Source organism: Trachypithecus francoisi, unplaced genomic scaffold, assembly GCF_009764315.1.
Source record: "Trachypithecus francoisi isolate TF-2019V2 unplaced genomic scaffold, Tfra_2.0 Lachesis_group1, whole genome shotgun sequence".
NCBI lineage: Eukaryota > Metazoa > Chordata > Mammalia > Primates > Cercopithecidae > Trachypithecus > Trachypithecus francoisi.
Window position 1 is genome coordinate 24,920,663 of NW_022681454.1, and position 71,134 is coordinate 24,991,796.

At 45.5% G+C, this 71,134-nt stretch overlaps 1 protein-coding gene, 1 non-coding gene and 1 pseudogene across 4 annotated transcripts; 1 reads left to right on the forward strand and 2 right to left on the reverse strand.

Moving 5' to 3' along the window:
• Positions 1-17,447: 17,447 nt before the first annotated feature.
• On the forward strand, positions 17,448-40,809 carry SLC34A2 (solute carrier family 34 member 2). 3 transcript variants are annotated; one of them, XM_033213922.1, is made up of 13 exons: positions 17,448-17,727; positions 24,388-24,502; positions 24,600-24,734; positions 26,118-26,246; positions 28,037-28,180; positions 29,769-29,880; positions 31,547-31,742; positions 32,635-32,730; positions 33,496-33,616; positions 35,055-35,222; positions 36,286-36,402; positions 36,494-36,618; positions 38,161-40,809. In XM_033213922.1, the coding sequence occupies exons 2-13, from the start codon at positions 24,391-24,393 to the stop codon at positions 38,773-38,775; spliced, it is 2,070 nt and encodes a 689-aa protein (XP_033069813.1). In that variant the 5' UTR covers positions 17,448-17,727; positions 24,388-24,390; the 3' UTR covers positions 38,776-40,809. The 3 variants fall into 3 exon arrangements, with proteins under 3 accessions (XP_033069813.1, XP_033069812.1, XP_033069814.1); XM_033213921.1 differs by having other exon boundaries at positions 17,694-17,727; positions 24,597-24,734; XM_033213923.1 differs by lacking the exons at positions 17,448-17,727; positions 24,388-24,502; positions 24,600-24,734; positions 26,118-26,246 and adding an exon at positions 26,909-26,928 and having other exon boundaries at positions 38,161-39,740.
• A 7,376-nt stretch (positions 40,810-48,185) lies between these two features.
• On the reverse strand, positions 48,186-48,450 carry LOC117086307 (annotated as a pseudogene).
• An 8,650-nt stretch (positions 48,451-57,100) lies between these two features.
• On the reverse strand, positions 57,101-57,208 carry LOC117086421. The gene has a single exon (XR_004438334.1). It is a non-coding gene; the product is annotated as a U6 spliceosomal RNA (small nuclear RNA).
• Between the last annotated feature and the right edge of the window lie 13,926 nt (positions 57,209-71,134).

Genomic DNA, 71,134 nt, shown 5'->3' on the forward strand with positions numbered 1-71,134 from the left:
TCTTTCCCCCCTATTTTTTTCTTACCACAGGCAGCGATAATAAAATACCATAGACTGGGTGTTTTATAAAAAAAACAGGCTGGGCGCGGTGGCTCACGCCTGTAATCCCAGCACTTTGGGAGGCTGAGGCAGGTGAATCACCTGAGGTCAGAAGTTCGAGACCAGCCTGGCCAACATGGCGAAACCCCTTCTCAGCTAAAAATACAAAAATTCACCGAATATGGTGGCAAGCGTCTATAATCCCAGCTACTCTGGAGGTTGAGGCGGGAGAATCGCTTGAACCTGCGAGGCAGAGATGTGGTGAGCCAAGATCGAGTCACTGTACTCCAGCCTGGGCAACAAGAGTGAAACTCCGTCTCAAAAAAAACAAAAACAAAACAAAAAACAAAACAACAGCAATAACAAAACTCCAGAGGTTTAAAGTTTATTTCTAAAAATTCCAAGGCTAGGAAATTGGAGATTAAGGTGTTGGCATATTTGGTGTCTGCTGAGGAGCCGCTTCCTGGTTCACAGAACAGCACCTGCTAGCTATGTCTTCACGTGGTGGAGGTGGCAAGGGTCTCTCTTGGGCCTCTTATATTTTTATTTTTTTATTTTTTTTTGAGATGGTGTCTTGCTCTGTCACCCAAGCTGGAGTGGTGGCACAATCTCGGCTCACTGCAACTTCGGTCTCCCAGGGTCAAGCAATTCTCCTGCCTCAGCCTCCCGAGTAGCTGGGATCACAGATGCCTGTCACCACAACTGGCTAATTTTTGTATTTTTGGTAGAGATGGGGTTTTGCCATGTTAGCCAGGCTGGTCTTGAACTCCTGACCTCTTGGGCTTCTTTTACGAGCACACTAATCCCATTCATGAGGGCAAAGCCCTCATTACCTAATCACCTCCCAAAGACCCTGGGTTCCAATACAATTACCTTGATTAGGTTTCAACATAAATATTGGGGGAGGGGAGTCATAAACATTCACACCATAGCACCCCATATTTCTACTTTGAATTCATAATTTCTTTGTTATATTGTATCATAAACATTTTGATGTTGCTACATTGTTTTCATAAATGCCATTTTTAATTTTTTAATTTTTTTTTGAGAAGGAGTCTCGCTCTGTCACCCAAGCTGGAGTGTAGTGGCACCATCTCAGTGCACTGCAAGCTCCTCCTCCTGGGTTCACGCCATTCTCCTGCCTCAGCCTCCCAAGTAGCTTGGACTACAGGTGCCCACCACCACGCCCTGCTAATTTTTAGTAATTTTAGTAGAGACGAGATTTCACCTTGTTAGCCAGGGTGGTCTGTATCTTCTGACCACGTGATCCGCCCGCCTCGGCCTCCCAAAGGGCTAGGATTACAGGCCTGAGCCACTGCGCCCAGCCCATAATGCCATTTTTTAAAGTGACTGCAATAGTCTTCCTTATCTAGTGAAAGTGTCACAACTTACTCAAGTCACTCTCCCATTCTGGACATGTAGTTTGTGTCTTTCTTATCTTTATTCTTTATAATGAATATTTTCATGCTTAAGGATAAAATATTTTTTCAGTGTGGGTATCCATAAATGTAATTATTAAGTCAAAGGATAAAAAAAGTCATGTTTCTTAATAAATGCATATTTCCAGTTTTCCCTCAAAGGTTCTATTGACGTGAATCACCAATATCTATTACACTTCTCCCTCACCACTGTTAGACATTAATGTTTCAAACAAATTGTACTAGCAGGAAGAAGTGTCCTATTCACGGTTTTAATATGTATTTCAAAAGTTATTGGCATTTTTCGTGATTGAATTAGTAGATCTATATCTTTTATGGTGGGTTTTCTGCTTATTCCTTTTATTTATGGAACCCTTAGTGTCTGGCTTCGTAATTTAAATGAACTCTACAAATGATCCGTCTATTGTTTGCTATACTGTTCAGTGGGGATATTTTTTCCCACTGTGTGTGCCTAATTTCACATAGCTATATTGCCAAAACTATAGCTCTTTGGGTTTATCTCATTCATGGATTTTCTGTGATCTGAGTTTTAAAGTCTATCTCCCAGAATTAATTTTTGTTGTCGTTGTTTTTTGTTTGTTTTTTCTTTTTTTTTCTGTTGTTTTCCATCCCGAATCAACATCCTTGGAGTTAATTTTGATATCTGATATGATATATGTCTGAGTCAATTTTTTTCTAATTGACAATTGGTTACTCTAGAAAATTTATTAGTAATCCTTAACTTTAAAAATTGATTTGAAATACCTTTTTAACCTAATAGCAGGAATCTATTTCTGGGCCATTTTAGTCAATCATTCATCTTGCTGCTCCTTGGTTATTACCACATTGTTTTGATCGTTGTAGTTTATTAGTGTGTTTTTATATCTTATAGGGCTTGTTTCATCTCATTTCTTTAGTTTCTTCTGAATTTTCTTCTATATTCTTGTCTTCTCTATCCTATGTTAGTGTTACAGATACTTTCTTTTTTGCTGTTTGCTTTATTTTTTCCTTTGGAAACAGGGTCTTGCTATTTTGCTTAGGCTAGGCTCCAACTCTCCATCCTTCCATCTCGGCCTCCCGAGGAGCAAGGATCACAGCCATGCACCACCTTGCCAGTTACTCAGATGAGTTTAGAATTTTCTTGCCAACGCCCTATCTTCTCCTTTGGTGGGGGATGCCAGGGTGGGCTGGCCCAGGTGTTTTGGTCCCTAATGTCCCTAATGTCTGACACACACACACATATGTGTGTGTGTGTCAGACAGGCCTGCGCAGGCTGGTCACCAGAACAAGAGGTTTGACGTGAGTGTGCATAGAACCGAGGAACAAGCTCCAAAACAGGGGCTTCCAACCAGAGAGAGGTGATTAAACCCGCCTTAGGGTGGGACTGGGTTGATTAAATTAAGGAGGTTGCAGGCATGGGTGGGGCTAAGTGGGACCTATTTAAGGCCTCTCATCTTCCCCGTTCTCAGACTAGTGGCTTACAGCTCTGACTGAAGCCTTCTCCAGCTCTGAAGGGTCTCCAGCTCTGATTCCATCGGTTTCCAGCTCTGCAGCAGTCTCCAGCTTGTAGCGGTCTCTAGCTCTGCAGTGGTCTCCAGCCCTGCAGAGGTTTCCAGCTCTGACTCCAGTGGTTTCTAGTTCTTCTGGACTGAATTCTTTCCAGGTATGAAGACCAATGCGGGGTATCTGGAACCTTCACCACAGTATAACTAATTTCTTCAAGTTCTGGGTGGGCAAAGGTGGTCTCTGGTGAGGTGGTGAAGGCTGGGGTGTCAGAACGTCGTGTGGGGCTTGGAGTGATGAAGGAAGTTGGGGTGACCAGTCAAGGAGGTCCCCATTTTCTGGCCTGGCAGGCTCTCCGTGTGTTGTTGGGAGTGGAGCAAGGGGCCAGTCTCTGTGTCCAGTGAAATGAGAGTGTGTCTGTGTGTCAATGAGCTCCCCATGGGGCCTGTTGGAGAGCTTGGGTCTCATTTAGGAGATGATGTTCACAGATTCTTGCTGAGGCTTACGAGAGGTTGGTAGAGTTGTGAATCTGGTTTGAATCCTGAGTGGACCAGAAACTTGGGCAAAATCTAAACTCCCGAGCCCGACTCCTCATCTGCAAAATGGAGATAAAATTACCGGCTAATCTAGGGTTGTTGTGAGAATTTAACAATTGAGTATTCAGGCTTTTGACTTTTATTGGAGACAGGGTCTTGCTTTGTTGCTCAGGCTGGGGTGCAGTGTTGTGCTCATAGCTCATTGTAGCGTTGGTCTCCTGCTCAAACAATCCTCTCACCTCAGCCTCCCAAATAGCTAGGGTCCCAGGTAGGCATCTCCCTGCCTAGCTGATCTTTGAACTTTTTGTAGAGGCAGAGTCTCCATATGTTGTCCAGGCTGGTCTTAAGCTCCTGGACTCACAAAATCCTCCCACCTCTGCTTCCCATTTTTGTGAGATTACAGGTTTAGAAATCAAAAGTTAAGAGATGAAAGTTTAGGCTGGGTGTGGTGGCTCATGCCTGTAAACTCAGCACTTTGGGAGGCTGAGGTGGGTGGATCACGAGGTCAGGAGTTCAAGACCAACCTGGCCAAGATAGTGAAACTGTCTCTACTAAAAATACAAAAAAATTAGCTGGGTGTGGTGGTGTGTGCTTGTAATCTCAGCTACTCAGGAGGCTGAGGCAGAGAATTGCTTGAACCCGGGAGGTGGAGGTTGCAGTGAGCCAAGATCGTGCCATTGCACTCCAGTCTGGCGACAGGAGACTCCATCTAAAAGAAAAGAGATGACAGTTTAGAGGTGAAAAGTGATAAGTTTTGACATCTTGGTTTCACCATCTGATGCACGTAATCTGCAAAATGTGGATAATGGAATCCAGGGTGGTTGTTAAAGTTTTAACTTTTAAAAACTCTCTTGCTTTCTTCATCTTAAATTCAGTTTATAAATATTTTTGTACTATTTATACATTTACTAAAGTTTAAACAATGCATTTTAAAAACAATTATATTTTAAACTTCATTTATACTTTTAACATACTTAGTTTATTTTTATAAATTATTGCAATTTTCTAATATAACAAAACTTCCAATCTATCTGAATAATTTTTATAAATCAAATGAATTAAACCTAAAAATGATGGATCTGAAGTTCTCATCAGGGTTCCAACATGGTTTACAAACTTAATAAGATTTCAACTTAATCAGAGTTGCAATGCAGAAAAACAAAATTTTCAACTTTAATTCACAAGTCTAAATCAATTATTCAATTACCTATTTTAAATGAAAATCATTGGGTTAGGCCGAGAGTTGTGGCTCACACCTGTAATCCCAGCACTTTGGCAGGCCGAGGCGGGCAGATCAGTTGTGTTCGGGAGTTCAAGTGCAGCCTGGGCAACACGGCAAAACCCTATCTCCACAAGAATTTAAAAAATTTAGCTGGGCATGGTGGCATATGCCTGCAGTCCCAGTTACCGGGGAGGCTGAGGTAGGAGAATTGCTTGAGCTTAGGAAGTGGAGGTTGCAATGAGCTGAGATCATGCCACTGCACTCCAGCCTGGGTGATAGAGCCTGACCCCACCTTGAAAAATTTAAAAAATTTTAAAAAAAGAAGCAGGACAACCTGGGGAGGGATGGGGTGAAGGTGGTTCATCATTTCTCTGGCAATCATTTTCATCAGGATTGGGAAGCATTTGCAAGCTGGGAGGTTGACAGCTTCAAAGAACATTTGGTGACACAGAAAAGTGTTCACAATATAATGTAGGGAAAAATAGGGAAATCAAAGTTTCTTCATGAAATGATAGCAATTCCATGAACATCTCCATTGGCCATCTCGTTTCCATGCCAGTGGTGCCCAAATCACCTTTGTTCGAGAGGTGCCCCTGCCTAGTGCCATGCTTAAGTTATTTTTTGGCTCAGATTCTTCCAGCCTGTAGACAGCAACATGAGAACAGGAAGCCATATTGAATCTGGAGGTAAAAAGTTGACTTGGCTTCAAGTAGATAAATCTTAGTAAAAGCCAGCTTTGGTTCCAAGTGGAAAATTCATGCTAATGCGCCATCTGGATAGGGTGGGGTAAGCCATGTCACTCCTGATGGAAACTTCTCCACACCTGCCCTTCTCTACATTTAGCCCAACTAGACAAAGGCTCCTTGAGAGGGTCGATTGCCACTGCTAACATTCTATCACTTTTTGAAGTCAGGCCCCCCCCACACCGCCCCACCAGCTGGAGCCCTGTTGAAAGGTTTTGGTTACGTCAGCACAGTGGTGTTTTTGGTTAGATTGGTTTTGTTTTGCAGGTGAATATAAATGCTTTAGGGCGGGGCATGCCATTTTCACTTTGCCTCAAGCCCCACATTTCCCTACGAGTTACCATCTGGCCATTCCATACATTGTCCGGCTTGCACTAAAGGCATTGAGTTTCTTTCTTTCTTTCTTTTTTTAAATCGTCCACCCAGCCCCAAGTTTCATTTATTAAATCAATAAATATTCAAAGTATCTATTGCATTATCAGGCACTTATTAGGCCCAATGAACAAGAAAGCACCCCAGCCCCACACCCCTACCCCACCATCACCACCAGAGAGTTTATGGTAAGCAAACAACGGGAAAAGTTGAAAATACATAACAATGTTATAAGTTTGAAGAAAAGGAAAACAAAGCAAAGTAAGGGATTACATGGCACCCAAGTGGTGGTCAGGGTAGAACTCCCGGAGGAGGCAACATTTGAACAGAGATCTGAGTGAAGGAAGTTGTGCAAATATTTTGGCCATCTAGGAAGAAGGACCAGAAAGGCCAATCAAGGGCCCTGAGACAGGAGCATGCGAGTCAAGTTTGAGGAACAGCGGGAACGCTGTGGACAGAGTGGAAGGAAATGGGGTTAGATCAGTTTGGTTTAGTCTTAGAAAAATTTTTTGAGATGGAGTCTCCCTCTGTCACCCACGCAGGAGTGCAGTGGCGTGACCTCGGCTCATTGCAACCTCCGCCTCCCGGGTTCAAGCGATTCTCCTGCTTCAGCCTCCCGAGTAGCTGAGATTAGAGACACGTGCCATCATGGCCAGCTAATTTTTGTATTTTTAGTAAAGACAGGGTTTCACCATGTTGGCAAGGCTGGTCTCGAACTCCTGATCTCAAGTGATCTGCCCGCCTCAGCCTCCCAAAGTGCTGGGATTACAGGCATGAGCTACTGCAACTGAACCAGGAAGACTTTTAGATTGTATTGTAAGTGGGATGGGGAGGCATGGGAAGGTTTGAGTAGGAAAGGACACAGTCTAGAGTATGTCAAAGATCTCTTTGGCTGCTGTAGTGGAGAATAGACTGTAGAGGGGTTGGAGTGGAGACACTAGACATAATCCAAGTGAGAAGGTAATGGCCAGGCTAGCATGGAAACAGACAGTGAGAAGCGAGTGCATTGGGGATGCATTATGAAGAAAGACATTGGAAGGATTTTATGACATTAGGTGAGACATTAGGTGTGGATTTTCTGACATTAGGTGTAGTCTCTGCTACAAGCTGGAGACTGCTGCAGAGCTCGAAACTGCTGGAATCAGAGCTGGAAACTGCTGGAATCAGAGCTGGAGACCCTTCAGAGCTGGAGAAGGCTTCAGTCAGAGCTGTAAGCCACTAGTCTGAGAACGGGGAAGATGAGAGGCCTTAAATAGGTCCCACTTAGCCCCACCCATGCCTGCAACCTCCTTAATTTAATCAACCCAGTCCCACCCTAAGGCGGGTTTAATCACCTCTCTCTGGTTGGAAGCCCCTGTTTTGGAGCTTGTTCCTCGGTTCTATGCACACTCACGTCAAACCTCTTGTTCTGGTGACCAGCCTGCGCAGGCCTGTCTGACACACACACATATGTGTGTGTGTGTGTCAGACATTAGGGACATTAGGGACCAAAACACCTGGGCCAGCCCACCCTGGCATCCCCCACCAAAGGAGAAGATAGGGCGTTGGCAAGAAAATTCTAAACTCATCTGAGTAACTGGGCAAGGTGGTGCATGGCTGTGATCCTTGCTCCTCGGGAGGCCGAGATGGAAGGATGGAGAGTTGGAGCCTAGCCTAAGCAAAATAGCAAGACCCTGTTTCCAAAGGAAAAAATAAAGCAAACAGCAAAAAAGAAAGTATCTGTAACACTAACATAGGATAGAGAAGACAAGAATATAGAAGAAAATTCAGAAGAAACTAAAGAAATGAGATGAAACAAGCCCTATAAGATATAAAAACACACTAATAAACTACAACGATCAAAACAATGTGGTAATAACCAAGGAGCAGCAAGATGAATGATTGACTAAAATGGCCAGAAATAGATTCCGCTATTAGGTTAAAAAGGTATTTCAAATCAATTTTTAAAGTTAAGGATTACTAATAAATTTTCTAGAGTAACCAATTGTCAATTAGAAAAAAATTGACTCAGACATATATCATATCAGATATCAAAATTAACTCCAAGGATGTTGATTCGGGATGGAAAACAACAGAAAAAAAGAAAAAACAAACAAAAAACAACGACAACAAAAATTAATTCTGGGAGATAGACTTTAAAACTCAGATCACAGAAAATCCATGAATGAGATAAACCCAAAGAGCTATAGTTTTGGCAATATAGCTATGTGAAATTAGGCACACACAGTGGGAAAAAATATCCCCACTGAACAGTATAGCAAACAATAGACGGATCATTTGTAGAGTTCATTTAAATTACGAAGCCAGACACTAAGGGTTCCATAAATAAAAGGAATAAGCAGAAAACCCACCATAAAAGATATAGATCTACTAATTCAATCACGAAAAATGCCAATAACTTTTGAAATACATATTAAAACCGTGAATAGGACACTTCTTCCTGCTAGTACAATTTGTTTGAAACATTAATGTCTAACAGTGGTGAGGGAGAAGTGTAATAGATATTGGTGATTCACGTCAATAGAACCTTTGAGGGAAAACTGGAAATATGCATTTATTAAGAAACATGACTTTTTTTATCCTTTGACTTAATAATTACATTTATGGATACCCACACTGAAAAAATATTTTATCCTTAAGCATGAAAATATTCATTATAAAGAATAAAGATAAGAAAGACACAAACTACATGTCCAGAATGGGAGAGTGACTTGAGTAAGTTGTGACACTTTCACTAGATAAGGAAGACTATTTGCAGTCACTTTAAAAAATGGCATTTATGGGCTGGGCGCAGTGGCTCAGGCCTGTAATCCTAGCCCTTTGGGAGGCCGAGGCGGGCGGATCACGTGGTCAGAAGATACAGACCACCCTGGCTAACAAGGTGAAGGACACAGTCTAGAGTATGTCAAAGATCTCTTTGGCTGCTGTAGTGGAGAATAGACTGTAGAGGGGTTGGAGTGAAGACACTAGACATAATCCAAGTGAGCAGGTAATGGCCAGGCTAGCATAGAAACAGACAGTGAGAAGCGAGTGCATTGGGGATGCATTATGAAGAGAGACATTGGAAGGATTTTATGACATTAGGTGTGGGGTGAAAAAGTCAAAGGGGTGCAAATTCAGGCTGTAAGATTTTTGATCCAAGCAACTAGGAAAATCATGGCTGAGAAGAGAAGCCTGGGGGAGTCGGGAGTTGAGTTTGGGGCATGTGAAATTTGAAAGGCTGGTGGGGTGTGCCCATGAAACACTCAGGAGAACTGTCCCATAGCCTTTGAGATTCAGGTGTAAAGCTCGGCTCCAGCCGGAGATTATAAAGTTGAAAGTTGTCTGAACATAAAAGGCACTTGAAGACATTTAGAGATGAAGGCAGTGTTTTTCAAGCTATAGTAATAACCTATTACTGGCTTATGAAGTTGATTTCATAACTCAATGGTACTCCTGACCATCATTTTTAAGAGTGAAAAGAAAGAAAATAGAAAATTTTAGAGTGCAGTTTACCTAAGGTGTGTCATTGTTTTGTGAAATGTTTTAATTGTATTTGTGTGCATGTCCATGGACTTGGTCAGGATGTGAAATGTATTTCTTACTGTGAGTCACGGTCAGGAAAGTTTGAGAGATGAGTGGCTCTAGAGAGCTGAGGGTTGAGCTCTGGGACACTTTGATATGTGGAGGTCAGGATGGGACTGCAGTAAGGGAGGCTTACTGGAGGAATGGCCAGCAGTGTAGGAGGAATATCAGAAAAGCAGAGTGATGAAAGCATTTGAAGTCAGCGCAAGGGACTATAGTATTTGATGCAGTTGATAGGCTGAGTCAGATGACTGAGCACAGACCTTGGGTTTAGCAACATGGGAACCAGTGACGACCCTTGATGGAAGCACTTCTAGTGGCACATTGGGGACAAAAGACTGGATAGAATCGGTTCAAGGGAGAATGAGATGGAGAAAAGAAGCGGAGAGGGAATATGGACAACTCTTTCAAGGAATCTTATTGTAAAGAGGACCAAGATAAATGGGACAGTAGCAAAGAGAGATGGGAGGTCAAAGGGGGTAGGGATGGCTTCTAAAGATGGGAGCAAATCCAACAAGTTTTTTGCCAAGGGAAGAACTAAAAGATGCAGGAGGTGGGGCATTTATGGGAGCACATCTGAGGGGCGAGAGCATCGTGCCTCTGTAAGTGTCTGTCTATGATAGGAACAGACCTGTTTGGCCAGGTAGCAAGAGGAAATGCAGAGTATATGAGTATATGGTACAAATTCAAGGAGATCGGTTCATTTGGTGGAAGGATGGGAAGGTGTCTTCTGAGGGCTTCCATTTTTCTCAGCAAGACTAGAAAGAGTATTGCTAGTCCAGAATGAGGTAAGGGGAATTTGTGATCTCTGCTACTTGCTCTACAAAAACCCAAAGTCATCAATGGTTTGTAGCCTGCTGCTAAAGCATGCCCAGCCTCCCCTCTGAGCTGTTGGAGAATGCTTGGCGGAGGCCCACTGTGATGGCTGTAACTCTGGCCTCACCCTGGCTCTAAATGTAATACCACTTTCCTACCCATTTTTCCAAGGGTCCTGGATCTTTCACTTATGCATATCCACACTAACATGCAAGGTCACCGAAAAAGGGCAATTGTGGTTCAAAACAGAAAGAAACCAGACCCATGGTGTCAGCCTGGTATAAGCTGAAATCTGTGCAACTACATAGTACTCCACCATCAGTCTTCTGTAGCAATTAGGAGGAGATTCTCTGACTCTGATTGGACACAGCCTCAGGTTGAAAAATAATAAAACCCTCTATATAGAAAAATGTAAGAACTGGAAGGGCATGCAGCAGAACCTCAACCCGTGGCTTTTCGTTGATAGTAACTGCCCCGTTTTTTGGAAATTTCAGTTTCCGCAATGACTATAGATCATTTTATAACAGAAATCTTCAATAAGCTTTTTTCCGCCAAGTAAAAGGGTGGGATCAGATTTTCAAACAGCAACTCAGGAATCCCAGAATCCCACAGCTTTCTCCTGGATATGCACCACCCACCCTGCCCTCCCCATCTTTGTAGGTTATGCCAGGGCAGGAAGGGAGATGGAGAGGAAGAAAGACCGTGATAGTGTGGAGGGACAATGAGCTCAAGCAATTCTGCTTTTGTTTCATCTGTTTGCACTGGAAAAAGTCACCAGGCTTGATGGTTTCTATGGCTTACTCCAACTTCAACAGTCTGCGCTTCAGTGTTGCCTATAAATAGTTGATGGTCGCAGGACTACACTTTTATCTGAACAAAGGTTTTGGCAGAATTATACACAGGATGGTACCTTACATGCCTGGAAGGGAAGAGAGTGTTTTGATAGGTTCGTGGTGAGAAGGGGTCAGTGGGTACCACTGATCTGGATCAAAAGGGGTTACTCAGGAAGCTTCTGGGAAGAACTGACATTTGACCAGACTTGTTGTGAGAGAAGAGACTGATTCGTGCATGACCCCAAATTGGGAAGGCTCCCTTTCTGAAATAGGATGAGAGTAGGTTGTGTCTCCCTCCTGTGTCTGCCCACTTGCACATTCCTACGAGTCACACTCAAGGATCCCAGATCCTGCAGGTCAGGAAGAATGAAGGAAGTTAGCTGTAGCAGTTAAAAATGGCAAGCCTCGTCCGCCTTTCTTAGGGGTTACAATGCCTGTAGCAAGGTACAAACATACATCAATTTTATGTAGTTCCTTTAAGGTCAAAGAACCTGTATTGTTCCTGTTATCAAGTGCTGTTCCTGGCATGCGATCCTCAGGACACCTGGTCAGCGTTAAAATGGACACATCAAAGAGATGAACAGCCCCTCCTGACCCTCCAGTGATGGGATAGAACAGGAAGGGTTTGGGGTGGGAATGCGATGTCTACAATCAGGTGGGCTCTGTTAGTGATCTCAGAACTTCCTGAGATGAACGAGGTTCTGTTAAAGGGAGGAATTAGCACAAAGACAGGCCATGGTATTGGTGGTTTAGGGCTGTCCTCTGTGCCATTCATTCATTCCCACAAATGTTGGTTGAGCTCTGCTCCAAGGCAGACATAGGTTTGGGGGACACAGCAGTGAGTAAGAGACAAGCACCCCTAACCTCATGCAGAGTATCTTCTGTCAACAAAAAACTTGAGCACCAGGCAGAGGTAATAAGCTGGCAAGCAAGCAGCTAGTGGGCTGCATTTAGCTTGACATGGATTTTGCTTGGCTCCTACAGTTGCTTTAAAAAAAAAAAAAAAAAAAAAAAATATATGTATATATATATATATAACCACACTTAAATTCTGAACATTTTTTCATTTATTTTAAATTATTTATTTTATTTTGAGACTGGGTTAAGAGACTGGTTAATTTTTGTATTTTTGGTAGAGATGGGGTCTCACCATGTTGGCCAGGCTGTCCACAAGTGAACCGCCCACCTCAGGCCTCCCAAAGTGCTGGGGTTGCAGGTGTGAGCCACCGTGCCTGGCCAAAATTCTAAAATTTTACCTGAAAGTCTTAATTCCTAGCTTCTGAAATGTGAGAAAAGTAGCACAGCTTGCCCCAATTCCCAACAGCAACAGTCAGGCAAAGTTGAGGAGTGGCTGCTCCTTTTAGGGAAAAATCAGTGTGTCAGTTCTCTACTCTGAGATCTTTTTTGTCCCACCTGGCCTTTTTCTGTTTTCTTTTTTGAGATAGGGTATCCTTCATCACCCAGGCTGGAGAGCAGTGGCAATTACTGCTCATTGCAGCCTTGACCCCCTGGGCTCAAGCAGCCCTCTTGTATTAGCCCCCTGAGCAGCTGGGAATACAGGCGTGTGCCACCACGCCCAGCTAATTTTTAAAAAATATTTGTGTAGAGACAGAGGTCTATGTTGCCCAGGCTGATCTTAAACCCCTGGGATCAAGGGACCATCCCGTTCCAGCCTCCCAGAGTGCTGAGATTATACACATGAGCCACCACACCAGGCCAAGAGCAGGGGGTTTTAAGGGACCATTTATAACTTTAAAAAACTAATCTCTTGGCCAGGCGCGGTGGCTCACGCCTGTAATCCCAGCCCTTCAGGAGGCTGAGGTGGGGGGATCACGAGGTCAGGAGTTCGAGACCAGCCTGGCCAAAATAGTGAAACCCCATCTCTACTAAAAATACAAAAATTAGCCCGGCGTGGTGGCAGACACCTGTAATCCCAGCTACTCGGGAGGCTGAGGCAAGAGAATTGCTAGAATCCCGGAGGCAGAGGTTGCAGTGAGTTGAGATTGTACCACTGTACTCCAGCATGGGCGACATATCGAGACTCCGTCTCAAAAACAACAACAACAAAAAAACTGATCTCTGCCAGGCACGGTGGTTCATGCCTGCAGTCCTAGCAATTTGGGAGGCGGAGATGGGCTGAGGCAGGAGAATCGCTTGATCCTGGGAGGTAGAGGTTACAGTGAGCCGAGATTGCACCCCATTGCACTCCAGCCTGGGCAACAGAGTGAGACTCTGTCTCAAAAAAAATAAAAACAAAAAAACAGCAACAAAAAAACCTGATTTCATGCTGGCAAGATTCAAATGTCAACTGAAGTTTGAGATTCGGAGGCCCTGATTCATTAATCCGATAGTTATGTATTGGACCTACCATGAGTTGAATGCATGCATACAGTGTGGTGGGAAGGGTCTGTGAGCCCTGAGACACCAGAGTTTGAGAGTCTGGTGGTGCTTCTAGTCATAACAGCCACATAATAGGAAATAAAAGGAATAGTATTTACCTACTAGGTACCAGGCCTATGATAATGCTTTATATTCATTGACTTACCAAATAACTTATAAACTATACAAACTTTATTATCAGGAACTGTTAGTTATATTTAATAACTCAGGCAAAATATTCACATACTGTTACTAGTACTAATAGTCATTACCATGATTGATCTTTTAGGCTGTCTTTGACATACAGAAATGGACAGTGTCGTACGGTTCCACCTAATAAGTAGCACTTACCTCTCCTCTGCCTCAATCTTACTTCCCTATGTTTCTCTTTGCCTCTTCTTTCTCACTTAGTTTCGAATCAGTTATACTTTGTCAATTTGTAAGCTGTCTTAAATCCTTTTAGGAGCAGCATACAAATAGAAAAATACAGTCTTCCCTATCCCACAACCAAATATAACCACTAAGAACATTTTTGTGTGTTGCTTTCCAGTATTTTTCTCTGCATATTTATGTACATATTGAAGCCAGGTTGAAGACAGCCTGTAATTATGTCAACCCTGTGTTCTGTTCCGTTAGCATTTCTCCATTTAAACCTGACTCTTTGAAGTCTAGTGCTGTCTCACGAGTATGTAACACATTATTTGACTTTTCTGGAATTCTGGCTGTATCTAAGGGGATAGGTTTCCTGTCACGGAGCCTGAATGAACAATTCTGAGATTATCAACACTGCCATAGGGCCCTGAAGAAGCGTCTAATGAATGCAAAAGTTCAAAGCTGTTTTGTTCAGGTGTTATTTTTGGAGACACTTTCTCTGGCTTTTATGATGCAATCCACTTTGTGCCCCTTTCTTGCAGCAGCTGCGGCCAGGAAAAAAGCACTAAGTGGGCTTGCTTACTGGTCCCCAGGAGTGGGTACCCTGGGCAGGCCAGCCCAGAAGTCAGTTGCCTCCTCTCCAGGCCCTGCCTGGACAGCTGAGAGTCAAGCAGACAGTTATTCGCCATCCCTACCTCTGTTCTGTCTTCAGTAACTGGCAGGTTCATCCTGACGGGGAGTTTGGAATGAGCTAGGACTTTCCCATCAGTCTGAATTCCTGGGTTTTCCCAGGCCTGGTGACTCAGAGGGTAAGGCACCGAGCCGAGGAAGAGAAAGGAGAACCTGGACTCCTGGGTGCCTTTGTCTCAGCACACAATCACCTCCCAGGAAGGCTGTCATCCACTCACTCTTGTGGAATCTCTCTGCCACTTTGTTGTAAAGAAAGTCAGCCCCAGTGAAGGGTAAAAAGAAGTGCCAGGGGGCCGTGGGGACAAGACATATGCTGGTAGAAAGGACACTGGGGCAGGGTCTGGACAGCTGAGAATGTGTCTAGCACCGGGATGAAAATCAGTAGTTCACAGAGCTGCTTTGTTTGGCCTACTCAGTATTTTTTTAATGGTAAATTTCACATAAAGACCTGTATATCTGGCTTCCCCAGAAAAGTCAAGATCTGACAGCATCTGACCATATTTTCTCATGCAATATCTGAAGCTGGGTAGCAGCCGGCCCCAAATGGGGTGCTTCCTCTCCAGATTAACACAGAGCCCACCAACTTGTGAAATCTCACCTCATAGGACAATAGGCACCATCATATACTGAAATGAGTTGAAAAAATGGTAATACTTTTTTGATGAAAGTATTTTTTTTTTTTTTTAATTTTTTTGAGACAGATTCTTGTTCTGTCACGCAGGCTGGATTGCTGTTAGCTCTCACTGCAACTTCCGCCTCCCGGGTTCAAGTGATTCTCATGATTCAGCCTCTTGAGCAGCTAGGATTTTAAAAATATTTTTAGCAGAGACGGGGTTTTGCCATGTTGGTAGATGGGTTTTCAGCTCCTGGGTTCAAGTGATCTGCCCGCCTCGGCCTCCCAAAGTGCTGGGATTACAGGTGTGAGCCACGGCACCCAGTCTGGATGAAAGTATTTTAGATGTTTGTGTTTACACGTAAGGCTCTACGTTTGAAGTACTAAATGGTGATAGTATTTTGTATCTCAGATGGAATAACGATAGGAAAATGTTCTTCAGCAAATTGTACTCCCCCAAAGGGAGAGATTATAGAGTGATGAACAGACACTCCATCTACCTTTCCTCCACACTTTGTAAAAAAATTTACCATCCCACACTAGAATCAGATACCATCCCTGATCTGCTACCAAGATCTATACACATTAAGAGAACAACATTCTGTATTGAACCTGTTTTGCCTTTTTAATTGGAACATAAAAGGGATACCTTTTTCTCTTTCCAAGTTTTTGAAATTTTGGTCTCCCTCCTACATTCACTCCTTGTTGAAAGTGATGGAAAGGCAATTAGGTCTGTGTCCTACATGAAAGCCCACAGTCAGGAGGGGAGTCTCAGTGAGGTGATTGTCCCGTTAAGACCTGTTCCTGTGAACCTCCAAGCACAGGGCAGAGCAGGACATGAACTAAGAGCCAGGCTTTGCCGAATCTGGGTCAAGTTCACCAAGAGCAGTGTGTGCAGCACCCTTCCTCCTCTGCATCCTGGCAATAGAGCCCTTTCTCACTGAAAACCCAAGTGGTGTCTGCAGTCCGCCTTACCCAGGTCTGGAGGCAGAGCTGAGCTTGGTGAACAGGTGCCAGGGGATTCCTGTCGTCACTGGACTCTGCTTTAGAAGCTGCTTATTGCAAAGGTACTGGTTGACCACTGTCTGAGAGTTGGATTTGAAGGCCAACACCCGCTAGCAAAACCATCATCCCTCTAATAACAGCAACCCAAGCCGATTTGATTTCTCCAGTGAAGGTTCCAGATAGTCTAATCAAGGCTTCCCACCCATCTTCTCCCAACACCAGAGGTTCCCTGTGTAAACGATCATGATTAACTCGCACTGAATACTATTTACATGCCAAGTACCATTCCACATTCTTTACATATTTTAGCTTATTTTACTCTAACAGGGACCATTATTCCCAGTTTGCATATGAGCAAATGGAGCCAGGGAAAGCAAGGGGCAGAACAGGGAACTGATTTCCCGGAGTTTGGGCCCAGAGTCAGTGTGCTTAACCACGGCCAACACCAGCCCCAGAGAGCTCCAGGCTCTGTGGTTTCTGGAAGTCGTGCTCCCGACTCCTTCCCCTTGCACAGTGGGGAGAACTCGGTGTTGGAATGAAACCAGCTAATTCCAATAGAGCGCTTCGGCTGTTGTGAGGAGCTGGGCAACGAGTAAGCTCGCTAAGCCTCACTTTGCTCCACTATAAAACCAGAAGAGTGCAGCAGAGGAGAGGGTCTGGGTTTCGGAATAAGCCGCGGGTTTTCTTCCTGCTTAGCAAAACTTGGGTAATTGTATCAAGTCCCCTAACCCCTTAAACCTCAGCTAGAGAGGGAGCCACTCTCAGCCCCAGGGAAGGCTTTCCTATGCACATTGGAGACAACCCCTCCCAGCAGTGCCCGGCACAGAACTGGGGCAAGCTGTTGTGATAAGCACGGGGGTGCCCTCTCCCTGGGACAGATCCTGTCTCACAGCGGTTTGGAGAACTGTTGTATCCACACGCAGGTGACATAAGGCAGAGCAGGATGTCCGCAGCAGGCTTAGGACTCAGTGGTGATAACAGCCCCCTTCCCTTTCCTCAGTCTGACGGTCCCAGCCTTTCCCATTGCGGACCTAGAGCCCAGACTCCCAGGGCAGAAAGCTCCCCACAGACTGATAAAGCTGAACAATCCAGGCTTTGTTTCTGACAGCTTTATCCCTGACTTTCCAACTGGTTTTCATCTGTGTCTTCACGTCTCTGACCTCCTCAGCCTCACAGGAATTAGACTAGGAGGTTCAAGTTCTTGAGGAGAAGGCAGGAGCGTGGGAGCCTCGCTAGCCCCTACTTGCGGGAATCTCGTGCGGACCGAGTTGGGGCGGGAGAGGGCGCGCACTAGCCAGGCTAGGGCGCACGGGGCGCCAAGGGGCGCGGGGCCGTTCGGGGCCGTTCGGGCCCGTTCGCGCGGCGGGGCCCGTCGGAACTTTTCTCTCGGCAGCTTGGTTGGCCGCCCGTCTTCTCCGCGCAGCGGGCGAAGTATCGATGGGCTCATTAAGGCGGCAGGTAGGCAGTGCCCCGGCGGCGGCGGCAGGCGGTCCTGGAATGTGCGAGGGGCGTGATGACAGCGGCCGCCGGCCTTTTTGCGCAACACCTTCGCCATATATACCCCGGGCGCTGCGCTCCACCTGGCCGCCGCCTCCAGCCCAGCACCTGCGGAGGGAGCGCTGGTGAGTACCGCCGCCGGGGCAGGGGCGCTTCCTCGCTCTTTCAAGGACTTTGATTCACTTAATTCTTGTAAATACCCCTCGATGCTGACTTCAAGGAACTTGGCTGGCTTTGGGCCACAGAAGTGAAAAAAACAAAGCTTTCCACAATGTTCAAGCTGTTTTCTTCTTAATGTTACGGTTACTGATTTTATTACAGCTCTTACTGCTACACTCTTACTATTGACAGTGTTATTAATCAACCACACTTGAGGATTCTAAAATGATCACTGTTTTGAGAGTCGTGGTTTGGAAGAGAAAGACCCAAGGGATAGAAGGCTCCACCCAGGAATCAGGATGGCTAGGCTCTTTGTGGCTGGGTCACCAACTGGCCATGTGACTTAACGCTAGTCCCTGTGAGCCCCTGGGCTGCCGTCTTCCACCCTTTATAAGAAGGGGAATGCGACAGCTCAGGACCATGAAAATTCTAGGTTTGTGGTGGCTGCCTGGTGATGCGACACTGCCCCCCACTCAAGAGTGACTTCCATGTGCTCCAGTGCTTGTTTGCAGTTATTTAGGGTACCTAGGAGACAGCCTTTGTTTCTATTAGGGCCCGTGGCCATCAGCAAAGGGTCCGTCCTTCAACTGTTTTGGAGAGCAAAGCCCACAATTTCTGTTTTCCAAGCCAGAAATGGGTGAGCTGGCTGGGGAGATGACTTACAAAGAGATGTGCACAGAAGTGGTTGGCTTCGGGGACTGCGCATCCTTAGGCCAGAAAGTGGGGGGCTGCATGGCATGGAGGTAGTTCACGTTCCGTAGAGCGATGCCTGCCACGGGTGGCTCGCACTGCGCTGAGGAGAGTTGGACTCTCGTTTTCTTTGAGGAGGTCCCTTTCTCAAACATGTTAATTTCATGGAAGCAGCTTATAGATTTCATCACTCTGAGTCCCCTCTTCCTGTTCAGGTGCCCCAGGGGGTTTATGTGTTAGCCCTGATCGCTCTGGGCCTTGTTGTTCTTTCCTTTTTCCTTCTTCCCTTGTGTGCTGGCAGTTCTTTAACTTGTCCTGGGTTGGGTATTCTTGGAAAACTGTGCCCGTAGGAGTGGCCCTTGTTTCAGATTGTTAAACAACAACAACAAAAAAGAAAATAAAAAAAACTGCTTCTTTTGTCCCATGCCAGCTGATCGTGATCTTCTCTGCTTTTGTAATTTGGGAAATGGGTGATAAGAAGGGCGTGCTTTGTAAAAGGACTGGATACTAAACAAATTGCCCCATCCAAAACTCTGCCCAGATTGCTCAACCGTCTCACTGAAGCAACTGCCCTGTGGTATGAGGATGGACTTCTGATTGTTGCTGTTAGACACAAAGGGGACACAAAAATAGCCCGAATTCAATGTAATGAGGAAAATAGCCTCTCAGAATCAGAGTGCTTTGGAATAAACTGGGCTTTAATAACCAGTTTCAGGCATCTTCCATCCCTCCATCCTCACCCACACCCCCACTTCCATTATGGGGACAACAGGGAGCAATCAGGGCATCCAAGGGAATTTATTCATCTCAGTGAATTTTAAAAATGCGAAGGTACAAAAAGAGGGCTATAAAAAGATTGCAGTATGTTTAGGATGTTTATATTTACAAATTTAACTGCTTTACCCCCCCCAATACAATGCAGCATAACTGATATAGTTACAAGTTATTTACAGGATTTATTTTAAGATGTCAAAAATACAAATTGATAGTGCATGGTGAGGGTGGGGTTTGGTGATATGGCCCAAGTTTAAAGTGATAGAATAAATGTCTTTAAAATTTTATTAGAGTGTGACATCAAAAATGTAAACTGAAGTTATCTAGCCATGTGAGGCCCAGGCCAATTGCTTCTTTGACTCCTCTCATCACTACCACCACTGTGTCCTTGAAGAGATTATTATTAACAGTAATGTAGGGACAGGGTTTCGCTATGTTGTCCAAGCTGGTTGCAAACTCACAGGTTCAAGGGACTCTCCCACTTTGGCCTACCAAAGTACTGGGATTACAAGTGTGAGCCACCATCCTTAGCCTATAGGGGTGATTATTTTTCTTTGTGATGGCTGTAAGGGAAGCAGAGGAAAAAGAGACATGACCCTCTTGGGAATTTTTGAAGCACGGAGTCATTCTTTCAAAGTACAAGAAAGTTTTCCTGGGCGTCCTGAGAACATTGGCCTGCATGAGGTTGAAATGATGCCTGCAGTGTTTGGTGCCTATGTGATTTGAAGCAATTAACTTCTCTGTGGCTCAGCTTTTCCCTCTTTAGAATGAGGATACTGTTCACTCTAAAGGAGACTCTAGTTTACATAGATACATGAAATGCTGTGAGTAAATTTGTGCACCGATTTGCAAGTGCCAGGCACAAAGTCCTTAATAAACACTGCTGGCTACCATGTGCCTGGCACTGTCCTATGTGCTGTGGATACAGTGGCCATACTCTACTCCCTGTGCTGGTGAAGGCCACCATCTGGTGGGAGACTGTGTGTCCACGTCCTGGTTCCTCGCAGGACAGCTGCCCTGGGCTTCCTCTTCTCCCCATTTCTTTAGATGGCCTTGACTGCCGCTCTGAATACAAGGGGCCCCGGAACAGGTCTTGGTTGGAGAAGCCCAAACAATGTGAATGTAGGGGTTGGGTGATTGCCAGGTGCCCTACATTCCCCTGCTTCCCAAGTCTGAGACGAGTCAAGAAAGTTCCTCTCCTGGGTCTTTGAGAAAGAATAAGAGCTCTTTCTGGCAGTGGGTGCCCATGTGGTACAGGAAGTGGAGCCAAGAGGGTGAGGCACACAGGCAACTCAGTTATAGAGGTCAGTGTGGGCAGCAGGGGAGCCCCTCCCTGGGCTTTAGTAAAAAGCTTCCAAATGATGACTTCTCCCTTCCTCTGCTGCTTCTGGTAGGTGGCAAGAACGTGCTGGAGTGAGGTCTTGGGAAGGCTGGGAGAAAACAAGGTAGTGGTTGTGCCAGGTCTATGGGGGTAGGAGAAAGGCTTCAGAGGGGCTCAGAGCTCCAGGGTACATTCTCTGCCTGCACCATGTAATACCCACCCCCATCCCACCCTCCTCTCCCCACCCCCAACCGCATGCTCCTGCTCAGCCATTGCAACATTCTTGGGCGGGCATTTCCAGCATCTGAATGACCACGTGGGAGTGATCTGCAGACATGCCAGTCTAGCCAGCTATCCGAAAATACTCAGAGCCCTCAATGTGCCTAGACCTAAGGTCCTTGGGTGCCCTGGTGCTTTGAGGGCTGGAGAATTCCTCCTCCCACCTTTGCCCCTCGTTGTGAGATCTATGGAAAAGCTTCTGGCTTTGGAGCCAGCAGTCTTGGGTTCATATCCTGACACCAGCTCCAGGTAGCTGGGGGCAAGCTTCTTTGTTTCTCTGTGCCTCAGTTTCTTTGTCTGTACACTGAAAAGAAAAACTCCTTCCTTATTAGATTTAATGAGGTCACAAACTGCATAGGACACTCCCCTGCCACAAAACAAATGTTAGCATCTTTCTCTCACAGGCTTTGGGTTCATTTATTCAAATATTGACTGAAATTCACTACCATGCTGAACATTGGAGATGAAGAGCTTATGGTGTGGGGTACACACAGTGCACCCACAATGCATTTCCACATAATAAACACTCTTGTTTATTGTTCATGACACAGTGCATTTCCACATTGTGTCATGAAGAATAAACAAGAGGTCTGAGTGTTTATTCTGCCAGGCACCATGCTGCAGCCTCACCTACACTTATTAACCAATTAGTCCTCGTAACAGCTCAGTAAGCGAGATGGTATTGTCCCCATTTTTGAAATGATGAAACTGAAGCTCAGAGTGGCTCAGGGTTGCATGTAGTGAGAGGCAGGCCTCTGCAGAACCAGCCCTCCCCCACTGTGAGTCCCTCTCTCCAGGTATCACTGAGCCATCTTACCTTTGTGGGTTTAGGGGTTGAGTTGCATCTTTTAAAAGAATTTGAAAATTTTAGAAGAAAATTTTAAAAATCATCCACAGTCTCACCACCCACTTTAACCCCAGAGAACATTTCTGAATCTTGTCTGCCTTTTTGAGATGATGCTGTGAATGGGAAAAAGAAGTGCTTTAGATTCACGGTTTATCTAAAGCATTTTCCTATGGTTTTACTGATGCAGTATAACTTTTTTAATGGCATGCTCTTACAATGTATGAACATATTAGTTAGAAAGAGTAATTTCTCTTTTTTATTTTATTTTTTAACACTGTAAATGATAGAGCAGCAAATATCTTTCTGGTCTACATCCCATTCATTCTGTCATAAATGTGCCTGGCAGAGCTTAAGACCTTGAAGATGAAGTAATGAACAAGACAAAGTCTCCTTTTTGGTAGGTTTTGCAGTCTGGTAAGCAGGAAATAGGTTGAAGAGGAAAGGGGTCAGGTGGACTCACGCTCTAGAAAGCCCTCTTGGAAGAGGCGATCAGTGCAGTTTAGGTATTTCTGAGAGCAAATATTCCTAGCTTCCTGATTCCTAGAGTGAAATGACTGGATCACAGATGTGTGATGAATGTAAGGCACTTTGGACAGTTTGCTAACTTTTCCAGAGCTTCTAGCAGTGTTCAACTCATAACATCTTTTCCAGTATAGCATAATAAACTTAAATTCTTTTTGCTACTTTGATAGTTGTCACTGTTTTAGTTTGAATATATTGGATTGCTTCTTTTTTTTTTTTTTTTGAGATGGAGTTTCACACTTTTTGCCCAGGCTGGGGTGCAATGGTGTGATCTCGGCTCACTGCAACCTCTACCTCCCAGATTCAAGTGATTCTCTGGCCTCTGTCTCCTGAGTAGCTGGGATTACAGGTGCGTGCCACCACGCCTGGCTAATTTTGTATTTTTAGTAGAGATGGGGTTCCACCATGTTGTCCAGGCTGATCTTGAACTCCTGACCTCAGATGATTCACCCGCCATGGCCTCCCAAAGTGCTGGGATTACAGGCGTGAGCCACTGCACCCAGCTTAGATTGCTTCTTTTTTAATAGACATTTTAGCCATTTGTTCCTTTTCTGTGAATTGCCTTTTTCCAGTCCTTTGGACTGCTTTGTCTAATGGACAAGGACTAATTGTCTAATGTCAAAGAAAAAGGACTGTAAGGACTGGAATGTGAGGTGTGTCAAGTGCCATGTAACTGAGAAAGGCTTTGTGAAGAAAATGGATTGTAGGAAGGTCTTTTTTAAAGGCTGAAAAGAATGTGGTTCTGACAAAGGATGATTAATCCAGACACCATGACATAGTAATAATTGCTGCTATTTATTGGATGCCTCCTCAATGCCAGTCACTTTCTAGACTTTTAATTTCACCATTAGTCTCATAACGCTGCAAGAACTGTTCCATTTTATAGATGGATAAACTGACAGTTTATGCTCAGAGGCGTAAAGGGACTTGCCTAAATACACACCCACTAATAGGTGGCACTGCTGGATTTTAAAACCAGGTCCATCACACTTTTCACAGAAGTCCTGGGTGGTAGGTAAAACACGTAGATGGTATACAAACACTTGCATATATATATACACACACACACACACATATATATATATATATAAATTTTTTTGTTTTTTTTTGAGACGGAGACTCGCTCTGTATCCCCCATGCTGGAGGTCAGTGGCATGATCTCAGTTCACTACAACCTCTGCCTCCCAGGTTCAAGCAATTCTCATGCCTCAGCCTCCTAAGTAGGTGAGATTATAGGCACCCACCACCACCCCCTGCTAATTTTTGTATTTTTAGTAGAGACAGGGTTTCAACATGTTGCCCAGGCTGGTCTCAAACTTCTGGTCTCAAACCGCCCACCTTGGCCTCCTAACGTGCTGGGGTTACAGTCCTGAGCCACGTCGCCTGGTCCCTGCATATATATTTACATACACACTAAGTTGTATAAATCTGTTAAATTCCACTAGATAAAGTTTTGCCTAGATCTGCAGTGCACTTGTCTTGATATAAGAAGTAGATGGGGTTCCATTGAAGGGTTATGAGGATTTGGCATGCTATGAGACAATAAAGATGAATGGGCTTGCACTCTGCCTTTTTTTTTTTTTTTTTTGAGGCAGAGTTTCACTCTTGTCACCCAGGCAGGAGTGCAATGGTGCAATCTCGGCTCACCACAACCTCTGCCTCCCAGGCCTCCCAGGTTCAAGCGATTCTCCTGTCTCAGCCTCCCAAGTAGCTGGGACTACAAGCATGTGCCACCACGCTGGCTAACTTTTGTATTTTTAGTTGCCATGTTGGCAAAGTTGGTCTCGAACTCCTGACCTCAGGTGATCCACCTGTCTCAGCCTCCCAAAGTGCTGGGATTACAGGCGTGAGCCACGGCACCCGTTGCTCCCTGCTTTTGACTGAAGGAGAGAGTCAAGACAAAAACAAGTTTAAGAGATTAAGGGTGGTGCGTGCAGCTCACTCAACATTGTAAGAAGTAGTTTGCTTTAGTGACTGGGTGAGTGAGGCAGAACCACAGAGGACTGAAATATGGCACTTAAGATGCCACACTTAGGGGGCATAAGTATGAAATCCTTCCCTTCCTTTTACTGCTGCCTCCCCCTGAATTCCCCACCAAGTAGACGCTTTGCAAACCGATGATTCTTCCTCTTATAGCATCTCGGTGCACCTCCTTTCCATGACTGCTACTTTAAACTGTTTTCTCATCCACAGACCATGGCTCCCTGGCCTGAATTGGGAGATGCCCAGCCCAACCCCAATAAGTACCTTGAAGGGGCTGCAAGTCAGCAACCCATCATCCCTGATAAAAGCAAAGAGACCAACAAAAGTAAGTGTTGATCGTTTGTCTGCAGATCGGCCTCTTGTGAGGGGTCTGTAGGAGACCCGGTCTGATTCCTCATGATCCCTTTTGCTTGTTTCAGCAGATAACACTGAGGTACCTGTAACCAGGATTGAACTTCTGCCGACCTACTCCACGGCTACACTGTTAGAGGAGCCCACTGAGGTGGACGACCCCTGGAACCTACCCACTCTTCAGGACTCGGGGATCAAGTGGTCAGGTAAAAGTGAAGCCAGCTGAGACATTCAGGAAGGAAACAGGAAACTTCTTGTGGTTCACGGTGTCACCATCCTCGTGTCCCTCCCCCTTTTCATTGTTCTGATGCCCTTGAAGCAAGGGTCCTGGCTAGGGATGTCACCCTCCCATCTCCTTTTTTTTTTTTTTTTTGAGACAGAGTCTTGCTCTGTCTCCCAGGCTGGAGTGCAATGGTGCGATATTGGCTCAGTGCAACCTCCGCCTCGTGGGTTCAAGCAATTATCCTGCCTCAGCCTCCCGAGTAGCTGAGATTACAGGCTAATTTTTGTATTTTTAATAGAGATGGGGTTTCACCATGTTGGCCAGGCTGGACTTGAACTTCTAACCTTGTGATCCATCCGCCTTGGCCTCCCAAAGTGCTGAGATTACAGGCATGAGCCACGGTGTCTGGCCACCCTCCCATCTTTGAGGTTGAGTCAAAGCATGTTGGAGTAATTGGGGGTCATTCATTCAACAAATGTGCCCAGCACTGTGGTTGTAGCAAAGATGGACATTGTCTGGCTCCTTATAATTCGCTGTGGGAGAACAGTTTCCAGGTACTGGTTTGGAGATGCTGTGGATACAGTGATGAGCAGAAAAGGCCCCTCTTCTCAGAGAGATTTCAGAGGGGTCCCCTCACCCAAATATGGGCATTAGGGAAGGTTTCTAGAAAAACAAAATATGCAGCCAGACAGCTGGGTGCAAGCAATCACTGTTTCATTTCCAAGTGTATGTAGGGCAGAAGGTCTGTCAGTGAACTAGACAGCAAGGAGGAAAAAGGAGACTGGGGTGTGGGGTGGGGAGGAGAGGTAGGAAGGAAAGAACTGGGAGGGGTAAGATGAGAACCATTTTAAAAGCCAGTGGAGTAAACAGCAGTTAACAATGTAGCATCCCAGGATGTATGATGCCCCAAGCCCTCCATAAATTGAGGCTGATTGCTGCTGTGCAGCTGCATTCTAGAAAATACTCTCTGCTGTTCGGAACGTGACAACCATTATCTCCGACCCTGCACTTAGCAGGTGGCGAGTGCTGTTAACTGCCTCACTCAGTGACACTGTGGCTCAGTTGAGCATGGAGCCTGGTTTTTCTGTCGCAGACCACATTGAACTCCTCCTCCCAAATGCAAATCCTTTAGAGGCACTTTACCAGGGGTTTCAGCTAAATGGACCACCGTGGTAACTGCTTTGAAAGCTACAGCGATGGCTGCGTCCCATCTGTAAGCCTCGCTAGACATAAGAACTTACGGCTGCCAGGCTGGGAAGGGAGGGGAGGCAGGGGCAGCTCTGAGCTCATTGCCAAACTTCTCAGTGTTTCCAACACTAAAAGTTTCATGCCTTTCTCTCTCTCCCCCCCACCCACCCCCCTGCAGAGAGAGACACCAAAGGGAAGATTCTCTGTGTCTTCCAAGGGATTGGGAGATTGATTTTACTTCTCGGATTTCTCTACTTTTTTGTGTGCTCCCTGGATATTCTTAGTAGCGCCTTCCAGCTGGTTGGAGGTAAGAATGAAAGACTGAGAGGTCTGGGGGTGAGGGGCGTTATCATGAAATGTGGTTCCGAGAATAAAACTCAGCAAGCCCTCTCCAGCTGCAGCCTCCTGGAGTGTTTTAGGACTGGAACCCACCTCAGATCATTTATGAAGTCTATGCTTTCCGTTAGGGAAGAGAAAACCGAGGCCTATACAAGGGCTGACTTGGCCCAGGTGGCTTAGGCCAGGAACTGAGGCTAGAGCCTATTCCAAGCTATCAGCCAGTTGAGTTTGTCCACAAACCCCAGGCAGGAAGTTGTTTGACATAAAGACTTAGCTGAGGAATTCCTATATCCTCCCCACCAGAGAGGATTCTGGAATGAGAAAGAGTGCCCTTTCAAAGGTGGGACCTTGCTGGGGGAAGGACAGAGCCCCTTCTCTGGGCTAGAGGAATCTGGATCCATTGTAGTTACCTACACAGCCCTCAGGGCTGCGTGTGCCCATGCAGTGTGAGAACCCAGAAGTGAAGTCACCACGTGCTTGGTTACCTTGGTACCTCAATGGTGACATCAGAAACAAACAGGTAGCACTCTGAGTGTCTACTGGGTGCAAGCATTTTGGGGGGCCCTCTATCAAACATTCTTTCCCAAAGCCCTCCCATTTATGGAGAGATCACGAACCAGCCCTGAGACTCACAGCCTGTAATTAGCAGAGTAAGATTCAATCTCAGATCTGGGTGTCACAAAGAACCATGGATTTCTGCAACCCTTGGTGCCTCTCTTGGGAACCCATCTGTGTGACTTGGGACAGTTGGGGAGGTGGGCATTCATAGGAGAGCATGAGGGGCAAAAATTTCCTGAACATTGCTTTTTTTTTTTTTGAGACAGAGTTTCATTCTTGTTGTCCGGGCTGGAGTGCAATGGCACGATCTTGGCTCACCGCAACCTCCGCCTCCCGGGTTCAAGCAATTCTTCTGCCTCAGCCTCCTGAGTAGCTGGGATTACAGACATGCACCACCATGTGTGGCTAATTTTTGTGTTTTTAGTAGAGACGGGGTTTCTCCGTGTTGGTCAGGCTGGTCTCCAACTACCGACCTCAGTTGATCTGCCCGCCTCGGCCTCCCAAAGAGCTGGGATTTCAGGCATGAGCCACTGCACCTGGCCTCCTGAACATTGTTTCTCGGCTCCCTGGTCCATGGAAACATCGGCTATGGGCTTTCCTGTCTGGTTATCTCAGACAAGTCACCTGCATCCTCTCGGCTTCCATCTTCTTTATACAATGGACTTGGGAATGCATTGATGGTCTCAGGCACACTCTTGAGGATAACTCTCCCAGCATTCAATTACAGGCTGGTGCTAGGGCTAAGGATGGATAGAGAGATCTACTCTTGGAGGATAAATCTGAATTGGGTATACACCCCAGAGACATCCAGGAGGCTCACTGGCACCCACTGGTCTCAGTACAGAGTTGAGGCTGAGTTTCTGAGCACAGAAGGGCTTGCTGACCGAGGAGTGTTTGAAGAGTAGGAGGATGCAGGGTGAAGGAACAAGAGTAACCAGGGGCTCACAGTGGGTCAGGAACCAGGGCAGAGAGACAGAGACAGGAGGCACGTGTGGGCAGCCCGTGGGTTTCCTGCCTTATCAAAGCAGCACTGGGAAGAGACATGGGGAAGCAAGATTCCCTGGGTGACTGCTGGGATGGAAACTGGAGGCTGGACTCTCCAACCCACAGCCAGCTGGCCTTAGATGGAGGCTTCTGTTTACACACTGCCTACCTAATCCCCCTCGATCACATTATGATTGTTTCTTGTTTTTTTCCCAGGAAAAATGGCAGGACAGTTCTTCAGCAACAGCTCTATTATGTCCAACCCTTTGTTGGGGCTGGTGATCGGGGTGCTGGTGACCGTCTTTGTGCAGAGCTCCAGCACCTCAACGTCCATCATTGTCAGCATGGTGGCCTCTTCATGTGAGTCAGGGCACCCATGAGCCCACCTGCATTCCAGACACTTTTCTGTCTATCTGAGGGTGGGAAGGGGTGGGCAGGAATTCACTCTGAATATGTCCAGGCCTTGTTACCGTTGTCTTCCTATCTTGTCCCGGCTACAGTGTGTTCCCCTCTTGATCCAAGGCAACTTCCTGTTTCCATTTCGATGGCAGGATCTGAAAGTAGACCCTGCTGCTGGAGTTCTCAGCTCTGAATTCTCTAGGACTGTGCTTTTCAGACCTGTAGCCACTAGCCACGTGTGGCAATTTAATTTTATTGAACCTTAATTGATTTAAAATTAAAATATAACAATTCAGTTCCTCAGTTGTACTAGTTACGTTTCAAATGTTCAAGAGCCACCTGTGGCTGGCAGCTACCCTACTGAGAAGTAGAGACATAGAACATTTCCATCACTGCAGAAAGTTAGTTCTTTGGGATAGGGCCACTCTCAGGGCTAAGAAGAAAGACAACTAATCTCATCACAAATTGCTCTGGGACAACTGAGCTTGGGGAGATGGAACACTAAACTTGTACCTGCCTGATGATTGCTGCGGCTAGGTTGGACAGACTCTGTGAGGGGGACCAGTTTGAACTGATTGTTATTATTCTTTTCTCTATTTTCTTTTTAAATAGAGACTTGGGTCTCACTGTGTTGCCCAGGCTGGTCTCAAACTCCTGGGCTCAAGTTATCCTCCCACTTCGGCCTCCCAAAGTGCTGAGATTACAGGCCTGAGCCACTGCCCCTGGCCAGAACTATTTTTCTTCCCAAGCCATCATCGTAGCCAAAATTAACTAGAATGTTTCTGGTCCAGTTAGAAAAAGGTATTACACTTTCCAAATATTTTACTTGTTTATGTCAAAAAAAAGTACAGCAATATGCTGATTTTGTTTGAAAAAGTTACACTGCCTGGAATTAAGTGTCTGATACCTAGCACAGAAATGATGCTTCCTGGCTGGGCCCAGTGGCTCATGGCTGTAATCCCAGCACTCTGGGAGGCTGAGACCAGCCTGACCAACATGGTAAAACCCTGTCTGTACTAAAAATACAAAAATTAGCTGGATGTGGTGGCGCGTGCTTCCAATCTCAGCTACTCAGGAGGCTGAGGCAAGAGAATCGCTTGAACCTGGGAGGTAGAGTTTGCAGTGAGCTGAGATTGCGCCATTCCACTCCAACCTGGGTGACAGAGCAAGATTCGTCTCAAAAAAAGAAAAAAAAAGAAGGAAAGAAATGATGCTTCCTTAAAAGCGAGTCTTTGTGCCATGCACAACTAACTCACCTGTACATGCAAGCCCTGGCACTCCACCTAAGTCCTTAATCAGTGGGTGCCTCCTGGTCTCCTTCAGGGTAGCCTTGGATCTGCAATAGGGAGGAGGGAGGAATCTAGACAGGCACTTTCATCAGATTCATAGTGAGGTGCATAGTGAGGTGCAAAAAAAAAAAAAAAAAGTTTAAGAATTCACTTGCATAGGAGATAAAAACTACTTCTTTAGAGGATATCAGCATGGGTGACTTTAGCCTGCCTCCAAGCTGCCTTTCTAAGCTTGCTAATGGCACTTTTCCATCCTCTAGTGCTCACTGTTCGGGCTGCCATCCCCATTACCATGGGGGCCAACATTGGAACGTCAATCACCAACACTATTGTTGCGCTCATGCAGGTGGGAGACCGAAGTGAGTTCAGAAGGTAAGAGGCTCAAAACCAGCCTTTGCGATATCACCTCTATTGTTCTCGGCCATGTTGTTGTAACTACTTTTAACCAGTCAAAGATAACATGCTTATCAGGTTCATTCCCAGAGTTCCTAGAAGTAACCATAGGGAGGTATGGCTAGGGTTGGATCACATACTCACCAGCTGATTAGACTCAGCTCCGTGATCAGCAGAGCAGGGATAATACTATCTATCACCACTGCGTTGTCATAGGATTAAATATACAATCCAGCAGGTAACATTACAGCAGGACATCTACTTATACACCTAATCGGAAATGCCGCACTAGCATTATCAACCAGCAGGTAAGTGTTCAGAGCACCCAGCACATTGAGTTCGCTAAATAAATGCAAACTCTAGCTAGAAACTTAGCCGCTGGGTGGCGGAATTGAAACAAGGCCAGTTAGAAGAGTAGAATTTATTAGGACTGGGGATGGTGGCTCATGCCTGTAATCCCAGCACTCTGGGAGGCCAAGGCGGGCTGATCGCCTGAGGTCAGGAGCCTGGCCAACATGGTGAAACCCCATCTCTACTAAAAATACAAAAATTATCCAGCCATGGTGGCAAGTGTCTGTAGTCCCAGCTACTCTGGAGGCTGAGGCAGGAGAATCTCTTGAACCCAGGAGGTGGAGGTTGCAGTGAGTCGAGATCACGCCACTGCACTCCAGCCTGGGTGACAGAGCGAGACTCCATCTCAAAAAAAAAAAGAAAAAAAAAAAAAGAAAAAAATTAATAAATAAATATTGTTTTGTTTGGTCATAATTATAACTTATTAAAACTTCCACTTTCGGTCAGCTCAACCCATTCCACCTTTTCTTTGTTCTTCACTTACAAGTTAATAAAAAACAAAATGCAGTTTCTGGCATGCATAAAATCTGAAAATAGAGCAAGTAGACAGTTGGAAACTCTTTCCTTTCAAAAAGGTTAATGTGAAAATTAAGTGTTTCTCAGCTTCCTCTAGCTAGGTTTTTTTTTTTTCCTTCAGTTTTTTTTTTTTTTTTTTTTAAGGGAAGCTGTTTCATTGAAGACAACATCCAGAACAGAGTTTTTTAAATCTAGAGATAAGATGGAATCGAGCAGGAATCTTTGAACCTCCTCAGATGGATGCAAAATATTTTAGCTTTGTTTCCTGTGGAAACTATTCACGTTTCATCACTTTCAAGATCTTAAAAAAAAAAAAAAAAGTTTAAGAATTCAGTTGCGTGGAGGTCTTTTTGAGTCAAATTTAAAAAAATTGCTTTGGGGCTTTATGACTTCTATGTGTTTGGAACAATTGAAAACTCCTCATAGAGGGCTTTGGTTGCCTTCATACTGGTCCCCAGCTTTCCAAAAGAAGGTAGGCTTCAATATACATGATACAAAAGTGCCATTGATGCAGTTCTTCGAAACAGTGATTGCTGAGCTAATTATTCCAGCCGTAACATGCTTGCTGGCCTGTAGCTTCCTCATCTGGCCAACGGGAATATAGATACCAGCCACTTTGGGGACTGCTATGAGAGAACAGAAATGAGATTGCATACACGTGCACACTTCCATAGGTGACACCTAGCAGAGGGTGGCAGATGATACAGGTAATGACCCACCTCACATGGTGCCCACTTGGTTAGTGACTAATCTGGCTGTCGGGGTTTCCCTCCCATAGAGCTTTTGCAGGAGCCACTGTCCACGACTTCTTCAACTGGCTCTCCGTGTTGGTGCTGTTGCCTGTGGAGGTGGCCACCCATTACCTTGAGGTTGTAACCCAGCTTATAGTGGAGAGCTTCCACTTCAAGAATGGAGAAGATGCACCAGATCTTCTGAAAGTCATCACTCAGCCCTTCACAAAGCTCATTGTCCAGGTAACTTGGCTCCTTCAGAGAGAGAAAGAGACAAATTTCCTATCCACAACATCCCCTGCCTGAGCTGACAGATATAGAGTGTCTACAACACTATTCTGGTCCTGGCACAGTGGCTCGCCCTTGTTTTCCTAGCACTTTAGGAGGCCGAGGCGGGTAGATTGCTTGAGGTTAGGAATCCGAGACCAGCCTGGCCAACATGGCATAACCCCGTCTCTACTAAAATACAAAACATTAGCTGGGCATGGTGGCGTGCACCTGTAGTCTTAGCTAGGTGGGGGGCTGAGGCAGGAGGATCGCCTGAACCCCGGGAGGTTGAGGCTGCAGTGAGCTGAGAATTGTGCCATTGCACTCCAGCCTGGGTGACAAAGTGAGACTGTTTTCAAAAAATAAATGGAAGAATAAACACTACTCTGTAGCTGCCTCTGGAAAAGGCCAAGGGAGGCAGAACTTTAGGGCCACCTGATAGAGTGACCTTGACGGTTACTTTGACTTCCATGATACGCCACCTTTATTGGGGTGGAGGTGCTTCTTAAGACTGGACACTTGAGACCACTTTGTTCCCACTACTGTCCTCAATACCAGTGGATTTAATAAAGTATGTTCTACCCTTTCCTGCCTTGAGTCATCTCAGCCCCTTCTCCCTGGGTCCTTGCTAGGACCTTGTGTTTTCACTCTTACTGGTTTTCTTGGCCATTCAGTCATCCAGAAAATACCTACTGCCTACTCCCTAGATATCAGTGCCTCTGCAGATAGAGCGAGTCCCACTTTGCCTCTCTGGGGGCTCATAGTCACATTTATCTCCTTAGAGCCCCTCTCACTGCAACCCCCTGGGTTTCTGTCCTAAATCGGTTCTGAGGATGTGCTGATGGTCTCCTGTCTACTGTTTCCACAGCTGGATAAACAAGTTATCAACCAAATTGCAATGAATGATGAAACCGCGAAAAACAAGAGTCTTATCAAGATTTGGTGCAAAACTTTTACCAACATGGTACGTTTCCAAGATATTCCCGGGTGGGTGAAGCTTTGTATCTCTACATTAAGCCAAATCTTGCCTTCAAGGAATTTAAATAGAAAGTCAGGGGAAAGAAATATTGGGAGCTCCTGAAAAATCAAAAGTGACCAGTGGATGCCTTTAGAAAACAAGTCCCTGAATGAATGCTGAATGTAGGTAAACAGTAGGACAGACAGACTCCCTTTTGTCCCATCCCAGGGATACATTATTCCTGGTTTGTTATTTCCCTGCCTCTTGGAACAAGGCTTAGCTCTGCCTGCCATTCTGTTCTCATTTTTGGAGGGACTTGTGGAAATAGTCCAGCACGCCCTATGGGTATTGGCAGCAAGTATCCTCTCTCTTACTTTCCAGACTCTTCCAGAGTATTCTCCCTGCTCAGGCCCAGAGCATTCATGCCCTCTGTCAGGAACCTACCCAGCCTGCTTTGCACCTGGGTTGTGGCTTGCCCTTGCTTCCGGGGTGTACGTGTATTTTTTTTGTGGGGTGCTAAAGACTGGAGACTAAAACAAACAAATTAGATGTTTTTAAATGGTGAAGGCTGATTTTAGTTGTCCTCAGTTATTCGAAGAGATCTCTAATAAAGGTGACAAACAAGTCTTCAAGAGAAAAGAACTGTTCTGTTGGGACCACACTACATGCACCGTGTGTGGTGCCCGTGCCTGTTCATTCCCACCCCCGCCATTGCCTCCTATTCCCCACTAAAAGCCAACGTGGTGGGCATTTGTCATGTTTGTCACCCAGACCCAGATGAACATCACTGTTCCCTCGACTGCTAACTGCACCTCCCCCTCCCTCTGTTGGACGGATGGCATCCAAACCTGGACCATGAAGAATGTGACCTACAAGGAGAACATCGCCAAATGTGAGTGGAGCTCAGTGGATTGGCCACTATGACAGGTGTTGTCTGGGGGTGACGTATTTATCTGTGTGAAGTCCCAGTAAGTGAAGAAAAGGACAGTAGGAGTCACTAAGCACCTGCCCTACATCAAGCAGGAGCCACACGCTTTCACAGCAGAGGAAACTATGGCTTAGGAACTGAGGTGACAGGCCCAAGGTCCCACAGCAAGGGCAAAACTGGAACTTGAAGTCCATTTCCTTTGCCAGCTCCACACCACCTCAGAAAAGCCCAACAGATTCTATAGGGTTTCCTCTACGTGCTTTGTTCAGACTCCTTTAGTCAATAACTCTAGGGGCCAGGCATGGTGTCTCATGACTATAATCCCAGCACTTTGGGGAGGCCGAGGTGGGCCAATCACTTGAGGCCAGGGGTTCAAGACCAGCCTGGCCAACATGGTGAAACCCTGTTTCTACTAAAAATAATACAAAAAGATTAGGTGGGCATGGTGGCACAAGTCTATAATTCCAGCTACTTTGGAGACTGAGGCATGAGAATCGTTTGAACCCCAGGAGGCAGAGGTTGCAGTGAGCCAAGATTGCACCACTGCACTCCAGCCTGGGCAACAGGGAGATAGCTTGTCTCAAAATAAAATAACTTTACGGAGACGACAACCAGATTTGAAGGAAGATGTGCGACCCACATAGAACAGATGTATTCACTCAATTAGTCCCTAACTGTACAGCGGGCCCCATTTCAGGGCACTGGGGCTATAGCACTTGAACAGACAGTGAGCTTGCATGATGCTCTGATTATTAAGAAGCTGTAATGTTTTTTCCAACCCAGCCACCCTTCGTTTTTCTAATTACTCCTTACATATACTTTTGTATATCTCTGCTTCTCTCTTCCCACCCTCCCACCGCATTAATTTTGAGCAGTATACTTTAATACTCTAGGTATGATTACCCCAAAGAATCAAGTTAACATACCACCTCCCACATTCTAGGCACTATATAATGGTTATACATTAATTCATATAACCATGTTTTGCTGGAATTATCTAGGGGATACAGAAGGGGCTTTATAATTAGCAATGCCCCTTACTTTGACTTACCCATCGAACCCCTCAAAGCATACTTATCATTAGTAAAAAAATTAGACCATCCACAGCATGGTCTTTAGAGACAGAACTGGGCTGGGTCTGCCCCTGAGTAGTTGTGTGATTTTTAAAGTCATCACTTGATCTTCCAGCCTCATGCGATCCCACTGATTATGACATAATCTCAGTGGTGCCCTTTTGCTGCAAAGGAGGCTGAGAAGGGCTATCTCGATTTGGGGCTGCCATATGTCAAACTAACAACCAGGGATCTGTTCGTAGGAAAGATAGGATCTGGGGGAATAAATAACAATCTGTAGCCTTGGTGACTCCATGCCCTCCTGACAAGGTTCTTTGTGGTCTTTTTAGGCCAGCATATCTTCGTGAATTTCCACCTCCCGGATCTTGCTGTGGGCATCATCTTGCTCATAATCTCTCTGCTGGTCCTCTGTGGTTGCCTGATCGTGATTGTCAAGATCCTGGGCTCTGTGCTCAAGGGGCAGGTTGCCACTGTCATCAAGAAGATCATCAACACTGGTAGGTACACTGCCCTCACTTGTGGGCCTTGAGGGATGGTGTCATCATGGCCACTGCATGGGGTGTGAGGGTGCTTTAGATTCCCATCTAGCAATGGCCTCTGCATGGAGTTTCTCTCTCAGATTGGATCAGCAGCAGAAGTGAGGATGTCATTCACGTGGAAATGTTCTTGGTGTCCTGGGTGGGGTCTAGGGAGCAGGCCCAAGCTTCCATTGCATGTTGGCAAGGTCCTGAGAAGGAGTTCCTATCTGGAGAACTGTGAATCAGGCCTTCCTTCCTCGTGGGTTTCCTGTATGCTCAGGGCTTTACTGGCTCTGTCAAAACGCCTTAGAAAAAGGATCCCAGGTGTCCACCCTCACCCCCACCTCCCTGCACTCTTGTGAAGGAAAGGTGACATGTAAATACATCAGCATCTAGAGGTGGCCAATGAGACTGCTGGCCAAGAGGATTTCCTGCCAAGTAGGGTGTCCTGGCCAATGAGAGCTCACTAAGCCAATGACATCATCACTCCATGACAACTCAGTTAAATATAGCCAAGAAAATTAACCCCCCACCCCAGGTTGTCTTGGGGGAACAGAGCAACTCTGAGTGCTTGTGGGAAATGAAGGGCCTGATGTGGTGCTGGTTGGGTGGAGGACTCAGTTAGTAGGCATGTTCCAAGCTGCTGCGTTTTCCTGATGCTCCTTCAGGCGGACATGAAGGTTGAAGGTCGAATGTGGGTGCTAATGGGAGGCCAGGGCAGGGGAGGAAGCATGCTCTCAGCACTTTCTGGAAGGAGAGTGGTTACTTGGGTGGGTTCACTCTTTCTAACCTGACCTCCAGGGAGTCTGTGTTTTTGTTTCCATAACACTTACCTGCATCCTTGGTTTTTCCATCTGAATATGTGGAGCAAAAGACAATGGGGAATGAAACTGGATTCTAAAACTCTACTCTGTAATCTGAGACCATATATGGGATGAGGAGGTGCCTGTACAACCTCACCCGTAAGCCCAGCCCCTGCCCCAGGCCACCAGCCCATTCCTTCTCCAGAGAGGCCATGACATATCTTCCTTCTGCCTTCCAGATTTCCCCTTTCCCTTTGCGTGGTTGACTGGCTACCTGGCCATCCTCGTTGGGGCAGGCATGACCTTCATCGTGCAGAGCAGCTCTGTGTTCACGTCGGCCCTGACTCCCCTGATTGGTGAGTTATTCCTGAGCTTCTCCTTCTGGCCACCACTGTCATTTCCTGTCATCCCATGGGGCTGATGTGTTTGTGTTTTATTCCCCCCAAGGAATCGGAGTGATAACCATTGAGAGGGCTTATCCACTCACGCTGGGCTCCAACATCGGCACCACCACCACCGCCATCCTGGCTGCCTTAGCCAGCCCTGGCAATACATTGAGGAGTTCAATCCAGGTCAGGACTCAGGGCCCGGGGGCAGGGGCCCTGGGGGTGGGACCACACATGGTCTTGCAAACTGGTCTCTAACAAGAGCCAGGCTTTTCTCTGTGCTGTCCAAAAGATGGAACTGATATGTGGAGGGGAAGCCACGGAAAAAGTTTTCAGGACCTTGATATGAGAACAATCAAAACTATCAGTTCTGAGAGAGGCAGTAAGACTCCCATAACTGGTGGTGGTTTCAGCAGAAGTGGGGTGGCCCCTTGATAGAGAGGTAGAAAGGGTACTTAAGAAGCACAGCCACCACCTCCCATCTCCTCACTGCCTCCTGTGGGGAACTTTACAATTAGGAGAACTCCTTGGCGTGGACCATCTAGGTTACTTTGTGCAAGACTTTTGGGATTTTAATTTATTTTATTTTATTTTGTTTTATTTTATTTTTTTGAGACAGTCTCGCACTGTTGCCCAGGCTGGAGTGCAGTGGCGCGATCTCCACTCACTGCGACCTCCACTTCCTGGATTCAAGTGATTCTCCTGCCTCAGCCTCCCGAGTAGCTGTGATTACAGGCACCTGCCACCATGCCTGACTGATTTTTTTGTATTTTTAGTAGAGACGGGGCTTCACTACGTTGGCCAGGCTGGTCTTGAACTCCGGACCACATGATGTACTTGCCTTGGCCTCCCAAAGTGCTGAGATTACAGGCGTGAGCCACTGCACCCAGCCTGAGATTTGAATTCTTATCTCACCATTTACATCCCAAGTGACCTTTGGCAAGTGATCTAACCTGAGCATCAATGCCCTCATCTGAAAGATGGAGGATATAGCCCCTATCTCATTAGGATTATTATAATGATCTGATGAGGCAAAGCAATCTATGCAACAGAAATAGAAATTCAAGCATATACTATACATTAACCGCATATGTCATCCTAAAAGATTTTAGCAGATACATTTTTAAAAGTAGAAACAGGCAGATTCATTCTTCAATAATGTGTTTGATTTAAACCATTATCACTTTAATATGCAATCAGTCTGTCAAAAATTGAGATATTTCACATTGTTCTTTTCTGGGACTAAGTCTTTGAAATCTAGTGTGTATTTCATACTTAAAGCAAATCTCAGTGTGGACATTGGACAGTGCTGGTTCATAGCCTGGGCATGGTACTTTGCACCTTGGCAGCCTTGGAAAAGTGACTAAGCGCCTGGCCTCTGGAGCCAGGCTCCCAGGATGTGAATTTCCACCTCTTCCATCTCCCACCTGTGGGACTTGAGGAGCCTCCATTATCTCATGTCAAGAAATAATGGTTGCCACTCTGTAGAGCGTTTTTTGAGGATTGAGCTAATGCACAGTTGAGTGCTCCTGGCCCTCCCAGACATGTAGTAGGTCCTCATGGAAACCAGGTACCCTCTGGGCTGAACTGTAAAGACAAGGAAGGCCTGGAAGGCCTGAGACTGTGCTACCTGTGATGCCTGCTAGCTTACCTCCCCTGTCCCCTCCTCCCTACTGCCACCCCCATTAGGCAACAGGCCCCTCACCTGTCCAACCTCTTGTGTTACAGATCGCCCTGTGCCACTTTTTCTTCAACATCTCCGGCATCTTACTGTGGTACCCGATCCCGTTCACTCGTCTGCCCATCCGCATGGCCAAGGGGCTGGGCAACATCTCTGCCAAGTATCGCTGGTTCGCCATCTTCTACCTGATCATCTTCTTCTTCCTGATCCCGCTGACGGTGTTTGGCCTCTCCTTGGCCGGCTGGCCAGTGCTGGTGGGCGTCGGGGTTCCCGTCGTCTTCATCATCATCCTAGTACTGTGCCTCCGACTTCTGCAGTCCCGCTGTCCACGCGTCCTGCCCAAGAAACTCCAGAACTGGAACTTCCTGCCACTGTGCATGCACTCGCTAAAGCCCTGGGACGCCGTCATCTCCAAGTTCACCGGCTGTTTCCAGATGCCCTGCTGCTGCTGCTGCCGCGTGTGCTGCCGCGTGTGCTGCTTGCTGTGTGGCTGCCCCAACTGCTGCCGCTGCAGCAAGTGCTGCCAGGACTTGGAGGAGGGGCAGGAGGCGCAGGGTGTCCCTGTCAAGGCCCCTGAGACCTTTGATAACATAACCATTAGCAGAGAGGCTCAGGGTAAGCTCCATGCCCCAGACTCAAAGCCCGAATGCACAGCCTTGTAGGAGGAGGCCCAGACTGTCAGAGGTGCGGGGATGGGCCTTGAGTTTTGCATGCTCTCCTCTCTCCCACTTCTGCACCCTGCACCTTTTCACCACCTCGAGGAGATTTGTTCCCCATTAGCGAATGAAATTGGTGCATTCCTACCTAACTCGATTCCCTTTGGCTTGGTGGATAGGCCTGCAGGGCACTTTTATTCCCACCCCTGGTCACTCAGTAGTCTTTTACTCCAGGAAGGCACAGGACAGTACCTAAAGAGAATTAGAGAATGAACCTGCCTGGACGGGGGTCCAGTCCTGCACCTAGCTGGGTTGGTCAGTAGAACCTGTTTTCAGACTCAAAAACCATCTTCAGAAAGAAAAGGCCCAGGGAAGGAATGTATGAGAGGCTCTCTAAGATAAGGAAGTGTATTCTCCATGACTATCAAGCTCAGGCCTCTCCCTTTTTTTTAAACCAAAGTCTGGCAACCAAGAGCAGCAGCTCCATGGCCTCCTTGCCCCAGATCAGCCCGGGTCAGGGGACATAGTGTCATTGTTTGGAAACTGCAGACCACAAGTGTGGGTCTATCCCACTTCCTACTACTCCCCACATTCCCCATCAGGGTTTCCTCACGTGGACAGGTGTGCTAGTCCAAGCCGTTCACTTGCAGTGTCCTTATCCTCATGCTTTGGGAATGGGAGCCACACTTGAACTACAGAGAGAGTTCAGGCTGGATACACGTGCTCACCTGCGCTCTTGTCTTCCTAAGAGACAGAGAGAGTGGGGCAGATGGAGAAGAAAGTGGGGAATGGGTAGCATAGCATTCAGGGGATATGGTTTTTCTGCCAAAAGGGCCTCAGGTTCTTAATTTAGCAAACTAAGAAGCCAAATTAAAAAGCATTGTGGCTAAAGCCTAATGCTCCTCTCTTGGTCAGATAACAAAAACCTTCCCTGTTGGATCTTTTGAAATAAAACGTGCAAGTTCTCCAGGTTCGTAGCCTGCATGCTGCCACCTTGAAACCCAGGGAGTATCTGCACCTGGAATAGCTCTCCACCCCTCTCTGCTTCCTCACTTTCTGTGCAAGATGACTTGCGGGGTTTACTTCCTTCTTTCCATGCACCCACCCAATGGAATCTCTTTCCAAACATTTTTCCATTTTCCCATTTTCCCATAGATGGGCTTTGATTAGTTGTCCTCTCTCCATGCCTGCAAAGCTCCAGATTTTGGGGGAAAGCTGTACCCAACTGGACTGCCCAGTGAACTGAGATCACTGAGTCCAGTGGAGCACACGTATGTCCCCAGGTCAAAGGGGTGTGCTCCTTCTCATCCTAGATGCCTTCTCTGTGCCTTCCACAGCCTCCTGCCTTATTACACGACTGCTCCCGCCCCACCCTCAGCCATTCCAATTCTTCCCGGCCAGTGAGCTCCAGCCTTATCTAGGAAAGGAGGAGTGGGTGTAGCTGTGTGGCAAGACTGGGGCCTCCCCCATCCCAGCTTCTCCACCATCCCAGCAGGTCAGGATATCAGACAGTCCTCCCCTGACCCTCCCCCTTGAAGATACCAATTCCCAACCAGAGCCGAATACTCAATATTTATAGTCACACCCCTGTACAGCATTTTTCATAAATTATATAGTAAACAGTCTGGATGATTTGTGCTTCTAGTGCTCTCATTTGGAAATGAGGCAGGGTTCTTCTATGAAATGTAAAGAAAGAAACCACTTTGTATATTTTGTAATGCCACCTCTGTGGCCATGCCTGCCCCACCCACTCTGTATATATGTAAGTTAAACCTGGGCAGGGGCTGTGGCCATCTTTGTACTTCGGTGATTTTTAAAAAGTGAATCTTTGTACTTGCATTGATTGTATAATAAGTTTGAGACCAGGTCTCACTGTATTGCTCAGGCTGGTCTCAAACTCCCGAGCTCAAGCAATCCGCCCTCCTCAGCCTTCCAAAGTGCTGAGATTACAGGCGTGAGCCACCACACCAGGCCTGATTGTAATTTTTTTGTTTGTTTTTTCACTGGTTGTGGGAAGGGATAAATAAAATAATCAAACCCCAAAGGAGTGTGTTGTTTTCAATTACAGGGAAATAGGGACCTCCTTGGATCTATTTTATAAAGAAGTGAGGTCTCTTCCTTTACCGAATGTCACTACCCACCACTTACTATCTGACCCTCTAGCTGCATAATTTGTGGAGCCTCTTGTTCAAAAACCTGGGGAAAAGTGTAGTTTTATACTGTGCAATGCCAATTTCAAACACAAACATAAGACCTGTTAACTTGCCTGTGGAATCACTGACATGACGTAGCTCTTACGTGTAGCTCACACATGTATTTTATTCCTAAAAGAACAGTGAGAGCATTGCACAAAACTAACGCAATTGTTTTCATTTCACTATTTTTTTTTTTTTTTTGAGACAGTGTCTCACTCTGTCGCCCAGGCTAGAGTGCAGTGGTGTGATTTCTGCTCACTGTAACCTCTGCCTCCAGGATTCAAGCAATTCTCTTGCCTCAGCCTCCCAAGTAGCTGGGATTACAGATGGTTGCAACCACACCCAGCTAATTTTTGTATTTTTAGTAGAGATGGAGTTTTACCATGTTGGCCAGGCTAGTCTGGAACTCCTGACGTCAGGTGATCTACCTGCCTCGACCTCCCAAAGTGCTGGGATTACAGGCGTGAGCCACCCTGCCCAGCCTGATTTCCCTTTTTGTACACATTCTGCCAATGCTCTCTGCCTTCCTGATGAGTAAGGGAAACTGAAAGGAAAAAGAGCAATGGGCCACCCTTTCCAAGTTAGTGTTTTTCAGCCTAAGTGAGAAAAACAGGATAGAGTTTCTTAGTTGTTCCTTGCTTGTTTCCTTGGAGTGCCACTACCTTTTTGCTGCATTCAAAGAAAGTTCTGGTTTGAATGGAAAGTATGGCCTTTGAGTGCTGTGCGTTCTTCCAACCACCTGTGCTAGTCAAAATATAACATGTTGGTTGGGTGCAGTGGCTCATGCCTATAATCCCAGCACTTTGGGATGGAGGCCGAGGCAGGTGGATCACTTGAGGTCAGGAGTTCAAGACTTGCCTGGCCAACATGGTAAAACCCTGTCTCTACTAAAAATACAAAACTAGGCAGGGCGCAGTGGCTCCCACCTGTAATCCCAGCACTTTGGGAGGCTGAGGCGGGTGGATCACAAGGTCAGGAGATCAAGACCCTCCTGGCTAACACAGTGAAACCCCATCTCTACTAAAAATACAAAAAATTAGCTGGGCGTGGTGGTGGGCACCTGTAGTCCCAGCTACTTGGGAGGCTGAGGCAGGAGAATTGCTTGAACCTGGGAGGTGGAGCTTGCAGTGAGCCAAGATCACGCCACTGCACTCCAGCCTGGGCGACAGAGTGAGACTCCATCTCAAATAAATAAATAAATAATACAAAACTAGCTGGGCGTGGTAGCGGGTGCCTGTAATCCCAGCTACTCATTAGGGTGAAGCAGGAGAAACACTTGAACCTGGGAATAGGAGGTTGCAGTGAACCAAGATCGTGCAGCTGCACTTCAGCCTGGGCAAAAAGAGCTAAACTCTTAAATAAATAAATAAATAACTTGTTACGGAAGAGTTGACTTTAAGAAACATTTACAGGACTAAGCAGGTCACACCTCTTTGTAGGTCAGCTGTACTGAGGGCTTAATCCGGATTGCAGAGCACAGTGAATTTGGACTTGGAATCACTCAGGTTGCTGGGTTTCACTCGTAGCTCTGTCATTTACTGTCTCAATAGCAACTTCCTCATCTGGAATATGGGACAGTAACACTTGGTTTCCTGTGATTATGCAAATGAAGCAATATATGTAAATATTTAGCCAGGGTGGGTTTACTGTAAGTGCTTGGCATATGGCTCTGCCTCAAAATATAGGGGATGAACATGCATGGCAGATGTACAAGACACACTTCCCACGCTTGTTTGCATTTTTCTCCCTCTGAGTATTTCCAAAGTGACATGCCAAGTCAAGAAGGCTGCTACCAACCCAAGAAACTGAGGCCAGCACTGGCCTGGGATTATTAGGATGAGCTGAATAAATGCCACATGGCCTAGGAGCAGTCCTCGGACTGGGCTCTGCAGCCACGGGACAGGAGCCAAGGACCACTCAGCATTTCCAGAACAAATCGTTGCGCTGTAAACTCACTTTCTAGTCCCAACTAACGGCAGTGGTGAGTGTTATTTTAAACGAGGTTTTGTTTTTGTTTTTGAGTCAGAGTCTTGCTCTATCACCCAGGCTGGAGTGCAGTGGCATGATCTCGGCTCACTGCAACCTCCACCTCCTGGGTTCAAGTGATTCTCCTGCCTGAGCCTCCCAAGTAGCTGGGACTGCAGGTGCCCACCACCATGGCTGGCTAATTTTTGTATTTTTAGTATAGTCTCGAACTCCTGACCTCAAGTGATCCACCTGCCTCGGCCTCCCAAAGTGCTGGGATTACAGGCGCAAGCCACAGCGCCTGGCCTTAAAAGGGTTTTTTGCATTATTATTTGTCAAGATTGAAGATCACATATGTCTGGCCGGGTGCAATGGCTCATGCCTATAATCCCAACACTTTGGGAGGCCAAGGCAGGCAGATCAGTTGAGGTCAGGAGTTTGAGACCAGCCTGGCCAACATGGTGAAACCTTATCTCTATTAAAAATACAAAAAATTAGCCAGGAGTGGCAGGTGCCTATAATCCCAGCTCCTTGGGAGGCTGAGGCAGGAGAATCGCTTGAACCCGGGAGGTAGAGGTTGCAGCGAGCTGAGATCGTGTCACTGCACTCCAGCCTGGGCAACAAAGCAAGACTCCATCTCAGAAAAAAAATCAAATGTCTAGAGATGTACAAGAAACAACATTGCCATTTGCTCTGCTCCCTATTCTGTCCAGTACTCCTGTCTGGCTCTCCAGGGGCAATCATCCTTTCCAGCTCTTTCAGTGCTTTCTTCTGTATTTTGTTCTGCAGTTATCACATGATTATAGTAGCTTTTTCTTAATGCAGCCATTGATCTGTTTTGGAGCAGATAGAATTTAGTTCTCATGTCACTCACCCTCACTATCAATGACTCCTTCTCCCAACCAGTAGTTAATATTTACAAAATTATTACTATATAGGTGTGATAAACTGCAGAACTAAACAGTGCATCAACATTTTCTTTCTTTGTTTTCATCAGTGCTGTCATCTACCTATAAATAATCTTCCCCAGTTGCTTTCAATCATCTGACAACCTTTTGGCTTCTTCCCTACCCTCTCTCTTCCCCTTCCCTCACCCCCTCTCCCCTTCCTCCCTCTCTCTGTCTCTCTTTCTTTCCCTCACCTTCTGCACTTCCTCCCTCTCTCTCTCCCTCCTTTTTTCTTTCTCTCTCTTTCTTTCATACCCAAGAAAGGATACAGAGAAAATAAAATGTTTGAGTCTATGCATTGAGTCCACGTGTGTGTGAAAATGTATTTTTGCCCCAAGATTGATCAATAGTTTGAAAACCACTGCCTTGGCATAAGGAAAGTATTGCTCCATTATCTTCTAGAATCTTGTGGACAAGAGAAAAGGAGCAGAGACAGGCCCAGCATCCAGTCAGCACTGTCACCAGACATGCAAATGAAGCCACCATAGAGCATCCAGCCAGCATCCTGCCTGACGGGTGGGGTCAGCAGAACAGCCCAGAAAAGCCCATCCCTGATTGCTGACCATGGAGTAACCAAATAAAGTGGTGATTATTTTTAAGACGTTACAATTTTGAAGTTGTTTGTTATACAGCACAAGATAACGGATACAGAATTCAACACTGAAGTGTAGACTGTGGCTTCAGTCTGCTGTATTTCCTGCAGCTCATCACCCACCCTTTGTGTTTCTTACTGTGGCTCCTTTGGTTAATTCCTTTAGAGAAGAAACCTCCTGTCTCTTGCCTGGCATGGTGACACAGGTTCACCAGGGTACATCATTTGATCATTAGCTTCAGGCCAGGCACAATGACTCAACCTCGCAATCCCAGTGCTTTGGGAGGCTGAGGTGGCAAAATCACTTGAGCCCAGGAGTTCAACACCAGCCTGGGCAACAAAGTGAGACCCTGTCACTACAAAAAATTGTTTAGGCCAGGCGCGGTGGCTTGTGCCTGTAATCCCAGCACTTTGGGAGACCGAGGTGGGTGGATCACTTGAGGTCAGGAACTCGAGACCAGCCTGTCCAACATGGTGAAATACTGTCTCTACTAAAATACAAAAATTAGCTGGGCATGGTGGGGGGCACCTGTAGTCCCTCAGTAGCTCCTCAGGAGGCTACTGAGGAGACTGAGGCATGAGAATTGTTTGAACCTGGGAGGCAGAAGTTGTAGTGAGCCAAAAATCGTGCCACTGGGTGACAGAATGAAACCGTGTCTCACAATAACAACAATAATAATAATTTTTAAAAATTAGCCAGCTATGATGGTGGATGCCTGTAGTCCCAGCTACTTGGAAGGCTGAGGCAAGAGGATCACTAAAGCCCAGGAGTTGGAGGCTGCAGTGGTCTATGATGGCGCCACTGCACAGCAGCCTGGGCAACAGAGCAAGACTCTGTCTCTAAAAACAAATTTTTTTTTTTTTTTTGAGACGGAATTTTGCTCTTGTCTCCCAGGCTGGAATACAATGGTATGATCTTGGCTCACTACAACCTCTGCCTCCCAGGTTCAAGTGATTCTCCTGCCTCAGTCTCCTGGGTAGCTGGGGTTACGGGCACACAGCACCACATTAAGCTAATTTTTGTATTTTTAGTAGAGACGGGGTTTCACTGTGTTGGCCAGGCTGGTCTTGATCTTCTGACCTCAAGTGATCCACCCACCTTAGCCTCTCAAAGTGCTGGGATTACAGGTGTGAGCCACCATGCCTGGCCTAAAAAATATCCTTTTTAGTTAAAAATAAATCACTAGCTTCAGCTTCAAGTCGTTGGTGTGCCGTATTAGCAGAGTGAATCATCCTCTGCAGGCCCTGGTTAACATGTGGCCTGTGAGGACAGTATAAGTAATGCTGCCGTGAAGTAAAATCATGCCTTCTCATTTGGCTCAGGTTAATTACCTAGGACCCACAGGGACTCTGGAACCTGCCTGTTGGTGCTGAGATTGTAGTTTTGCATTTTTCACCTCGTTGGAGTCTTAGGAAGTCAGTAAATAACACCCCTTTCTTCCCTTACAGAATTTATTTATTTATTATTTATTTATTTTATTTATTTACTTATTTATTTTTTGAGGCCGAGCCTTGCTCTACTGGAGTACAGTGGGGCCACCTCAGCTCAGTGCAACCTCCGCCTCCCAGGTTCCAGTGATTCTCATACCTCGGCCTCTCAAGTAGCTGGGATTACAGGCATGCACCACCATGCCTGGCTTCTTTTTTTTTTTTTGTATTTTTAGTAGAGACGGGATTTCACCGTGTTGGCCAGGCTGGTCTCAAACTCCTGACCTCAAGTGGTTCACCTGCCTCAGCCTCCCAAAGTGCTGGGATTATAGGAGTGAGCCACCACACCTGGCCACCTTACAGAATTTAGAATCAATTGAAAAATAAGACACACAGGACAGAATGATGGAGATGAAAATATTCATTTTATTATTTATTAAGGAAGGTAATTGTAAGATGTGGCATTTAGAATTGCCAGGAGGTGGGGACAGGGGAACTTATTAACACTTTACCTTTGAATTAAACCAATTTTCTCACCCAGGCTCAGGCAGAGGTGAATCTACAGGACTTTCCCACGAGAATGGAGCCTGTCATGAGGTTCCCCAGCTGACCCATGGGCGGGTGAGCTCCAGAGCTCAGCATGCTCTGTTTCTCCTCCCAGACTTGACAATCAGATGCCATGGAGGCCCAGATGTGACAGCCGTGGATGCTCTGGGTGGTTGAAGGTCCCACTCTAACATCCTAGTAAGGTCGGGCGCAGCGGCTCATGCCTGTAATCCCAATACTTTGGGAGGCTGAGAAAGGCGCATCACTTGAGGAGTTCAGGACCAGCCTGGTCAACATGGAGAAACCTCACCTCTACTAAAAACACAAAAATTAGACAGGCATGGTGGTGCATGCCTGTAATCTCGGCTACTCAGGAGGCTAAGACACGAGGATCGTGTGAGCTTGGGAAGCGAAGGTTGCAGTGAGCCAAGATTGCCACTGCACTCTAGCCTGGGCAACAGAGCAAGACTCTGTCTCATAAAATAAAAAACAAACAAAAAAAATCATAATAGGAACTGCAGGTGACTTCCCTAAATAGGCATTTTCTTTCTTTTTTCTTATATAATCCTCATTATTTTGGAGGCATTTTCTTTTTTAAAAAAAAAATATATATTTTTTCAGAGTCGGTATCCCTCTTGTCACTCAGGCTGGAGTGTCGTGGCATGATCATGGCTCACTGTAGTCTCCAACTCCTAGGCCCAAGCAGTCCTCTCCCCTTAGCCTCCCAAAGTGCTGAGATTACAGGTGTGAGCCACTGCACCCAGCCCTACATAGGCCTTCTCCATTCATCACCTCACTGACTCATCATATAGCCTGAGAAATAGGAGTTATTTATCTCCATTTAGTAGAGAGAGAGATGCAGAAGCTTCCAGGGACATAGCTGAGGGTCCCAAGATTAGAGGATTAAGATCCACAGCCCACCCCTCGGACCACTGAATTGTGCTGCCTTGGGATTCACTGACCTCACAGTAATCACAGTTATTAAAGCAGGACAGACGCATGGGAGTTGAAGGATCAAGGTGTCTGGAAGGAAGGACTTAGAGAAAGGCTGCAGAGCCACCCAGATATAAGAGTAAAGGCCAGGCCAGGTGCGGTGGCTCATGCCTGTAATCTCAGAACTTTGGGAGACCGAGGCACATGTATCCCTTGAGGTCAGGAGTTCCAGACCAGCCTGGCCAACATGGTGAAACCCTGTCTCTACTAAAAATACAAAAATTAGCCACGTATGATGGCATGGGCCTGTAATCCCAGCTACTCGGGAGGCTGAGGAAGAGAATCACTTGAACCCAGGAAGCAGAGGTTGGAGTGAGCCGAGATCACGCCACTGCGCTCCAGCCTGGGCGACAAAGTGAGACTCTGTCTCAAAAGAAAAAAAAAAAAAAGGAAAAGGTCAGAGACTCAGAGACTCAGTCTTACTGAAAATCATTAAGCCCCAGCTTCCTTGTCCTCGGGAGTGACCTGGTCCTTGCATTTCACAACTGCATGAAGTATTTGTGGGACACGTTGTGTGTCAAGGCAGGAAGGTCACTTCCCAAATATCCACGACTGTGGGGAAAGGGAATGAGGTTATCACTGCAGGCCGCCTTGGAACCAGGTGAGAACCTTGAGGTTAGCTGGTGGAGGGAAGAAGCTGTCACACTTTCCTTTGGAGTTTATCATCCCTGGTAGCCAATGAAGACATTTGTTTGTTCGTTTGTTGTTTTTCTCAGTTATGTTAACTTTATTTAATAGCCTGAAACGGTCTTAAAAATTTTTCTCTTCCTCATCAGATGTTTGCAAAACTTTTGGCCTTTGAGCTTAAACCTGGAGCTTTACTCCACCTATAATATGATTTTCCTGCTGTAGTGCATTCTGAAGTTCTGAAGAAAACTGAACCCAACCCAAACCTCTGTGAAAGCCAGTCTCCTTGTCTTGACGCTGTGGTCCAAGGAATTTTTCTCACAAAAACAACTGGCCGACTGATACTTCTATGCAGCGCCATGGCACCTGTCCCTGCTAAGGCTGCCATCTTTAGACTTTTTTTTTTTTTTCTGAGACAGAGTCTTGCTCTGTTGCCCAGGCTGGAGTGCAGTGGCACAATTTCAGCTCATGGCAACCTCTACCTCCCAGGTTCAAGTGATTCTCCTGTCTCAGCCTCCTGACGAGTGGGACTACAGGTGCCCGCCACCACGCCCAGCTAATTTTTTTGTATTTTTAGTGGAGACGAGGTTTCACCATGTTGGCCAGGCTGGTCTCGAACTCCTGGCCCCGTGTGATCCGCCCACCTGGACCTCCCAATGGGCTGGAATCACAGGCGTGAGCCCCCAGGCCCGGCCACTAATGGGAAAATTTGGTTAGAAAATTGTGTCCACTTCTGGCCCTGTTCCTGCCCCTGGTCCCCCAACATTCTGTATGAAAATAGTGAGAAAATCTTGTTCCTTCTGTTAAAATAATTAAATGACAGGCCATTAGCCTGGAATCCTACATAAGCAAAGGGAAACTTAACTCCGAATTTAAAGGAAAAGGAAGCTTAAACTCAGCCCAGCACCGGAGGCTACCTGGGCATTGGTTGTCTTCCCATTAACCTCCTACTGGGATAGGCCAAGTAAAGCAATGGCTCAAACTTGAACCAATCACAGAGTTTCTTTGCTCTGCCTCTTCATTCACCCTATAAAAGCCTCACCTTCATGCCCCTGCCTGATTCATCCTTGCCTGCTCAAATAAACTCTACTTCTTTTCCCGTTTAGATAACAAAAAGTGCAGCTCACTGGCAGCGCTCATTTAATTTTACATAAACACACTCTCGGAGGCTGAAGCAAATCTGACTGATTTTCAATGTAATAAGAAGATATAAAAACTGTTCCTGGAGTTCTTTCTAAACATAGCTAGCATCAGAATCCTCTGAATCATCAGAATAGTCTTTTTTTTTGAAAAATCAGATTCATCAAATGAATCTGTGGCCAACAAGTATTCAAGAACAATGCTAACATCATGCGTAGGAATGTTTTGTTTTCTAGGATTTCACATTTTCAGTGATTGAGAATGACTATATTTTGTCAATGGAAATACCACTACTGAAAACAGAAGGCTCTAAGTAGAATGATGGCTTTTGTTTCCAAAGTCTATATAATAGAGCAATGCAAAAATGATTTCAAAAAGCGCCAGGTGCGGTGGCTCACTCCTGCAATCACAGCATTTTGGAAGGCCGAGGCGGGTGGATCACAAGGTCAGGAGTTCAAGACCAGCCTGGCCAAAATGGTGAAACTCCATCTCTACTAAAAATACAAAAAATTAGCCGGGCGTGGTGACAGGTGCTTGTAATCCCAGCTACTCGGTAGGCTGAGGCAGAGAATTGCTTGAACCTGGGAGGCGGAGGTTGCAGTGAGTGGAGATCGAGCCACTGCACTCCAGCCTGGGTGACAGAACAAGACTCTGTCTCAAAAAAAAAAAAAAAAAGAAAGCGAGATCTTTTGTGGCAAAATTATCTCAGGGTAAACACTGTGGCTGCAAGTGCCACTGGCGAGTATTTTGGGGGGCAAGCAGGAAATGGGTTGAAATTTTAATATTACCAAGCTTATTTTATAACACTTCTTTGATCTTCCTATCACTCTCATTCTTATGCCCCAAGGAAAAAAGGAACGGAAGGATTAAGACTCAGTATGTGGTGGATGGAAAACATTATCAAGAGGTATTTTTAGACAAAGCAAGAAGTGTGGGCAGAAGCAGGCCTGGCCGTTGGTGGCCCAAGCTAAGCTGAGGAATGTTGACTGTGATCACTAACCTCCTGCTCCCCACCCCTCCATATGTTTTCATCTGAGGGCCAGTCCAAGATGGGTACTATGATTGGAATATCTGTCCCCTCCAAAACTCAGGTGAAAATCTAGTCCCCAATGCAACAGTGTTAAGAGGTGAGGCCTTTAAGAGGTGATTGAGGCTGGGCGTGGTGGCTCACACCTGTAATTCCAGCATTTTGAGAGGCCGAGGCAGGCAGATCACAAGTTTAGGAGATCAAGACCAGCCTGGCCAACATGGTAAAAACCCATCTCTACTAAAAATACAAAAATTAACCAGCCATGGTGGCAGGTGCCTGTAGTTTCAGCTACTCAAGAGGCTGAGGCAGGAGAATTGTTTGAACTCCAGAATCAGAGGTTGCAGTGAGCCAAGATTTTACCACTGCACTCCAGCCCAGGCAACAGAGCAAAACATCATCTCAAAATAAATAAATAAATACATAAATAAATACGAGGTGATTGGGTCATGAAGACTGCACTCACAAATGGATTAATCCATACATGAATGAATGGATCAATGGGTTATCGTGGGTATAGAACTTCATAAGAACTTCATAAGAACATAAGGAGACCTGAGCTATCATGCTCACCCCCTCACTTTGTGATGACCTGTGCCACCTTGGGACTCTACAGAGTCCCCAGTGGCAAGAAGGCCGTCACCAGATGTGTCTCCTCAACCTGGGACTTCCCAGCCTCCATGGTTGTAAGAAATAAATTTATTTTCTTATAAATTACCCGGTTTCAGGTATTAAAATGCAACAGAAAATGAACTAAGACAATAGGCATGCTTCCTTCTCCCTCGAAGTCTAGTGAGATAGCTTTAGTGGAATCCTTAGAGAGCTAGGTAGGAGTTCTCTGCAACTGGAAGCAGGAAGGTCTGCTACCTGACTTGTGTCCGAGAAGAAAAGGTTGTATTTAAGAAATAACCAGCCGGGCGCAGTGGCTCACGCCTATACTCCCTGCACTTTGGGAGGCCGAGGAAGGCGGATCACCTGAGGTCAGGAGTTCAAGACCAGCCTGGTCAACATGGTGAAACCCTGTCTCTGTTAAAAATACAAAAAATAGCTGGGTGTGGTGGTGGGCACCTGTAATCCCAGCTTCTTGGGAGGCTGAGGAAGGAGAATACCTTGAGCCCGGGGAGACGAAGGTTGCAGTGAGCCTAGAGCCTAGATCGTACCACTGCACTTTAGCCTGGGCAACAGAGTGAGACTCCATCTCAAAAAGCAAAACAAAGCAAAACAAAAACACCTCACTATTATTCTGGTCATTCTTAGATTTTTAAAGAAAGTTTTATTTTTGTAGTCAATATAAAGTACACTAATGAGATATTTTGCATTCCTTTTTCATACAAAGGCTTCAAAAATCCAGTGTGAATTTTACATTTACACCACATCTCAATTCAGATGCTAAATGATCACTGGAAATACTTTACTTGTTTTGTGACCACTCTAAGCATAAATCTCATGGATTAAAGAAGGCCACACATGTTTTGCCATTCTTCCACTGGAGAGGTGGAATTATATATATATATAATTTTTGTGTGTGACATAGTCTCTCTCTGCCACCCAGGCTGGAGTACAGAGGCACAATCACTTGAATCCCAGGTTCAAGCAATTCTCCTGCCTCAGCCTCCTGAGTAGCTGGGACCACAGGCTTGAACCACCATGCCCAGCTAATTTTTGTATTTTTTGTAGAGATGGGGGATCTTGCTTGGTTGGCCAGGCTGGTCGCGAACTCCTGATCTCAGGTGATCTGCCCTATTCAGCCTCCCAAAGTGCTGGGATTATGGGTTTGAGCCACCATGCCAGGGCTCTACAAAATATATATTTTTAAAATTTAGCTGGATATGGTGATGTGTTCCTGCAGTCCCAGCTACTCAGGAGGCTGAGGTGGAAGAAATCACGTCACTTGAGCCTAGAAAGTCGAGGCTGCAGTGAACCATGATCATGCCACTGCACTCCAGCTTGGGTGACAGACCAAGATCTTGTCTCGATAAATAAATAAATAAGTAAATAAGGGCATAAAGCTGCCTGTTCAGTACAGCAGATTGTAGCCATGTGTGGCTGCTGAGCCTCTGAAATGTGATTAAGGTGATTGAGAAATTGAATTTTTAATTTTATTTAATTTTAATCTATTTAAATATGATTTTTAAATGAATAATTTTTTAAACAAATTCATGGGATGCAGCTTAAGTGGTGCTTAGAAGGAAGTGAGTAGCTTTTTTTTTTTTTTTTTTTTTTTTGATAGAGAGTCTCACTCCATCACCCAGACTGGAGTGCAGTGGCGTGATCTCTGTTCACTGTGACCTCTGCCTCCTAGGTTTAAGAAGCTCTCGTGCCTTAGCCTCCCGAGTAGCTGAGATTACAGATGCCTGCCACCATGTCCAGCTAATTTTTGTATTTTTAGTAGAGATAGATTTTCACCATGTTGGCCAGCGGCTAAGCTTAAACTCCTAGCCTCAAGTCATCTGCCGCCCTCGGTCTCCCAAAGTGCTGGGATTTCAGGCGTGAGCCACCATGCCTGGCCGGTATTAACAAATTTTAATTTTGTGACTGGTATTATCAAATTTTTAATTTTGTGACTCTATTTCTTCAACTTCTTCAACTAGATTTTATGATATCTAAACACAGATTATTTCCAATGACATTTTAGCATCTGAATGGAGATGTGCTGTAAATGTGAAATTCACACTAGATTTTAAAAACTTGCTTTGAAAAAAAGAATGCAAAAGATCTCAATATATTTTATATTGAATACATGATAAAATGATATTACTTGGGATATATTGGGTTAAATAAAATATATTAATTGAAATTAATTTTGCCTATACCTTTTTATTTTATTTTTTGAGACAGGGTCAAATTCTTGTCACCCAGGCTGGAGTGTGTGGCGTGATCTCAGCTCACTGCAACCTCTACCTCCCAGGTTAAAGCAATTCTCCAGCCTCAACCTCTCGAGTGGCTGGGAGTATGGGTGCACGCCACCACACCCAGCTAATTTTTGTACTTTCAGTAGAGACAGGGTTTCACCATGTTGACCAGGCTGGTCTCAAACTCCTGGCCTCAAGTTTGGCCCTCAATGCTGGGATTACAGGCACAAGCCACCGAGCCTGGCTGTATCAGGGGAACTAGCCCCCAATATTTCAAAGTAGGTTCTTTTCTATTTTCCCAAAGTGTCAGCCGGACTGAGAAATAAAAAGAAAGATTACAAAGAGAAGAATTTTACAGCTGGGCTGCCTGCCAGGGGTGATATCACATATCAGCAGCTTCCATGATGCCCACCTGAGCTGCAAAACCAGCAAATTTTTGTTAGGGATTTCCAAAGGGGAGGGGGTGCACAAATAGGGAGTGGGTCACAGAGATCACATGCTTCAAAGGGCAATAAAAGATCACAAGGCAAAGGGCAGAGCAAGAGCATAAGGCAAGTGTGAAATTAGAATTACTGATGAGGGTCCATGTCCTGCTGGGGACACATTGTCTTGATAAACATCTTAACAGGAAGCAGGGTTCGAGAGCAGACAACCAGTCTGACTAGAGTTTACCAGGCTGGAATTTCCCAATCCTAGTAAACCTGAGGGCACTAGAGGAAACCAGGCGTATTTCATCCCTTATCTCAACTGAATAAGACAGACACTCCTAGAGCAGTCATCTATAGACCTACCCCTGGGAATGCATTCCTTTCCCAGGGTATTAATTATTAATATTCCCTGCTGGGGAAAGAGTTCAGTGATATTTCTCCTACTCACACATCTGTCTATAGGCTTTCTGCATGAAGAAAACTATGGCTCTATTCTGCCCAACCCCACAGGCAGACAGACCTTATGGTTATCTTTCCTTATTCCCTGAAAATTGCTGTTATTCTGTTCTTTCTCAAGGTACACTGATTTCATATTGTTCAAACACACATGTTTTACAAACAATTTGTATAGTTAATGCAATCATCACAGGGTCCTGAGGTGACATATATCCTCAGCTTACGAAGATAACATGATGAAGAGATTAAAGTAAAGACAGGCACAAGAAATTATAAGAGTATTAATTGGGGAAGTGATAAATGTCCATGAAATCTTCACAGTTTATGTTCAGAGATGGCAGTTAAGATAGGCATAAGAAATTATAAAAGTATTAATTTTGGGAACTGATAAATGTCCATGAAATCTTCACAATTTATGGTCTTCTGCCACGGCTTCAGCTGGTCCCTCCGTTTGGGGTCCCTGACTTCCCACAACACGGCCACCTTTTTATTTTTTTAATCATGGCTACTAGAAACTTTTAAATCACATATGTACCACAAAGTAAATTTCTCTTGGCTATCAATGCACTCCAGCCTGGGCAACAAAAGCGAAACTTCATCTCAAAAAAATAAAATAAAATAAATAAAGTTTTTCTAGTACTCGTAGATTACTTTAATTATACAGTTGACCTTGAACAACACAAGTTTGAACTTCAAGGGTCCACTTACATGCAGATGTTTTTCCACCTTTAACCTCCCTGAGACAACAAGATAAACCCTTCCAGGGCTGGGCATGGTGTCTCATGCCTGTAACCCCAGCACTGTGGGAGACTGAGGCAGGAGGATTGCTTGAGCCCAGGAGTTTGAGACCAAACTGGACAACATAGCAAAACTCCCATCTCTACAAAAAAAAAAAAAAAAATGAATTGGGTGTAGTACCTCATGTCTATAATCTCAACTACTTGGGAGGCTGAGGTGGAAGAGTTGCTTGAGCATAGGAGTTTGAGACCAGTCTAGGCAACATAGCGAGACCCCATCTCTACAAAAAATTTAAAAATATCTAGAATTAATGAAAAGAGTGTTGGATTAAAAACAAAATAGATAACACTTTACTTGTAAAATAAAGAAAAAAATAGTGAAAAATCTCAAATATCAAATATTAAATATACAAAAATAGCCCACATTTACCAAGTATTTCCTGTTTGCCAGGCACTGAACTAAGCATTTGTCTTGCCCTAGTTCACCTCCTAGTTCAGTGTCCGTATATGGTCCAAGAATTATTATCTCTGTTTTACATTTTCTCCATTTCAGGAAGCCAAGCACAGAGAAGCTGCAATAACTTGTCTAACCAAGCTCATCATAAGGGTGAGTGGTAAACTGAGACTTTAACCCAGATCCTCTGGATTTAGATCTTGCCATTTTAAATCTATACACTGCAGGGAGTAGTAGCTAAAATCACACATACAGGCCAGGCGTGGTGGCTCACACCTGTGATACTAGCACTTTGGGAGGCTGAGGTGGGTGGATCACTTGAGGTTAGGAGTTCCAGAGCAGCCTGACCAACGTGGTGAAAACTTATCTCTATTGAAAATACAAAATTAGCCAGGCGTGGTGATGTGCACCTGTAATCCCAGCTACTTGGGAGGCTGAGGCAGGAGAATCGCTTGAACCTGGGAAGTGGAGGTTGCAGTGAGCTGAGAGAGTACCACTGCATTCCATCCTGGGCAGTAACAGCATACAGATGGGCCAGGCATGGTAGCTCACTCCTGTAATACCAGCACTTTGGGAGGCTGAGGCGGGCTGATCACTTGAGTCCAGGAGATAGAGACATGCCTGTATCCCGTCTCTATCAAAAAAAACCACAAACATTAGCCAGGCGTGGTGGTGTGCACCTATAGTCCCAGCTACTTGGAGGCTGAGGCAGGAGAATCTCCTGAGCCCAGGAGGTGGAGGTTGCAGTGAGTCAAAATTGTGCCACTGCACTCCAGCCTGGGTGACAGGAGTGAAACTGTCTCTAAAATAAAATAAAATAACCAAATTACACATACAGAGATTTTTGAATTCTATGTACACCTCGGCGCTAATTCATTTGAAAATCTTTAGGAAGGGAATGATTCTGTAGTAAAATATAAATGATCAAACTTGAATCAAGACATGATAATCTACACAAAGCAATGACCATAACAGAAAAGTTGATGATTACCTCCGCAGAAAACACTGGGTTTAAGTGATTACAAGAGAAAATGTTTTATAAAAGACCTTCAAGGAATAGAAAACTTTCATGATAAAGGAGCAGTTTTGTTGTTGTTGTTTTGTTTTCTTTTTTTGAGATGGAGTCTCGCTCTGTCGCCCAGGCTGGAGTGCAGTGGCTCAATCTTGGCTCACTGCAACCTCTGCCTCCCGAGTTCTAGCAACTCTCCTCCCTCAGTCTCCCAAGTAGCTGGGATTACAGGCACATGCCACTACGCCCAGCTAATTTTTGTATTTTTAGTGGAGACAGGGTTTCACCATGTTGGTCAGGCTGGTCTCGAACTCGTGACCTCGTGATCCGCCCACCTCAGCCTCCCAAAGTGCTGTAATTAGAGGCATGAGCCACTGCACCTGGCCAAGGAGCAGTATTAAACACAAAAGTTTTAAACAAAACTCAAGTGAATAAGCCCAGAAGTGTATGAAATACCAAATGATGTTATCTTAGAAACCTAAGGAAAGTTTAGTATGAAAAACCTACTCGTCAAATTCAATCAATATGGCCATACTCAGTGGTTCATGCCTGTAATCCCAGCACTTTGGGAGGCTGAAGCAGGCGGATCCCTTGAGGTCAGGAGTTTTACACCAGCCTGACCAACATGGTGAAAGCCCATCTCTAATGAAAATACAAAAATTAGCCAGGCCATGGTGGCGTGCACCTGTAGTCCCAGCTACTTGGGAGGCTGAGGCAGGAGAATCTCTTGATCCCGGGAGGCAGAGGTTGCAGTGAACCGAGATCAGGCCACTGCACTGCAGCCTGGGCAACAGAGTAAGACTGTCTCGAAAAAAAAAAAAATGAATCAACATCTGTTCTCTTGAGAGATTTTGTCATTTGATGAATTTAAATATCCATTTCTAATTTAATATTTTTAAAAATTTTTAAAGATTTTATTCTTTTTTTTTTTTTTTTTAAATATGGAACGCTTCACGAATTTGCGTGTCATCCTTGCGCAGGGGCCATGCTAATCTTCTCTGTATCGTTCCAATTTTTAGTATATGTGCTGCCGAAGCGAGCACAGATTTTATTCTTTAGAACAGTTTTACATTCACGGCAAAATTGAGCGGAAAGCACAAATTTCCCATATGCCCCCTGCCCCCACATGCACAGCACCCCCCACCCTCCATTATCCACATCCCAGTCCAGAGGGTACACCTGTTACAATCTACCAGCCTATCTGACACATCATTATCACCCAAAGAGCAGAGCTGACATCAGTTTCACTGTTGGTGTTGTACATTCTATGGGTCTGGACAAATTTATAATGATGTGAACCCACCATTTTTTTTTTTTTTTGGAGACGGTGTTTTGCTCTTGCTGCCCAGGCTGGAGGGCAATGGTGTGATCTCAGCTCACTGCAACCTCCGCCTCCCAGAACCCACCATTATAATACCATGCAAAGTGTTTTCACTGCCCTGAAAATCCTCTGTGCTCCACCTATTTATCTCTCCCTCCCCTCAACACCTGGCAGTCACTTATGTGATCATTTTTCTTTTTTTTTTTTTAAGACTGTGTCTTGCTCTGTCACCTAGGCTGTAGTGCAGTGATGCCATCTTGGCTCAAGGCAACCTCTACGTCCCAGGTTCAAGCGATTCTCCTGCCTCAGCCTCCAGAGTAGCTGGGACTACAGGCGAGCACCATCATGCCCAGATAATATTTTGTATTTTTAGTAGAGATGGGGTTTCACCATGTTGGCCAGGCTGGTGTCAAACTCTTGACCTTGGGTGATTCACCCGCTTCAGACTCCCAAAATGCTAGGATGACTGCTGGGATTACAGGCGCGAGCCACTGTGCCTGGCCTCTAATGTGTGTGTGTGTGTTTGTTGTTGTTGTCGTTGTTTGTTTTTTTGAGATGGAATCTCACTCTGTCACCCAGGCTGGAATGCAGTGATGTGATCTCGGCCCACTGCAAGCTCTACCTCCCAGGTTCACTCTATTCTCCTGCCTCAGCCTCTCGAGTAGCTGGGACTACAGGCGCCCGCCACCACGCCCAGCTAATTTTTTGTATTTTTGGTAGAGACGGGGTTTCACCATGTTAGCCAGGATGGTCTCGATCTCCTGACATCATGATCTGCCCGCCTTGGCCTCCCAAAGTGCTGGGATTATAGGTGTGAGCCATCATGCCTGGCCCTCTATTGTGTTTTAATTGGGATATAATTCACACACCATAAAGTTCACGTTTTATTTTGTTATTTTATTTTACTTATTTTAGTTTTTTGAGACAGGGTCTCTTTCACCCAGGCTGGAGTGCAGTGGTACAATCATGGCTCACTGCAGCCTTGACCTCCTGGGTTGAAGTAATCTTTCTTCCCCAACCTCCCCAGTAACTGGGACTACGCATACACACCCAGCTAACTTTTGTATTTTTTGTAGAGACAGGATCTCACCATGTTGCTCAGGCTGGTCTCGAACTCCTGGGCTCAAGCTATCCTCTTGCCTTGGCTTTCCAAAGTGCTAGGATTATAGGCATGAGCCACCAGTCCTGGCCTACACTTTCTTTATTATTATTATTATTATACTTTAAGTTCTAGGGTACATGTGCACAACGTGCAGGCTTGTTACATATGTATATATGTGCCATGTTGGTGTGCTGCACCCATTAACTCATCATTTACATTAGATATATCTCCTAATGCTATCTCTCCCCCCTTCCCCTACCCCATGACAGGCCCCCGTGTGTGACGTTCCCCACCCTGTGTCCAAGTGTTCTCATTGTTCAATTCCCACCTGTGAGTGAGAACATGCGGTGTTTGGTTTTCTGTCCTTGTGATAGTTTGCTCAAAATGATGGTTTCCAGCTGCATAAGGACATGAACTCACCCTTTTTTGTGGCTGCATAGTATTCTATGGTGTATATATGCCACATTTTCTTAATCCAGTCTATCATTGATGGACATTTGGGTTGGTTCCAAGTCTTTGCTATTGTGAATAGTGCCACAATAAACATACGTGTGTCTTTATAGCAGCATGATTTATAATCCTTTGGGTATATCCCCAGTAATGGGATGGCTGGGTCAAATGGTATTTCTAGTTCTAGATCCTTGAGGAATGGCCACATTGTCTTCCACAATGGTTGAACTAGTTTACAGTCCCACCAACAGTGTAAAAGTGTTCCTATTTCTCCACATCCTCTCCAGCACCACATCCTCTCCAGCAACAACAGTTTAATGATCGCCATTCTAACTGGTGTGAGATGGTATCTCATTGTGGTTTTGATTTGCATTTCTCTGATGGCCAGTGATGATGAACATTTTTTCATGTGTCTGTTAGCTATGTAAATGTCTTCTTTTGAGAAGTGTCTGTTCATATCCTTTGCCCACTTTTTGATGGGATTGTTTGTTTTTTTCTTGTAAATGTGTTTGAGTTCTTTGTAGGTTCCGGATATTAGCCCTTTGTCCGATGAGTAGACTGCAAAAATTTTCTCCCATTCTGTAGGTTGCCTGTTCACTCTGATGGTAGTTTCTTTTGCTGTCCAGAAGCTCTTTAGTTTAATTAGATCCCATTTGTCAATTTTGGCTTTTGTTGCCATTGCGTTTGGTGTTTAGACATGAAGTCCTTGCCCATGCCTATGTCCTGAATGGTATTGCCTAGGTTTTCTTCTAGGGTTTTTATGGTTTCAGGTCTGACATTTAAGTCTTTAATCCATCTTGAATTAATTTTTGTATAAGGTATAAGGAAGGGATCCAGTTTCAGCTTTCTACATATGGCTAGCCAGTTTTCCCAGCACCATTTATTAAATAAGGAATCCTTTCCCCATTTCTTGTTTTTGTCAGATTTGTCAAAGATCAGATGGCTGTAGATGTGTGGTATTATTTCTGAGGACTCTATTCTGTTCCATTGGTCTATATCTCTGTTTTGGTACCAGTACCATGCTGTTTTGGTTACTGTAGCCTTGTAGCATATTTTGAAGTCAGGTGGCGTGATGCCTCCAGCTTTGTTCTTTTGGCTTAGGATTGTCTTGGCAATGCGGGCTCTTTTTTGGTTCCATATGAACTTCAAGGTAGTTTTTTCCAATTCTGTGAAGAAAGTCATTGGTAGCTTGATGGGGATGGCAGTGAATCTATACATTACCTTGGGCAGTATGGCCATTTTCATGATATTGATTCTTCCTATGTCAATATCATGAGCATGGAATGTTCTTCCATTTGTTCATGTCCTCTTTTATTTTGTTGAGCAGTGGTTTATAATTCTCCTTGAAGAGATCCTTCACATCCCTTGTAAGTTGGATTCCTAGGTATTTAATTCTCTTTGTAGCAATTGTGAATGGCAGTTCACCCATGTTTTGGCTCTGTCTGTTATTGGTATATAGGAATGCTTGTGATTTTTGCACATTGATTTTGTATCCTGAGACTTCGCTGAAGTTACTTATCAGCTTAAGGAGATTTTGGGCTGAGACGATGGGGTTTTCTAAGTATACAATCATGTCATCTGCAAACAGGGACAATTTGACTTCCTCTTTTCCTAATTGAATTACCTTTATTTCTTTCTCCTACCTGATTGCCCTGGCCAGAACTTCTAACACTATGTTGAGTAGGAGTGGTGACAGAGGGCATCCCTGTCTTGTGCCAGTTTTAAAAGGGAATGCTTCCAGTTTTTGCCTATTCAGTATGATATTAGCTGTGGGTTTGTCATAAATAGCTCTTATTATTTTGAGATACATCCCATTAATACCTAATTTATTGAGAGTTTTTAGTATGGAGGGCTGTTGAATTTTGTGGAAGGCCTTTTCTGAATCTATTGAGATAATCATGTGGTTTTTGTCTTTGGTTCTGTTTATATGATGGATTATGTTTATTGATTTGTGTATGTTGAACCAGCCTTGCATCCCAGGGATGAAGCCCACTTGATCATGGTGGATAAGCTTTTTCATGTGCTGCTGGATTTGGTTTGCCAGTATTTTATTGAGGATTTTATATCCCTATGTGTATTTTATTGAGGATTTTTGCATCCCTGTATATATGTGCATCACCTGGAGTTGCTTCCTGGCCAGCACGTCCTTGGCCTACCTCCATGCTTGGCCAGCCCCTTCCTCTCAGAGCTCAGCCTTGCTCTAATCTTACCTCTCCACAGGCCCAGGGGCCTCCAAACTCCCCACATCCTGGAAGTCCATAAAAAAGCCCCAAATCAATTAACATTGTAGCAGGTCAAGCAGGCATGCTCACCCTGAGCAGAATGGTTGAGTTCTTTCCTCAGAACTGAAGATCTCCTCGCCACGCCTGGGCAAAAGCATTTAAGTAGTTTATTTCCCCCATCCACAGAAAGCCATCCTCCACCCTCAGGATGATTTCTGTGGGCCATGTATTCCAGTAATACTCTCAGCTTTGCAGAACCTCAGGCCCCATCCCACAGGCTGTAATTCAGTAGACTGAGGGCTGGAAATCTGCATTTTTAGAAAATGCCCCAGATCTCACAGGTTCTCAGGTTTTGGAAAATAAAAATAAAAATAAATTAAGGCTGAGTGCGATGGCTAACACCTGTAATCTTAACATTTCGGGAGGCCAAGGCGGGTGGATCACCTGAGGTCAAGAGTTCAGGACCAGCCTGGCCAACATGGTGAAACTCCGTCTCTGTTAAAATGCAAAAACAATTAGCCAGGCGTGGTAGCACATGCCTGTAATCCCAGCTACTCGAGAGGCTAAGGCAGGAGAATCTGGGGGGTGGAAGTTGCAGTGAGCCGAGATTGCACCACTTCACTCCAGCCTGGGAGAAAGAGCAAATCTCCGTCTAAAAAAAAAAAAAAATTAAATTTAAAAAAAGAAAATGCCCCTGCGTAATTCTAATGCAGGTGATTCTCAAACCATACTTTCAAAAACCTTGACTCCAGCAAAGGGCAAAAACCAAGACCTTTTTTCTTTCTTTCTTTTTTTTTTTTTGAGACAGAGTCTTGCTCTGTCGCCCAGGCTGGAGTGCAGTGGTGTGATCTCGGCTCACTGCAAGCTCCTACTCCCAGGTTCACGCCATTCTCCTGCCTCAGCCTCCCGAGTAGCTGGAACTACAGGTGTCCACCACCACGCCCGGCTAATTTTTTGTATGTTTAGAAGAGACGGGGTTTCACCGTGTTAGCCAGCATGGTCTCGATCTCCTGACCTCGTGATCTGCCTGCCTCAGCCTCCCAAAGTGCTGGGATTACAGGCCTGAGCCACTGCGCCTGGCCAACCAAGACCTTTTTGAAAACACAATTTACCAGGCCTTCTCTTCTCCTTTCCTACCTTTCCCTCTCTTCCTCCCTTCCTGCCTTCATTGTCTTTTCTTTCTTTTTCTCTTTCTACTTTCTTTTTCCTTTTCCTCCTCTTCTTCTCCCCTCTCTTCCTCTATTCCTCCTTCTCTTCTCCCCTCTCTTCCTCTCTTCCTCCTTCTCTTCTACTTTTTTCTTTTTTCTTTTTTTGAGTTGGAGTCTTGCTCCGTTGTCCAGGCTAGAGTGCAGTGGCATGACCTCGGCTCACTGCAACCTCTGCTTCCTGGGTTCAAGTGATTCTCCTGCCTCAGCCTCCCAAGTAGCTGGGATTACAGGCACGCACCACCACACCCAGCTAATTTTTGTGTTTTTAGTAGAGACAGGGTTTCACCATGTTGGCCAGGTTGGTCTGGAACTCCTGTCCACAGGTAATCTACCTGCTTTAGCCTTCCACAGTGCTGGGATTATAGGCATGAGCCCCATGCCCGGCCTGTTATAGGTCATTTTAATTTTTCTATTTAATTTTTCTACCCTCTTCCCATTTTTTTCCACCATGAACTTCTATTATTTTGTCATTAGCAAGACAATATAATGAAGCATAAAAAACTTTGAATTGATACTGGATTAGGGTGGGCACTAAATTTTCTTTAAAAAATGAAAAAGAAAAGAAAAAGAAAACATAGGCTGGGTGCAGTGGCTCACGCCTGTAATCCCAGCACTTTGGGAGGCCGAGGCAGGCAGATCACCTGAGGTCAGGAGTTTGAGACCAGCCTGGGCAACATGGCAAAACCCCATCTGCACTAAAAATACAAAAATTAGCCAGGCATGGTGGTGCATAACTGTAATCCCAGCCAGTCAGGAAGCTGAAGCACAAAAATTGCTTGAACTTGGGAGGCAGAGGTTGCAGTGAGCCAAGATTGTGCCCCTGCACTCCAGCCAGGGCAACAGAGTAAGACTCTGTCTAAAACAAAACAAAACAAACAAACAAACAAAAATAGCTGGGTATGTGGCAGGTGCCTGTAATTCCATCTACTCAGGAGGCTGAAGCACAAGAATCACTTGAACTCTGGAGGCGGAGGTTGCAGTGAACCAAGACTGTGCCACTGCACTCCAGCCTGGACAACAGAGTGAGACTCTGTTTCAAAAAAAAAAAAAAAAGAAGAAGAAGAAGAAGAAAGAAGGAGAAGGAGAGAAAGAAAATCTTACGTGACTCCCAGGAAGCATGTCAACTAGGAAGCTGGGTTTTGCTCAGAAGCATCCTTTGCTCAGGGGAAACGCATCATCTCCTTACATCTTATCTCAATAAGGGACGTGTTTCTAGGAATCCAAAGAAACATCCCAAGTGATAGTGTGTACTCAGGACAGGAAGTTCCTGCGGTTTGGGGCTGCTGAGGTCAGAGCCTAGAAAGAGAAAGTGTACTAGAGGTTAAAGAACATCCGCCTCCCAGATCTGCAGAGCAGATAATTTTCTTATCATTCTCTGTCCTTCCCTCTCTATCTCCCATCCTCCTACCCTCTCCTGCCCCACCCTCCACACATCTCTGGGGCCTTTCTGGTCTCCTGTCAGTTTGATCCTACACTGCTTTTCTCTTAGCCTGAAGGCCAGAGTCATTATCGTGCTCTCTCCTGTGAAACAGAGAAGAGGAACAATCATATTTTCTACAGAGGGTGTTGGAAGAATTAAATAGAAATGCTTGTGTGGCTGGGAGCGGTGGCTCACACCTGTAATCCCAGCACTTTGGGAGGCTGAGGTGGGAGGAATGCTTGAGCCCAGGAGTTCGAGACTAGCCTGGGTAACAAAGAGACACCGTGTCCACAAAAAAATTTTAAGAAGAAATTAATCAGGTGTGCAGCGAATACCTGCAATCCCAGCTACTGGAGAGGCTCAGGTAGGAAGATCACTTGAACCCATGACATCTAAGGCTACAGTGAGCTGTGATCACACCATTGCACTCCAGCCTGGGTGACAGAGCAAAACCCTGTCTTAAAAATAAATAAATAAAATAAACAAACAAAGAAATAAATAAAGGCCAGGCACGATGGCCCACACCTGTAATCCCAGTACTTTGGGAGGCCAAGGCGGGCAGATCACCTGAAATCAGGAGTTCGAGACCAGCCTGGGCAACATGGCAAAACCCCATCTGCACTAAAAGTACAAAAATTAGCCAGGTGTGGTGCCACGCTCCTGTAGTTCCAGCTACTCAGGGAGGCTCAGGCAGGAGAATCGCTTGAACCTGGGAGGCAGAGGCTGCAGTGAGCCAAGATGGTGCCACGCACTCCAGCCTGGGTGACAGAGCAAGACTCAAAAAAAAAAAAAAAAAAAAATGCTCATGAAAGTGCTTTGTAAATTGTGCGCAGACAAGCCACTGGTCCCTCCCCCTTGCAGTCATTCATTCTCTCTACAGAATCCTAGTAAGTGTGACTGTGTTCCAGCAAGGACTCCAAGCACTAGGAATCCCACGAGTCATGAGATGTACTGACAAGGCACATTCTAGGGAGAAAGAGAAGTAGACAGTTCCCAGGGAGTAAGTTTTGCTAGGAGGCTGGGCAGAATAAGTCACCCCAACTGCAGATCCGATTTATACCCGCCACTTAATCGTTCTGTATGTTTAGGAGAGTGATTTCACCTTTCTGATCCTTGGGTTTCTATCTCAACAATGTGAACAAGATTTCTATTTCACAAAGTTATTGTAAGGATTAAATGAGATTTCCTGAAATCTCAGGTATTAGCATTCTCCCTTAGAATGCTTGCTGTATCTCGCTGCAGCCTCTACGATTGATTAACAATGCCACCTACTTTTGCTTCATCCTGAGTAATATTTGTGAATCATGGAGTTAGTGTTCAAGTCCTATTGTTTTCCTAATAAACAGTAAAGCAAATGCTTAGCTGTTAGCATTTTAACCTTTCAATAGGGTCCCACCTAGAAATAGCTCGTGTGCCCCAAGGGTGTGAGTACTGAGATCCATAATTAAAGCACGATCACATTGCATTGCTTGGTATTGGTAGGGCTTAAATACACACAATTTTATTGATTCTAAGAAGTAAGAATGGAGTAGATGAGAGGACTCAATGCATAGAAGGAGGGATGAGGGGAGGGAAGAAGGAAAGACTTCCATTGAGGGTTGGGAGGCGGCATCAGAGCATAGCCCTGGAGCCTGCAGATCACCAGCCAAGTAGAAAGTGGTTGAGGACTGAAATGGAGGAAAAGGAAGTACTTTTTAAGGAAAGAACAAAGATCAACTGGGCTGGGTGGCTCAGGCCTGTAATTTCAGCACTTTAGGTGAAGGATGAGCCTGGGGCTATAGATAAGCTGAGGTCCGATAAAGAAGGGCTTGCATGGGGTCTGGGAAGTTTGGACTTGATCCTGATGGATATGGTGAAATTCAGCAGGCATTTGAGGCCTGAATGCCACGTGTTCCAATTATAGCCTAAGAAGATCTCAGGAAAATTATTTAGAGTTGGTCAGCACAAGAGGTACGCAAGGATGCACGTACCAAGGTTTCGAGCCTGATGCATTTGTAAAAATATCTCTTGTGCTTCTGATTCTCACTTCTTTGTGTTTTCCCTCCTTGTTCTTTAACAGAGGCTTCCAAATAAATCAGTCCGTATGGAGGTATACATTTATTTCAGCAGAAATAAGCAGTGTGTTTCTGATATAAGCATCTACTATCTTAAACAGCCACAGCTCTTTGAGAAGTCAGAGGCTGGTGAAAGTCAGAAACCCAGGATCTGTCTTCAGTTCCTTCCACTGTCCCACCCTCCTGGGGGAGACCAGGGTCAACAGGCCTATCCACTGCCCCTCCCTTTTTTTATTTGTATTTTTTCTATTTTGAGACGGAGTCTCACTCTGTCACCCAGGCTGGAGTGCAGTGGCACCATCTCAGCTCACTGCAATCTCTGCCTCCCGGGTTCAAGTGATTCTCCTGCCTCAGTCTCCTGAGTAGCTGAGATTAGAGGTGCGCACTACCACACCTGGCTAATTTTTGTGTTTTTATTAGAGATGGAGTTTCACCATGTTGGCCAGGCTGATCTCAAACTTCTGACCTCAAGTGATCCTCCTGCACTGGCCTCCCAAAGTGCCGGGATTACAGATGTGAGCCACCGTACCTGGCCTCAACTGCCCCTTTCCATACCCATCAGTTGTAGTCCTTCCTCGCTGCTCACTACCCCTGCAGTTCCTACCCTCATTGTCTCTTATCTCAATGCTTTGTAATGGTCTGTGAACCAGTCTCAACGCTGGTTTTATCTCAGTTCCTCGACTTAGTAGTTAAGAATTCTGAGTAGCTAAAGGATCCTAAGCAAATCCTTCAATCCTACTGTCTCAGTTTCCTTGCCTGTCAAATAGAGATAATAAATGAATATGTCTGCCTCATGGGTTGCTGTGGGGATTATGTGAGCTACTGAGTTGAAACACTTATTATACTACATGGCACACAGTAGAAGTTCAGTAAAGGCTTAGTATTAATATTATCACTTCACTCTCACCTCCCATTTTGTTTATTAGAATGCCTAAAAAAATCAAATAAAATAATTGCCAGGCATGGTGGCTCATACCTGTAAATCCCAGTGCTCTGAGAGCCCAAGGCAGGCTTACCTGAGGCCAGGAGTTTGAGATCAGCCTGGACAACACAGCAATAACCTGTCTCTATAAGAAATTAAAAAGAAAAAAAAAAGCTGGGTGTGGTAGCATAAGCCTGTAGTCCCAGCTACATGGGAGGGTGAGGCAGGAAGATCACTGAGCCCAGGAGTTCAAGGCTGAAGTTAGCTATAATTGTGTCACTGCACTACAACCTGGGTGACAGAGCAAGACCCTGTGTCTGAAAAAAAAAAAAAAAATAGAACCAGTAAGCCAGTAGTATTATTAATTGGGCATGTGGGGGCTCGCACCGTAATTCCAACTCTTTGGGAAGTCGAGGCCGGAGGATCACTTGAACCCAAAAGTTTGAGACCAGTCTGGGCAACATGATGAGACCCTACCTCTACCAAAAGAAAACAAAATTTAAGGGCTTAAAACAACAATGATCATTGAATATTATTATCTCTCAGGGCTCTGAAAGTCGACTGGGCTTAGCTTGGTTGTTCTCTCAGGGTCTCAAGAAGTTTCCAGTCAGACGGTGGCTGGGATTGGAGTCAGTGAGTAGGCGAGTCAGTCTTGCTTACTCACATGTCTTGTAGCTGATGTTGGCTGCTGATGTCCTAGGACCTTCGCTGAGGCTGTTATTCAGAAGTGCATGTGGCCTCTCCTTCTGGCCTGGACTTCTTCACTGCATGGTGCCTGGGTTTCAACAGACAGTGTCCCAAGAAAGAGAGTCAGATGGAAGTTGTATCACCTTTTGTGACCTAGCCTCAGAAGTCATTTCTATTACTTTTGAAGACTGAGTTCTGATTTTTTTTATCTTGCCCAAATTCCTACCTAAGGGGTCTAAGGAGTCATGCCTTATAAACCATAAATTCTCATCAGAGGGGTTATTTGACCCTATGTATCGTGACTTAGTTTTCAGTCTGACTCTGGCATAACATTATGACACAAGGAAAAATATTTAACCCCAAAATATATTTCCATGCCATACCTTGCAATTGCCCTGCAAAGCCTCTTGGGGGAAAAATTCACATTCTATAGAGAATCACCTTTCCCCTTTGTTTTTCTTCCTTTCTTTCCAGATCCAGGCGATAATCAACTAAGAGCCAGGCAACCTTTTAGGTCCCATAAGAAATATTTTACAGCTGGGTGCAGTGGCTCACTCCTGTAAGCAGACTTCAGAGAGAAAGCAGGTTGTAAAAATGTTTCTTTTGCCGGGTGCAGTGGCTCATGCCGGTAATTCGAGCACTTTGGGAGGCTGAGGTGGGTAGATCACAAAATCAGGAGTTTGAGACCAGCCTGGTCAACATGGTGAAACCCGGTCTGTACTAAAAATATAAAAATTAGCCAGATGTGGTGGTGTGTGCCTGTAACCCCAGCTACTCGGGAGGCTGAGGCAGGAGAATCACTTGAACCTGGGAGGCAGAGGTTGCAGTGAGCCGATATTGTGCCACTGCACTCCAGCACCCTAGTAGCTGGGACTACAGGCATGCACCACCATGCCCAGTTAATTTTTGTAGTTTTAGTAGAGACGGGGTTTCACCGAGTTGGCCAAGATGGTCTCGATCTCTTGAACTCATTATCCGCCTGCCTCCGCCTCCCAAAGTGCTGAAATTACAGGTATGAGCCAGTGCACCCAGGCAAAAGAAACATTTTACAACCTGCTGTCTCTCTGAAGTCTGATATCTGAGAGATTCCTCTGCACAATAAAACTTGGTCTCCACAATCCTTTATCTTAACCTGAACATTTTTTTCCATTGATTCCAGGTCTTCAGATAAACTCAACCAATTGTCAACCAGAAAATGTTTAAGTTTACCTATAGCCTGGAAGCTCCTGCTTTGAGTTGTCCCACCTTTCTGAACCAAACCAATGTATTTCTTAAATGTGTTTGATTGATGTCTCATGCCTCCCTAAAATATATAAAACCAAGCTGTGCTCTGACCACCTTGGGCAAGTGTTCTCAGGACCTCCTGAGGGCTGTGTCATGGGCCATGGTCACTCATATTTGGCTCAGAATAAATCTCTTCAAATATTTTACAGAGTTTGACTCTTTTTGTAGACACTTTCTTTCTTTCTCTCTCTCTCTTTTTTTTTTAATTGAGATGGAGTCTCACGCTGTTGCCCAGGCTGGAGTGTAGTGGCATGATTTCGGCTCACTGCAACCTCTGCCTTCTGGGTTCAAGCGATTCTGCTGCCTCAGCCTCCTGAGTAGCTGGGACTGCAGGTGTGCACCACCACACCTAGCTAATTTTTTGTAGTTTTAGTAGAGATGGAGTTTCACCATGTTGTGCAGGCTTGTGTCGAACTCCTGACTTCAAATGATCCACCCACCTCAGCCTCCCAAAGTGCTGGGATTACAGGTGTGAACCACCGTGCCCCGCCTTCATCGACACTTTCTATTCACTGGTGGGTAAATCACTAAAGCCAGCCCTTATCCAAGGGGAGTGGAAGTAGACTCTACTGCTTGATACAAGACTATCAACAAATTTGCAAATATGTTTTAAAACCCCCCACTTTCACCCTCTGGTCACAATTTATTTACATTCCTCGCACATGCAAAATACACTCATGTCCTTTCAAGACCTCCATAAGACTCTTGTAGTACAACATCAGGCCAAGGTATATAGTTCAGGATCTTGTTAACTAAACCGGGACGAGGTGTGGATGCAGCTCCTTGGGTGTGATTTCTTGGGTATAGCTCCTTGCATATCATTCCTCTCAATCTGAAGTCCTGTGAGCTAAAAAAACAAGTTGTCTGCCCTTTACACACCCAACAAACAATGACAACACAGGCATAAATTTATTTTATTTTATTTTATTTTATTTTATTTTATTTGTTGAGACGGAGTCTGACTGTCACCCAGGCCAGAATGCAATGGTATGGTCTTGGTTCCCTGCAACCTCCGCCTCCCAGGTTCAAGCGATTCTCCCGCCTCAGCCTCCGAGTAGCTGGGACTATAGGCACGTGCCACCACACCCGGCTAATTTTTGTATTTTTAGTGGAGACTGGGTTTCACTATGTTGACCCAGGCTGGTCTTGAACTCCTGACCTCGTGATCCGCCTGCCTCGGCCTCCAAAAGTGCCAGGATTGCAGGCGTGAGCCACTGCACCCGGCCAACACAGACATAAATTAATAGACCCTCCCTTTGGAAATGAAGAAAACAGGAAGCACACACAGTCACTGATCCATAGTAACCCTGAAATTCAGCTGGTTACATGCTGCCGGTCTGTTGATCAGGGTGCAATCCCCCTGCTTGGGTGTAATTCTCCACAGGTCTTGGCTCCACTTTCTGAACTCATGCTTCTGTCCTCTGAATTAGTTTTCCTTTTCTTTTTCTTTTTTCTTTTCAAGACTGAGTCTCACTCTCTTGCCCAGGGTGTAGTGCAGTGGTGTGATCTCGGCTCACTGCAATCTCTGCCTCCCGGTTCACACGATTCTTGTGCCTCAGCCTCCTGAGTAGCTGGGACTACAGGCTATGCCCAGTTAATTTTTGTATTTTCAGTAGATACAGGGTTTCACCATGTTGGCCAGGCTGGTCTCAAACTCCTGACCTCAGGCGATCCGCCTGCCTCGGCCTCCCAAAGTGCTGGGATTACAAGCCTGAGCCACCAGGCCTGGACTAGTTTTTCTTTTCTATAAAACACAGCTTTGGGTGGAGAGCAGTGGCTCACACCTGTAATCCCAACACTTTGTGAGGCTGAAGTGGGAGGATCACGTAAGGCCAAGAGTTTGAGGCTGCAGTGAGCTATGGTAGTGCCATGATCTCCATTCTGGGCTATAGCACAAGATCATATCTCTAAAAACAATAGTAACCATAAATAAAACATAGCTCATTTTTGCAACTGAGTATGCTTCCTCCCTGAAGACATTTGAGAGCCCATAATTTTCTCTTTTTTTTTTTTTTGAGACAGAGTCTCACTCTGTCACCCAGACTGGAGTGCAGTGGTGTGAGCTCGGCTCACTGCAACCTCCACCTCCCTGGTTCAAGAGATTCTTATGCCTCAGCCTCCCAAGTGGCTGGGATTATAGGTGCATGCCACGATGCCCAGCTATTTTTTTATGTTTTAGTAGAGGTGGAGTTTCACCATGTTGCCCAGGCTGGTCTTGAACTCCTGAGCTCAGTCAATCCACCCGCCTCGGTCTCCCGAAGTGTTGGGATTATATGCGTGAGCCAACATGCCCGGCTTT

Bases quoted from the DNA above. Each gene is read 5' to 3' on its own strand.
- SLC34A2 (XM_033213921.1), top strand. From the start codon at position 24,391: ATGGCTCCCTGGCCTGAATTGGGAGATGCCCAGCCCAACCCCAATAAG. The intron at 26,247-28,036 runs GTAAGAATGAAA...TTTTTTTCCCAG, and splicing joins CGCCTTCCAGCTGGTTGGAG to GAAAAATGGCAGGACAGTTC. The intron at 33,617-35,054 runs GTGAGTGGAGCT...TGGTCTTTTTAG, and splicing joins CAAGGAGAACATCGCCAAAT to GCCAGCATATCTTCGTGAAT.